The following is a 71,862-nucleotide window of genomic DNA, read 5'->3' as shown; positions in this document are numbered from 1 at the left end:
AGTAAGATGTGCCACAACAGTTTCATTCATAACCATAGAAAGGATCAGATTCAACCAAAGTAATTATATCAGAATCAATAGAGAATTCATAATCCTTATCAGTAACAAAGATAGGTGAAGTAGCATAAGCACGATCATATTTCATTCTAGCATTCAAAGTTTTTTGTTTAAGCTTAGCTAATAATTTCTTAAGATCACTTCTATCATTGCAAGCAAGAAAGTCTCTACCAGTTTCTTCATCCATAACATAGCCCTCAGGCACAACATGCACTTCATATTTATTGGGAGAGTCTTCATCATCACTTTCATCAATATTATGAGTTTCAATAATTTCATTCTCTCTAGCCCTAGCAAGTTGTTCATCAAGAAATTCACCAAGTGGCACAGTAGTATCAAGCATAGAAGTAGTTTCATCATAAGTATCATGCATAGCAGAAGTGGCATCATCAATAACATGCGACATATCAGAATTAATAGCAAAAGCAGGTTTAGGTGTCGCAAGCTTACTCAAAACAAAAGGTGAATCAAGTGCAGAGCTAGATGGCAGTTCCTTACCTCCCCTCGTAGTTGAGGGATAAATTTTTGTTTTCGCGTCTTTCAAGTTCTTCATAGTGACCAGCAGATATAAATCCCAAGTAACTCAAAGAATAGAGCTATGCTCCCCGGCAACGGCGCCAGAAAATAGTCTTGATAACCCACAAGTATAGGGGATCGCAACAGTTTTCGAGGGTAGAGTATTCAACCCAAATGTATTGATTCGACACAAGGGTAGCCAAAGAATATTCTCAAGTATTAGCAGTTGAGTTGTCAATTCAACCACACCTGGATAACTTAGTATCTACAGCAAAGTATTTAGTAGCAAAGTAGTATGATAGTAACGGTAAGGGTAGCAAAAGTAATATTTTTGGGTTTTGTAGTGATTGTAACAGTAGCAACGGAAAAGTAAATAAGCGAAGAACAATATGTGAGAAGCTCGTAGGCATTGGATCGGTGATGGAGAATTATGCCGGATGTGGTTCATCATGTAACAGTCATAACATAGGGTGACACAGAACTAGCTCCAATTCATCAATGTAATGTAATCATGTATTCCGAATATAGTCATACGTGCTTATGGAAAAGAACTTGCATGACATCTTTTGTCCTACCCTCCCGTGGCAGCGGGGTCCTAATGGAAACTAAGGGATATTAAGGCCTCCTTTTAGTAGAGTACCAGACCAAAGCATTAACACATAGTGAATACATGAACTCCTCAAACTACGGTCATCACCGGGAGTGGTCCCGATTATTGTCACTTCGGGGTTGCCGGATCATGACACATAGTAGGTGACTATAGACTTGCAAGATAGGATCAAGAACTCACATATATTCATGAAAACATAATAGGTTCAGATCTGAAATCATGGCACTCGGGCCCTAGTGATAAGCATTAAGCTTAGCAAAGTCATAGCAACATCAATCTCAGAACATAGTGGATACTAGGGATCAAACCCTAACAAAACTAACTCGATTACATGATAAATATCATCCAACCCATCACCGTCCAGCAAGCCTACGATGGAATTACTCACGCACGGTGGTGAGCATCATGAAATTGGTGATGGAGGATGGTTGATGATGATGACGGCGACGGTTCCCCTCTCCGGAGCCCCGAACGGACTCCAGGTCAGCCCTCCCGAGAGAGTTTAGGGCTTGGCGGCGGCTCCGTATCGTAGAACGCAATGAATCCTTCTCTCTGATTTTTTTCTCCCCGAACACGAATATATGGAGTTGGAGTTGAGGTCGGTGGAGCTCCAGGGGGCCCATGAGGCAGGGGGCGCGCCCCCACCCTCGTGGCAAGGGTGTGGGCCCCCTGGCCTTGATTCTTTTGCTAGTATTTTTTATTATTTCCAAAAATAATCTCCGTGGAGTTACAGGTCATTCCGAGAACTTTTGTTTCTGCACATAAATAACACCATGGCAATTCTGCTGAAAACAGCGTCAGTTCGGGTTAGTTCCATTCAAATCATGCAAGTTAGAGTCCAAAACAAGGGCAAAAGTGTTTGGAAAAGTAGATACGACGGAGACATATCATTATTGGAGAAAGGTTACATTCGACAAAGTTCATCACCATGGGGAGCCCCAGTGCTCTTGGTTGAGAAGAAGGATGGATCTTTGAGAATGGTTGTTGATTATCGTGCATTGAATGAAGTGACGATCAAGAACAAGTACCCACTACCGATGATCAACGATTTGTTTGACCAGCTGCAAGGAGCTAAAGTAGTTTCCAAGATCGATCTGCGATCAGGATACCACCAGCTGAAGATCCGAGAACAGGATATACCTAAGACAGCTTTCACCACAAGGTACGGGCTATATGAGTACACAGTCATGTCTTTTGGTTTGACTAATGCCCCCGCCTATTTCATGAGTATGATGAATAAGGTGTTCATGGAGTTCTTGGATAAGTTTGTTGTGGTGTTCAATGATGATATTTTGGTATACTCGAAGAATAAAGAGGAGCACAAGGAGCATTTGCGTTTAGTTCCCGAGAAGCTCGGGGAACATCAGTTGTATGCCAAATTCAGCAAATGTGAGTTTTGGTTGAAGGAAGTTGTATTCCTTGGACATGTTATATCAGGAGAGGGTATAGCAGTAGACCCTACCAAGGTTCAGTCAGTCACTGATTGGTTGTCACCCACCTCAGTAGGAGAGATCCGCAGTTTTCTTGGACTTGCGGGATATTATCGGAGATTCAATGAGAATTTTTCCAAGATTGCGAAGCCCATGACGGAGTTGTTGAAGAAGGACATCAAGTTCAAATGGATGGATGAATGTGAGGCTAGTTTTTAGGAGTTGAAGAAACGTTTGGTTACAGCCCCAGTGCTAATTCTTCCGGATATACGCAAGGATTTCCAAGTGTATTGCGATGCTTCTCGCTTAGGACTTGGAGGTGTACTTATGCAGGACGGAAGAGTTGTTTCATATGCCTCACGTCAGCTTCGACCGCATGAATTGAATTATGCCACGCATGATTTGGAGTTAGCAGCCATAGTGCATGCGCTTAAGACCTGGAGACATTTTCTTATTGGAAACCGTTGTGATGTGTACACGGATCACAAGAGTTTGAAGTACATTTTTACGTAGAAGGAGCTGAATCTCAGGCAGAGGAGATGGTTGGAGCTTATAAAGGATTATGATATGAAGCTGCATTATCACCCAGGAAAGGCCAATGTCATAGCAGACGCTTTGAGCCAGAAGAGTTATGTCAATACCCTCGTAAGCGGAGGATTATCGCAGGAGTTAGTTGACGATCTCAAGGAACTTTGTTTGGAGATAGTTCCAAGAGGTTTTGTTGCAGCAATGGAGGTTCAGTCAACATTATTGGGAAAGATTCGAGAAGCTCAGAAGGATGACAAGGAAATTGTTGAGATAAAGGAGAAGATGAGTAAAGGAAAAGCCAAGGGTTTTCGCGAGGATGAGCACGAAACCTTGTGGTTTGAGGACCGTATATATGTACCCAATAATGCAGAGATCAGGAAGTTAATACTTCATGAAGCTTATGACTCGCCATACTCGATACACCCCGGAAACACCAAGATGTATTTGGATTTGAAGGAGCGTTTCTAGTGGACTGGTATGAAGAAGGATATTGCAGAGTATGTAGTAGTATGTGATGTATGTCAGAGAGTGGAGGCAGAACATCAGAAGCCAGTAGGATTACTGCCGCCTATGTCGATACCCGAATGAAAGTGGGACAAGCTTGGCATGGATTTTATCACCGGATTACCCAGGACCCGATCGGGATATGATTCTATCTGGGTAGTAGTGGATCGTTTGACCAAAGTGGCTCACTTTATCCCAGTGAAAACCACCTATACGAGTGCGAAGTTGGCCAAGATATATATGACCAGGATCGTATGTCTGCATGGAGTTCCGAGGACCATCGTATCAGATAGAGGGACACAATTTACCTCGAAGTTTTGGAATCAGCTGCACCAGACTTTGGGTACCAGGCTAGAGTTCAGTACAGCCTTTCATCCGCAGACAGATGGACAGACCGAGAGAGTCAATCAGGTTCTGGAGGACATGTTGAGAGCCTGTGCATTAGATTATGGATCCAGTTGGGATGATAATTTGCCTTACGCAGAGTTCTCATACAACAACAGTTATCAAGCTAGTTTGAAGATGACACCTTTCGAAGCTTTGTATGGGAGAAAGTGTAGGACACCGTTAATGTGGGATGAAGTTGGAGACCACCAGTTGTTTCGACCAGATTTGATCAAAGAGTCTGAAGAGAAGGTTAAGTTGATTCACGACAGACTAAAGGTAGCTCAGTCCAGGCAGAAGAGTTATGCCGATACAAAGCGCAAGGAGGTAGTCTATGAAATCGGAGACAGAGCATATCTTCGTGTGTCACCTTTGTGAGGAGTTAAGAGATTTGGAGTTAAGGGAAAGTTAGCCCTGAGATTTGTAAGACCATACCGAGTTTTGGAGCGAATGGGAGAAGTGGCCTACAAGTTGGAGTTACCCAAAGGACTGTCAGGAGTTCATGATGTGTTTCACGTTTCCCAGTTGAAGAAATGCCATGCTGAGATGGCCGATATTCCTTTGAGAGATACAGTGCCCCTGGAAGCAATTCAGTTGGACAGTGATCTGACCTACGAGGAGAAACCCGTCAAGATTCTCGAGTTTGCCAGCCGAGTTACACGCAGCAAGGTTATCAAATTTTGCAAAGTTCAGTGGAGCCACCATACCAAGGATGAAGCCACCTAGGAACGAGAGGAAGACCTACGGAAAGACCACCCACACCTATTTTCTAGCCAACCCGAACCTCGAGGGTGAGATTCATCTTAAGGGGGGGTAGGTTTGTAACATCCCAATTTTCAATTTGGATGTTATACATAGGTCATCATATGCATATCATATTTTATTTGTATTTTGTTTGTGATCCTAGAAATCCTAAGCAACTCAAGGACCCACGGAGAGAGTTGGGGATTTCATTTATTTTCATATTTGAATTTTTCTCAAATTTTAAAAGAGGATCATTTTGGTTTTAATAATTTTTCTCTCCGAAATATTTCCGATATTAAAATAAAAGAGAGAAGATAATATGACTTCTTCAAAAAGAGAGGAATATTGGAGGAAAGCTTTCAAAATCAAATAAATATTTTTATTTGGGTTTTATTCGAGATTTTATTTGAATTAGAAAAATATGCATTTTTCAAAATTGCATTTTTAGACCAGAAAAATGTTCACTTTGTTCTAAATATTTTATTTAGACGGTGAATTTCTTTTGGCATTTTTAGAATTTTTTATTTTATTAGGATTTATTTTCGGCGGAATTTATTTTAAAAAAAGTTTCGCCCGACTGGGTCAAAGGCCCAGCTGAGTCGGGCCGAAGCCCGCCAGCGCCGCCGCCTCCCTCTAGCCGTGCGAGCGCCGGACTCCCGCCGGAGTCCGGGTCGGCCTCGACGTCCGCGCCCCCTCGCGCAAGCCACCGCCCCTCCCCTCGGCCATTATAAGCCGCCCCGCCACGCCACCACTTCCCCACCCCGCCACCGCAGCCTCCGCCGCCTCCCAAGCCGCGCCGCGCCGCCGCCGTTGCTGCTCCCCGCTGCCGCGCCGCCGCCCGCGTAGCCCCGCCGCCTCGCTGTTGGCCACGCCGCCCCGCCGCTGTTCGGATCCGCCACCGCCGACCGGTTTTTGTCCAGTTTTCTTCGGTTTATTTCGGTAAACCCTAGATCTAATTAGGTTTTTTTAACGGTTTCCTCGGGTTTTCTTCGGTTTAGATCTATTCTGCGAATGTTTGTTCGTTTAGTTCTTATAACAAACGAATTCGTTCGTTTGTCTCTGTTAGCGAACGTTCGCACCGTAGTTTTTTCTTTTATTTCTATTTTTGGCCAGGGACCTATCCATGATTATTTTTATCGCAGATTAGCCCCTAATCTTCAAACCCTCACAGCTTTTCAACGGTTCATCCAAATCCAGTGAAACCAACGCCAAAATCTTTGTCTCGAACCCCTCTTTCCAGCTAATCAACTTGAACATGATTTTGACCATTTAAAGTTTGGTTGCAAGAAGATTTGAATTCGAACTTCTTTTGATCGTAGTTTGAGTTTTGTAGCTCCGATTTGAGTGATTCTTTTTGCAAATCGAAGCACTTCAGTTGAACTTTTAGTTTGGATCTTTTTATCTGAGTTAACCTTGCATCTATGCTTGATTGCTTATGTATGCTATTGTTTATTTGCGATAGAATTTCTGGAGTGCGAAGCGTGCTACTACGAGTCACTAGGGTTTTTGGATTGTCAGCAAGGCAAGTAACACTTTGATCATACCCCTTTATTACCCAGTTTTTATGCATTAGTTTCAACCCTCAAACATTGCATGAGTAGGATTGATAACATGTGGGTATTGGGAAGTAGATGATGAGGTAGAATCTATTGCCCTTTATATCAAACCATGGGAATTACTTCTACGTTATGCTTACACTACTATGCTATGGTCGTAGACGTGGATTGGTTGAGTGTATTCATGACAGATGTGAGAGTTGTTAATTAATGGTTAACTTAAGGTGGCTACTTTAATACATATCTGGGTGGATTGGTTGCGGGCACCTGGAGAATCCAGTGTTGTCCTAAGATATCCCGGAGTACCCGTGTGATCATCCTACGGTTTGCCACCCAGGCTCAAAGGGATCATAAGATCATTCATGCTAGAAACTTCCGTGTGCAGCCACAAGCCATTATGGGCTCTGGCATAGTTGAGTATGTTGTGTGACCTCTTTTAGTGGTAGACTAGCAGATGTAAGGGATGTAGGTGGTACTGTCTACCCAGAGTAAAGAGTTAATGCTTCTGAAAGACTGTGTCTCGATCATCCGTTTCCCGAACACCATGTAGTGTGAGAAATTCAACGGAGGAGATCGAGTCTTGTGGGGAAAAGTGGGCAAACCTCTGCAGAGAATACAAACTAATCATGGTTAGTCGTGTCCCTGGTTATGGACATCCTGAGTATCTGGTTCTTGAATTATTGATTTGATCTCATCACTCTTAATTAATTTGTTGGGTTATTAATACTGTTTAATTGGGATTGACTTGGAGGAACCTTCTCAATGTTTATCAACCACCATGATAGTTACACAAAACGTATTCCTTTGTTGTAGGGAAAATTGGTTTTTTGCAAAAACATGATAACCGTAGAGCCTCCACCAACCATATATGCATATAGTTATAGCTATTACCTGTTCATTGCTCTACAGTGTTATTTTGCCAGCATATTCCATGTGCTGACCCGTTTCGGGCTGCAACGTATTATGTTGCAGACTTTTCAGAAGAAGAGTAAGGTGCGCTAGGTCGTTGTCGTGCACTCAGCTATGCCGTTGGAGTTGATGGACTCATTTACCTTCGATGCTTCCGCCGTTATCTTATTTAGATGGCCTTAAGCCATATTATTGTAATAAGCTCTCTTTTGAGACATTCAATGCAATAAATGTGTGATTGCACTGTGTTATAAATCCTTCAAGTACTGCGTGTGTCAGCATTACCGATCCAGGGATGACACTTATGCACAGAGATTTGACCGTTTGAGGTCGGATCGCTACAACTATGGACCCGAAGGTCTGTGGTAAACTACTCACACATCATTGGAGAGGCTATGGTGTTGATGTAGAAGCCCTCCGTGATCGATTCCCCCTCCGGCAGATTAGTGGAAAAGGCCCCAAGATGGGATCTCACGGGTATAGAAGGTTGCGACGGTGGAAAAGTGGTTTCGTGGCTCCCCCTGATGTTTTTAGGGTATACGAGTATATATAGGCGAAAGAAGTACGTCGATGGAGCTCCGTGGAGCCCACGAGGGTGGGCGCGCGCCTACCCCCTGGGCGCGCCCTCCTGCCTCGTGGCCGCCTCGCGGAGTTCCAGACTTCAACTCCAAGTCTTCTGGATTGCTTTCGTTCAAGAAAGAACATCGCGAAGGTTTGATTCCGTTTGGTATTCCTTTTCTGCAAAACACTGAAATAGGCAAAAAAAACAGAAACTGGCACTGGGCCTTCGGTTAATAGGTTAGTCCCAAAAATAATATAAAAGAGCATATTAAAGCCCATTAAACATCCAAAATAGATAATATAATAGCATGGAACAATAAAAATTTATAGATACATTGGAGACGTATCAAGCATCCCCAAGCTTAATTCATGTTCGTCCTCAAGTTGGTAAATGATAAAAACATATTTTTTGATGTGGAATGCTACTTAACATATTTTTCAATTTAATATTATTTATTGTGGCATGAATGTTCAGATCCGAAAGATTCAAGACAAAAGTTTAGTATTGACATAAAAATAATAATATTGCAACCATACTAACCAAGCAATTATGTCTTCTCAAAATAACATAGCCAAAGAAAGCTCATCCCTACAAAATCATATAGTCTGGCCATGCTTCATTTTCATCACACAAAATGCTCCAATCATGCACAACCCCGATGACAAGCCAAGCAATTGTTTCATACTTTAGTATTCTCAAACTTTTTCAACTTTCACGCAATATATGAGCGCGAGCCATGGACATAGCACTATAGGTGGAATAGAATGGTGGTTGTGGGGAAGACAAAAAGAGGAAGATAGTCTCACATCAACTAGGCGTATCAATGGGCTATGGAGATGCCCATCAATAGATATCAATGTGAGTGAGTAGGGATTGCCATGCAATGGATGCACCAGATCTATAAGTGTATGAAAGCTCAACAAAAGAAACTAAGTGGGTGTGCATCCAACTTGCTTGCTCACAAAGACCTAGGGCAATTTGAGGAAGACCATCATTGGAATATACAAGCCAAGTTCTATAATGAAAAATTCCCACTAGTATATGAAAGTGACAACATAAGAGACTCTCTATCATGAAGATCATGGTGCTACTTTGAAGCACAAGTGTGGAAAAAGGATAGTAACATTGTCCCTTCTCTCTTTTCCTCTCATCATTTTTTTCTTTTGTTTGGGCCTTCTCCTTTCTCCTTTTTTATGGCCTCTTTTTTTCTCTTTTTTTTATTTTTCGTCAGGAGTCTCATCCCGACTTGTGGGGGAATCATAGTCTCCATCATCCTTTCCTCACATGGGACAATGCTCTAATAATGAAGATCATTACACTTTTATTTACTTACAACTCAAGAATTAGAACTCGATTTCACAATTACTCAACTAGCATGACTCTAATATCACCATCTTCATATCTCAAAACAATCGTCAAGTATCAAACTTCTCATAGTATTCAATGCACTCTATATGAAAGTTTTTATTATACCCATCTTGAATGCCCGTCATAATAGGACTAATTTTATAACCAAAGCAAATTACCATGCTGTTCTAAAAGACTCTCAAAATAATATAAGTGAAGCATGAGAGATCAATAATTTCTATAAAATAAAACCACCAACGTGCTCTAAAAAGATATAAGTGAAGCACTAGAGCAAAATTATCTAGCTCAAAAGATATAAGTGAAGCACATAGAGTATTCTAATAAATTCCGATTCATGTGTGTCTCTCCCAAAAGATGTGTACAGCAAGGATGATTGTGGTAAACTAAAAAGCAAAGACTCAAATCATACAAGACGCTCCAAGCAAAACACATATCATGTAGTGAATAAAAATATAGCCTCAAGTAAAGTTACCGATAGATGAAGACGAAAGAGGGGATGCCTTCCGGGGCATCCCCAAGCTTAGGCTTTTGGTTTTCCTTGAATTTTACCTTGGGGTGTCTTGGGCATCCCCAAGGTTAGGCTCTTGCCACTCCTTATTCCAAAATCCATCAAACCTTTACCCAAAAACTTGAAAACTTCACAACACAAAACTTAACAGAAAATCTCATGAGCTCCGTTAGTATAAGAAAACAAACCACCACTTTAAGGTACTGTAATTAACTCATTCTTTATTTATATTGGTGTTAAACCTACTGTATTCCAACTTCTCTATGGTTCATACCCCCCGATACTACCCATAGACTAGTAGAATGCCCGTGCGTTGCTACGAGCCTTTTAATATTAATCCAATCCTACATAAATTTATGGTGCGGAGGAGACGTATCAGACAACGCCCATCACATTCAAAAACAAAGCACCGAGGTAAATTTACATTGCACATTTACGTCAATTGGTCAACATGCTTGCCTTGACTCCAGGAATGCCTCCGGCTGATGGAGGCCGCCAGGTAGGGTTATGCTAATAGAAATATTTTGATTAGGAATCATTAGAAACTTTATGAAAAATAACGCCTAGCTTGGATCCTTGGACTTGCAAAGCCAGAGATGTGGTCCACGTCCATGGGCGACGAAGGGAATCGTAGGAAAAATTGGATACACTTATATTAGTATTTCAGGTCTGCCCAATACATAGTGTTCCTGATATTTTGGATATTTTACGCCAAGTCTCTTACTAAACACAACATGCCTCTCGCAATCTAGGAGGCTTCTTTGGTTTTGGTCGCGCAACTCTTGAAGATATGCTCAGGGCTTGTGTCATTTACTTTGGCATGAAATGGGAAGATTGTCTTCCATATGCTGAATTCTCCTACAACAACAGCTTCCAAGCAAGTTCGGGCAAGGCCCCATTCGAGATCCTCTATGGCAGAAAGTGCCGTACTCCTCTCAATTGGTCAGAGACAGGTGAACGCCAACTTCTTGGCAATGACTTAATCACAGAAGCTGAAGAAATGTGTAAAGTCATTCGTGAAAATCTCAAAGCCGCGCAATCGCACCAGAAGAGTTACTATGATAGTAAGCACCGTGATGTGGCTTTCAATATCGGAGACCATGTCTACCTCCGCGTCTCTCCAATGAAAGGCACTCGTCGCTTCGGTATCAAAGGGAAGCTTGCCCCTAGATACGTGGGTCCTTTGAAGATCATTGGCAAAAGAGGCGACCTCGCCTATCAGCTTGAGCTTCCTTCCAACTTCGCGAACGTGCACGATGTGTTCCACGTGTCACAGCTCCGCAAGTGCTTCAAGGCTCCTGAGCGCACCATCAACTTCGAAGAGATTGACCTCCAAGAAGATCTGTCTTATCATGAGCACCCCGTTGCTATTCTTGAAGAAACTGAGCGCAAGACTCGCAACAAGTCAATCAAATTCCTGAAAGTGAAGTGGTCGCACCATTCCGACCAAGAAGCCACCTGGGAACGCGAGGACCATCTCCGTTCCGAATATCCGGAGTTCTTTCAGTCCTAGATCTCGGGACGAGATCCTCTCGTAGTGGTGGAGTGTTGTAACACCACGGATGTAACTTGCCATATTTGTAACTCCAACTCTTGCCATTTTCGGCTATGTGTTATGATATTCCCTCCATGGTCGGGTTTTGTCTTTCGTTTTGCATTTTGTTCATGTCATGCATTTCATATCATGTCATCATGTGCATTGCATTTGCATACGTGTTCGTCTCATGCATCCGAGCATTTTCCCCGTTGTCCGTTTTGCAATCCGGCGCTCCCACCTCCTCCGGCGCACCCCCTCTTGTTTTGTTTTCGTGAGCGGGTGTTGAACATTCTCGGAATGGACTGAGGCTTGTCAACTGGCCTTGGTATACCACCGGTAGATCACCGGTCAATTTTCGCTCCATTTGGAGGTCGTTTGGTACTCCAACGGTTAACCGGGCATCTGCAAAGTCCATTTGTGTGTTGCAGCAAAACCCCTCTCTAAACAGCCCAAAACCCCTCTAGGTCACTTCCATGCTCTAGGTCGTTCGATCACGATCGTGTGGGCGAAAACCGCACCTCATGTGGACTCTCCTAGCTCCCTCTACCTATAAATACACCTCTCCCTACGAAATCTCGGGCAAAAACCACCCTAACCCTAGCCCCGCTCCCTCCCCGCCGCCGGACGTGTCCGCCCGGCGCCGGACGCACCAGCCGCAGCCAACCGGCGCTTGACACGTGTCGCCCGTACACCGGCGCCCGCCGCCGGCGCTACCGAAGCCCGCGAGCCCGGAGCCGGCCCGCAACGCCCATCGCCCGAGCCCGCGCGCCCCGCCGCCGTCTCCCTCCCGCGCCTCCGCCGCCATCTCCCTCCCGCGCCTCCGCCGCCGTCGCCGTCGCCGCACCGCCGCCGCACCTCGCCCGCCTCGCCGCTGCACTCCGCCGCCGCTCGCCGCCGTCCCCGCCGCCTCGCCCGTCGCCGGCGCCTCCCTCCTGCGCCGCCCGCAGACCCGAGCGCCGCCTCCCTCCGGCCTCTCCCTCCTCTCCTCCTGCGTCGCCATCCACCGCCGGCGAGCTCGAGCTCGCGCCCCGGCCAGATCTGGATCGACAGCACCGAAGGTTGACTTTTCATCTCTCCCCGAAAATCTCCAAGTCCTGAGAATTCTACAGTACATGCTCATGTTCTCTGCATCATAACTCTCTGCATATAGCTCCGTTCCGCGTGTGTAATATATCGAAATGTTCGTCTCGTGATGCTCTTCATTTTGTTCCATTGCACCATGTTCATTCGAGTCCATCTTGATGCCCAAATCGCTGGTGCAAGAGTGCTAGTTGCTGTTATCTGTTGTTGCTTAGCAGAACTTGGTGATTTGTTATTTTTGTTGCATTTATTCTGTGCATCTTATGGGCATGAGCTCTACATGTGTTTTAGTGGAGAGGATCCTATTGGGTGGTTAATAGCTTGTGAAAAATTCTTTGACATGTCTGGAACACCCTATGAGCAGTGGGTGAATCTAGCTACAGGGCATTTGCAGCGTAGAGCATCAAACTGGCTAAAGAACATATGTGTCCCCTGGCAAATGGTCACATGGCAACAGTTTTGTCAAATGATAGCTGACAGATTTTCAGAGGCTAGTGTTCATGAAGCTGTAGAATTGTTGAAAAATATACAACAAACAAACACTGTGGCTCAGTACATTGACAACTTTGAACAGTGTGTGGCTTTAGTCAAAAGAGATCATCCTTGTCTCTAGGAGAATTTCTTATTAAGCTGTTTCATTGGAGGTTTGAGAAGTGATATCAAACATGAAGTATGTGGACAAAAGCCTACTGGAATAATTGAAGCATATTGGTATGCAAAAGTCTATGAAAAAGCAGCAGCTGCCAGAAAAATTCAAAATCCCCCAATGTACAGAAACAGGAACTATTCAGCTCCTTACAAGCAACCAGCAAATTCCTTACAAGTGCAAGTTCCAAATCAGGAAAAGTACACTGTTCCTTTTCCCAAAGATGCTAGAGCCTGTTGGTACTATAGGGAACCATGGCTGTAACACCCCGGATGTAACTTGCCATATTTGTAACTCCAACTCTTGCCATTTTCGGCTATGTGTTATGATATTCCCTCCGTGGTCGGGTTTTGTCTTTCGTTTTGCATTTTGTTCATGTCATGCATTTCATATCATGTCATCATGTGCATTGCATTTGCATACGTGTTCGTCTCATGCATCCGAGCATTTTCCCCGTTGTCCGTTTTGCAATCCGGCGATCCCACCTCCTCCGGCGCGCCCCCTCTTGTTTTCTTTTCGTGAGCGGGTGTTGAACATTCTCGGAATGGACTGAGGCTTGTCAAGTGGCCTTGGTATACCACCGGTAGATCACCGGTCAAGTTTCGGTCCATTTGGAGGTCGTTTGGTACTCCAACGGTTAACCGGGCATCCACAAAGTCCATTTGTGTGTTGCAGCAAAACCCCTCTCTAAACAGCCCAAAACCCCTCTAAGTCACTTCCATGTTCTAGGTCGTTCGATCACGATCGTGTGGGCGAAAACCGCACCTCATGTGGACTCTCCTAGCTCCCTCTACCTATAAATACACCTCTCCCTACGAAATCTCGGGCAAAAACCACCCTACCCCTAGCCCCGCTCCCTCCGCGCCGCCGGACGTGTCCGCCCGGCGCCGGACGCACCAGCCGCAGCCAACCGGCGCTTGACACGTGTCGCCCGTACACCGGCGCCCGCCGCCGGCGCTACCGAAGCCCGCGAGCCCGGAGCCGGCCCGCAACGCCCGTCGCCCGAGCCCGCGCGCCCCGCCGCCGTCTCCCTCCCGCGCCTCCGCCGCCGTCGCCGTCGCCGCACCGCCGCCGCACCTCGCCCGCCTCGCCGCTGCACTCCGCCGCCGCTCGCCGCCGTCCCCGCCGCCTCGCCCGTCGCCGGCGCCTCCCTCCTGCGCCGCCCGCGGACCCGAGCGCCGCCTCCCTCCGGCCTCTCCCTCCTCTCCTCCTGCGTCGCCATCCACCGCCGGCGAGCTCGAGCTCGCGCCCCGGCCAGATCTGGATCGACAGCACCGAAGGTTGACTTTTCATCTCTCCCCGAAAATCTCCAAGTCCTGAGAATTCTACAGTACATGCTCATGTTCTCTGCATCATAACTCTCTGCATATAGCTCCGTTCCGCGTGTGTAATATATCGAAATGTTCGTCTCGTGATGCTCTTCATTTTGTTCCATTGCACCATGTTCATTCGAGTCCATCTTGATGCCCAAATCGCTGGTGCAAGAGTGCTAGTTGCTGTTATCTGTTGTTGCTTAGCAGAACTTGGTGATTTGTTATTTTTGTTGCATTTATTCTGTGCATCTTATGGGCATGAGCTCTACATGTGTTTTGTTGTATGCCATGCCATCTTTCCAGTGGTGTATGCCATGTATTTTTGTGATCTCTGTGGTGACTAGCACAAGAATGGAAACTAGGCTCCGTAATGTTTCTGATTTCAGGGACGGTAATTTCTCTAAGTCTGTGTGCTGTTATTTGTTGCCATGTAAACTTGATGCTACAGAGAGATCCATGCATATTTTGGAGATGTTCAGTAAGGATGTTTTGTAGATATTGTTGTAATTGATCCATTTCTTCCTTTGCTTGAAATTATGGAGTGCCATAGCATGACTCAATCTTGCTCTACTTTTGCTATAAAATATTTCTGGCAGATTGTTTACGTGTTATTCAATTTTGCGAAGCTTGTTGTAGTTGTTCCATACATTCTATGTACTTTATCTTGCCATGGATAGCTTAATAAACATGCCATCTTGCTGTAGGTATGCTTGTTTTGTCATGCATTGCTTTGTGATGAGTGCATGAAGCTCACCAAGATGCCTTCATATTATTGTTTCTACCATGCTCTGTTTTCTGCTAAGTCTGAGATCTGTTAACGAAACTTGCTATGTTTACATGGTTGCCATCATATCTTCTGGCCCTTTTTGGCTTATGGTCAGTAAGGGACTTTTGCCATATGTATTTAGTAGAACACTGCCATGCCTTGTTTTGCCATGTTAAGTTTCTGTAGCATGTTGATTTCGTGCTCTGAACATTGCTACCTGATGCTGTTTCTGCCATGCCCAGTGATTTCTCCAAGTCTGTGAACCTGTTATCTTTTGCACTTTTGCCATGCTTGTTTGAGTTTGTTATGTTGTGATCTAGCCGTAGCTCAGTGTTCATCTTTTGTCAACCATCTCCTGTAGATTACTTCCATATGCATTGTTGCTATGTTGGAGTGCTGTAGCATCGTTACTTGTTGCATTTTAAGTGCTATCAGGCTGTTAATCGCAGATTCGTGTCATTTTTGTTTTGCTTGCCATTTGCAAACCGTGCATCCGGTTTTGGTGATCTTTATATCGATTTCAACCAAAATCATCTCTTCTTTCCAGTGGCATGATTGGTTTTCCAAGTTACTGCATTGTTCATCATTTTCCTTTCGGAGCCCACATATGCATCGCATATCATATCTCGCATATCATACATGTTTTGCATCATGTTGCTTGTGCATTTCTCGTGATTGATTGTGGTTCCATTGCTTGTGTTCTTGTCTTGGGTAGAGCCGGGAGACGAGTTCGTGAACGAGGAACCTGTTGAGTACGCTTACGAGGATCAAGCTCTCGACAACTCTGAGAACCTTGCAGGCAAGATGACCATACCCTCGAAATCACTTCTATTTTTGCTTTGCTAGTTGTTCGCTCTATTGCCATGCTGCGCTACCTATAACTTGCCATATCATGCCTCCCATATTGCCATGTCAGCCTCTAACCATCCTTTCCTAGCAAACCGTTGTTTGGCTAAGTTACCGCTTTTGCTCAGCCCTTCTTATAGTGTTGCTAGTTGCAGGTGAAGTTGAAGTTTGTTCCATGTTGGAACATGAATATGTTGGGATATCACAATATCTCTTATTATATTAATGCATCTATATATTTGGTAAAGGGTGGAAGGCTCGGCCTTATGCCTGGTGTTTTGTTCCACTCTTGCCGCCCCTAGTTTCTGTCATACCGGTATGATGTTCCTTGAGTTTGCGTTCCTTACGCGGTTGGGTGATTTATGGGACCCCCTTGACAGTTCGCCTCGAATAAAACTCCTCCAGCAAGGCCCAACTTTGGTTTTACCATTTGCCACCTAAACCTTTTCCCCCGGGTTTTCGCGAGCCCGAGGGTCATCTTTATTTAAACCCCCGGGCCAGTGCTCCTCTGAGTATTGGTCCAACCTGTCAGTCGCCGGTGGCCACCAGGGGCAACTCTGGGCTCGCCTATCGAAAGCTTGGACAATCCGGTGTGCCCTGAGAACGAGATATGTGCAGCTCCTATCGGGATTTGTCGGCACATTCGGGTGGCTTTGCTGGTCTTGTTTTACCATTGTCGAAATGTCTTGTAAACCGGGATTCCGAGACTGATCGGGTCTTCCTGGGAGAAGGTTTATCCTTCGTTGACCGTGAGAGCTTATGATGGGCTAAGTTGGGACACCCCTGCAGGGTAATATCTTTCAAAAGCCATGCCCGCGGTTATGAGGCAGATGGGAATTTGTTAATGTCCGGTTGTAGAGAACTTGTCACTTGACCCAATTAAAATACATCAACTGTGTGTGTAGCCGTGATGGTCTCTTCTCGGCGGAGTCCGGGAAGTGAACACGGTTTGAGTTATGAATGACGTAAGTAGGAGTTCAGGATCACTTCTTGGTCATTACTAGTTGACGACCGTTCCGGTTCTTCTCTTCCCGCTCTCTTTTGCGTATGTTAGCCACCATATATGCTTAGTGCATGCTGCAGTTCCATCTCATTACACCATCCTTTCCTGTAAGCTTAAATAGTCTTGATCTCGCGGGTGTGAGATTGCTGAGTCCTCGTGACTCACATATTCTACCAAAACAGTTGCAGGTGCCGACGATGCCAGTGCAGATGATGGGATCGACCTCAAGTGGGAGTTCGATGAGGAACGTGGTCGTTACTATGTGTTTTTTCCTGATGGTCAGTAGTGGAGCCCAGTTGGGACGATCGGGGATCTAGCATTTGGGGTTATCTTATTTTCATTTGGATTTTGCCCGTAGTCGGTCTATGTGTGTATTTTGGATGATGTATGAATTATATTATGTATTGTGTGAAGTGGCGATTGTAAGCCAACTCTCGTTCCATTCTTGTTCATTACATGGGATTGTGTGAAGATGACCCTTCTTGCGACAAAACCACAATGCGGTTATGCCTCTAAGTCGTGCCTCGACACGTGGGAGATATAGCCGCATCGTGGGCGTTACAAGTTGGTACCAGAGCCATCCCCGACTTAGGAGCCCCCTGCTTGATCGAATCGCTGGCGTTGTTGAGTCTAGAGCAAAAATGTTTTGAGTCTTAGGATTATATATATTGGAGAGTAGGATTCTTTTTACTCCTCAGTCCCTTCGCCGCTCTGGTGAGGTCTCCTGACGTAGAAGTTTTGACTCTTCTCTCCTCAAATTTCACTAAAAAAATTTAGGATCACGCGGGTATCTTAGAATCGTTCCGATGGTTTTGTGACGAGAACATTGTTCTTGGTGCCTCCTGACATTTAGGGGTTGTGGAAGTGTCCCAGGGAGTTGAGCTCCGAGGTGTTGTCGTCACAATTTTATCGTTGCAGTTCTGGAATACCTGAGTTTCGCCGACATCGAAATCTCTTTTATGCAGTTGTTGGTGAGATCACCTCGACGCCACCCAGTACTGGGGCGGGAGTTCGGGAGTATTGCCATAACTCGTATAACGGATGTTTTTCGAAGGTTGAGGTAAACGATTTCCGAAGGTTTCTTGGTTATGTGTTGACGGATGGATACAGCTGGATCTAGGGATTGCTAGTTTGGGTGATATATTTTGTGTCCCCTGTATCCCCAACACCAGATTGCATAACCAGAAAGTTTCGGGAGTTTATAAGTGCGAATTCTACTAGCTCTTAGGATATCTTTCCGACAGACGCATGATATGAGATTGGGGTTCGATGTCTAGTGGTCCGCCTTTCCACGGTTGGTTTTACAGTGGTCTCGTAGTGTCTTAAAGAGTCTTTGGCTATGCCGACTCGGGGACGCTTCGTATGTCATGTGCACAACCTTGTACATGATGGTGCTGTACGATCGAGCCCGTGTGGGCCCCACCACGAAAACTTCGGACGAAATCTCTATCATATGTTTGTTCCGGCTTATTCTGCAAGCCAATACTTTGTTTTGTTTTGAATTATGGTATTCGAGTTGCTTCGAAGTCAAATGTTGATTCCATACCTTTTTTCTAAGTGGCTTCTCAACTAAATGGAAGTGTGATGATTTACTATGGAATTCATTCGTTCATCCTCGTTCGAATGTTTATTGTGAAGACTATATGTTGCAATTTCTATCCGTTGATTCTACTTGTCTATTTGTCTATCAAGATGCTAACGGATGTCACCCTCTTCAGGATGGCTCCGCTAACGCGTCAGAATCCGGATCGCAATGAAGGGAGTCAGGCAAACCCTCCGCCACCACCTCCGCCTCCGGAGGCATGGCAAGCTATCATGGCAGCCACCAACGCCAATGCTCAGATGATTCTGCAACTCTTGCAAGAATGCACCCAAGGGCAAGGCAATCAAGGAAATCAAGGTCAAGGCAACAATCAGTCTCACTTCGCTACCCTCAAACAGTTTCTCGCAAATCAGCCCAAGTCTTTCAGCTACTGTGCCGAGGCCACGGATGCCGATGATTGGCTCGTGGACATCAACAAGCATTTTGAATGTAGCAATGTCAGGCCTGAGGACTATGTCAAGTTTGCTTCTTTTTAGCTTAAGGACCAAGCTGCTGATTGGTATCAACAATACAAAGATTCCAGAGGAGGTCGTGTGATTACTTGGACTGACTTCTGTCGGGACTTCAAAGCGCACCACATTCCACACAGTGTTGTTGAGAGCAAGCGTGAGGAGTTCCGAAATCTCAAGCAAGGCAGCATGTCTGTGTATCAATTCAACATCCAGTTTCAGAAAGTTGCTCGCTTTGCTAAACAAGACGTTCCTGATGAAAAGAGCATGATCTATCACTTCATAGGTGGCCTTAGAGAGGATCTGCAGTTAGCTCTCGTTCTTGTTGAGCCTACTCAGTTTGATCAATTCTATAACATGGCACTGAAGCAAGAGGCTGCTCAGATCAAGTGTGAGGCTTCTAAGAAGAGAGTCAGGGACGCAGTTCAGTCTTCTTCTTCCTCACTTGTGGCAGCTAAGCAACAGAAGTTCTGGTTGCCTCCTCCTCCTCCGTTTCGTCAGCCTTACCAGCAGAAGAACAAAGGTGGCCATGGTTCTTCCCACTCTTCCAACTCTGGCTATCAAAACAAGTCTCAGAATCAAGCTCCAAAGTCCAATGCTCCTTATCACCGTCCACTCTCAGAGGTGACTTGCAACAGGTGTCAGCAGAAAGGTCACTATGCTAACAAGTGCTTCAACCAAAGGCGTCTTCCGCCTCCTCCTCCTGTCAGATCTTCCAGCAATGCAGTGGTCAAGCATAATTCCAAGTTTGCAAAGGTGAACATGATGAATGCACCTCAAGCGGAGGAATCTACTGATGTGATAATGGGTAATCTTCCAGTTAATGATATTCCTGCAAAAGTTCTTTTTGATACTGGTGCATCGTTTTCTTTCATATCAAGACCATTTGCATCCAAGCATGAGTTGGTTTTTCAAGGTTTGCCTAGACCGTTAGCAGTTGTCTCTCCGGGCAAATGCATGAACGCAAGCTACATGGTTCCGGATGTTTCCATCAAGATGGGGAACTATAAATTTCTGTCTTCTCCAGTTGTTCTTGGTGACTCGGATATTGATCTTATTCTCGGGATGGACTGGCTTTCTAAGCACAAGGCTCAACTTGATTGTGCTGCCAGGGAAATTCAATTGACACACTCTTCTGAGGATGTTATCATTTATGCCGCTCGTGATGAAACCATTCGGTTATTTTCTCTCAATGAGAAGGGCGAATTGAATGCCATCTCTCAAATTCCAGTCGTTTGTGAGTATCAAGATGTCTTTCCAGAAGAGCTTCCGGGTATGCCTCCTCACCGGCCAGTTGAGTTCGTTATCGATCTTGAGCCGGGCACTGAACCCGTTTGCAAGCGTCCATACAAGCTTGGACCCAAGGAGCTGAAGGAATTGAAGAAACAGCTCGATGAACAAGAGCGTCTGGGTTTGATCAGACCGAGTTCTTCTCCATGGGGTTGTGGTGTTCTTTTTGTCCAGAAGAAGGATGGCACGGACCGACTTTGTGTCGACTACCGTCCATTGAACAAGAAGACAATAAAGAACAAGTATCCACTTCCCAACATCAATGAGCTATTCGAGCAACTCAAAGGTGCTAAAGTATTCTCCAAGCTTGACCTTCGTATGGGTTATCATCAGATTCGCATTCGTGAAGAAGATATTCCCAAGACAGCATTCAGAACAAGCTTTGGTTCTTACGAATATACTGTCATGTCTTTCGGTCTTGTCAATGCTCCTCCAACATTCTCTCGGATGATGAATTTCATCTTCAACCCCTATACCAATGAATTCGTCCTGGTGTATCTCGATGATATATTGGTCTTCTCCAAGAATAAGAAGGATCATGCCAAACATTTGCGATTGGTGCTCGACAAGCTCAGAGAGTATCAATTCTATGCGAAGTTCTCCAAATGTGAGTTTTGGCTTGATGAAGTTCTTTACCTTGGTCACATCATCTCTGCCAAGGGCATCGCTGTTAACCCCGAGAAGGTGTCCGCAATTGTGAATTGGGAACCTCCTCAGAATGTCAAGCAGCTCCGCAGTTTTCTTGGTCTTGCAAGCTATTGCCGAAGATTCGTTGAGAATTTCTCTAAGATTGCAAAGCCTCTTTCTAACCTCCTCCAGAAGCATGTGAAGTATGTCTGGTCTCCTGAGTGTGACGTTGCTTTCAACACTCTCAAAGAGAAACTCGTCACAGCTCCTGTCTTAACTCCTCCTGACGAATCCAAGCCATTTGAAGTTTTCTGTGATGCTTCTCTCCAAGGTCTCGGTGCTGTGTTAATGCAAGAGAAGAAAGTGGTGGCCTATACCTCTCGTCAGTTGAAGCCCAATGAAAAGAACTACCCCACTCACGATCTTGAGTTGGCGGCAGTTGTCCATGCATTAATAACGTGGAGACATCTCTTGTTGGGAAGACAAGTGGACATTTTCACCGATCACAAGAGTCTCAAGTACATCTTCACTCAGCCCAACCTCAACCTCAGGCAGACTCGATGGGTCGAAATGATTCAAGAGTACAATCCGAGTATTGAATATACTCCAGGCAAGGCCAATGTCATTGCGGATGCTTTAAGCAGGAAGGCTTATTGCAACAGCTTAATTCTCAAGCCATTCCAACCGGATCTTTGTGAAGCTTTCCGCAAGTTGAATCTCCAAGTTGTTCCTCAAGGCTTTCTTGCCAACCTCATAGTCTCTCCTACTTTGGACGATCAAATTCGTGAGGCACAACTTCTTGATGCCATGGTGAAGAAGGTGAAACGTGGTATCGACAAGGGTCTTTCCAAATACAAGTGCTATCGCATTGATGACAGAGACACTTTATTCTTCGAGGACCGGATTGTGGTTCCTAAAGGTGATCTAAGGAAAGTCATTATGAACGAGGCGCACAATTCTCTTCTTTCCATTCATCCTGGAAGTACGAAGATGTACCATGACCTCAAGCTGTCGTATTGGTGGACTCGAATGAAGCGAGAAATCACCCAATTCGTGAATGAATGTGATGTCTGTCGAAGAGTGAAAGCAGAACACCAACGACCAGCTGGTCTCCTCCAACCTCTCGCTATCCCAGAATGGAAGTTTGATCATATCGAAATGGACTTCGTGACTGGTTTTCCAAAGTCCAAGCGCGGAAATGATGCTATCTTCGTTGTCATCGACAAGCTTTCTAAAGTGGCTCATTTCCTTCCAATCAAAGAATCCATCACAGCAGCTCAGTTGGCAGAGCTATACACCTCTAGAATTGTCTCCTTGCACGGCATTCCACAATTGATTTCTTCAGATCGTGGAAGCATCTTCACCTCTAAGTTCTGGGACTCCTTCCAGAAGACCATGGGCACAAACATTCGCTTTAGCACAGCTTTCCATCCTCAAACTAGTGGCCAAGTCGAGCGAGTCAATCAAATTCTTGAAGATATGCTCAGGGCTTGTGTCATTTACTTTGGCATGAAATGGGAAGATTGTCTTCCATATGCTGAATTCTCCTACAACAACAGCTTCCAAGCAAGTTCGGGCAAGGCCCCATTCGAGATCCTCTATGGCAGAAAGTGCCGTACTCCTCTCAATTGGTCAGAGACAGGTGAACGCCAACTTCTTGGCAATGACTTAATCACAGAAGCTGAAGAAATGTGTAAAGTCATTCGTGAAAATCTCAAAGCCGCGCAATCGCACCAGAAGAGTTACTATGATAGTAAGCACCGTGATGTGGCTTTCAATATCGGAGACCATGTCTACCTCCGCGTCTCTCCAATGAAAGGCACTCGTCGCTTCGGTATCAAAGGGAAGCTTGCCCCTAGATACGTGGGTCCTTTGAAGATCATTGGCAAAAGAGGCGACCTCGCCTATCAGCTTGAGCTTCCTTCCAACTTCGCGAACGTGCACGATGTGTTCCACGTGTCACAGCTCCGCAAGTGCTTCAAGGCTCCTGAGCGCACCATCAACTTCGAAGAGATTGACCTCCAAGAAGATCTGTCTTATCATGAGCACCCCGTTGCTATTCTTGAAGAAACTGAGCGCAAGACTCGCAACAAGTCAATCAAATTCCTGAAAGTGAAGTGGTCGCACCATTCCGACCAAGAAGCCACCTGGGAACGCGAGGACCATCTCCGTTCCGAATATCCGGAGTTCTTTCAGTCCTAGATCTCGGGACGAGATCCTCTCGTAGTGGTGGAGTGTTGTAACACCACGGATGTAACTTGCCATATTTGTAACTCCAACTCTTGCCATTTTCGGCTATGTGTTATGATATTCCCTCCATGGTCGGGTTTTGTCTTTCGTTTTGCATTTTGTTCATGTCATGCATTTCATATCATGTCATCATGTGCATTGCATTTGCATACGTGTTCGTCTCATGCATCCGAGCATTTTCCCCGTTGTCCGTTTTGCAATCCGGCGCTCCCACCTCCTCCGGCGCACCCCCTCTTGTTTTGTTTTCGTGAGCGGGTGTTGAACATTCTCGGAATGGACTGAGGCTTGTCAACTGGCCTTGGTATACCACCGGTAGATCACCGGTCAATTTTCGCTCCATTTGGAGGTCGTTTGGTACTCCAACGGTTAACCGGGCATCTGCAAAGTCCATTTGTGTGTTGCAGCAAAACCCCTCTCTAAACAGCCCAAAACCCCTCTAGGTCACTTCCATGCTCTAGGTCGTTCGATCACGATCGTGTGGGCGAAAACCGCACCTCATGTGGACTCTCCTAGCTCCCTCTACCTATAAATACACCTCTCCCTACGAAATCTCGGGCAAAAACCACCCTAACCCTAGCCCCGCTCCCTCCCCGCCGCCGGACGTGTCCGCCCGGCGCCGGACGCACCAGCCGCAGCCAACCGGCGCTTGACACGTGTCGCCCGTACACCGGCGCCCGCCGCCGGCGCTACCGAAGCCCGCGAGCCCGGAGCCGGCCCGCAACGCCCATCGCCCGAGCCCGCGCGCCCCGCCGCCGTCTCCCTCCCGCGCCTCCGCCGCCATCTCCCTCCCGCGCCTCCGCCGCCGTCGCCGTCGCCGCACCGCCGCCGCACCTCGCCCGCCTCGCCGCTGCACTCCGCCGCCGCTCGCCGCCGTCCCCGCCGCCTCGCCCGTCGCCGGCGCCTCCCTCCTGCGCCGCCCGCAGACCCGAGCGCCGCCTCCCTCCGGCCTCTCCCTCCTCTCCTCCTGCGTCGCCATCCACCGCCGGCGAGCTCGAGCTCGCGCCCCGGCCAGATCTGGATCGACAGCACCGAAGGTTGACTTTTCATCTCTCCCCGAAAATCTCCAAGTCCTGAGAATTCTACAGTACATGCTCATGTTCTCTGCATCATAACTCTCTGCATATAGCTCCGTTCCGCGTGTGTAATATATCGAAATGTTCGTCTCGTGATGCTCTTCATTTTGTTCCATTGCACCATGTTCATTCGAGTCCATCTTGATGCCCAAATCGCTGGTGCAAGAGTGCTAGTTGCTGTTATCTGTTGTTGCTTAGCAGAACTTGGTGATTTGTTATTTTTGTTGCATTTATTCTGTGCATCTTATGGGCATGAGCTCTACATGTGTTTTAGTGGAGAGGATCCTATTGGGTGGTTAATAGCTTGTGAAAAATTCTTTGACATGTCTGGAACACCCTATGAGCAGTGGGTGAATCTAGCTACAGGGCATTTGCAGCGTAGAGCATCAAACTGGCTAAAGAACATATGTGTCCCCTGGCAAATGGTCACATGGCAACAGTTTTGTCAAATGATAGCTGACAGATTTTCAGAGGCTAGTGTTCATGAAGCTGTAGAATTGTTGAAAAATATACAACAAACAAACACTGTGGCTCAGTACATTGACAACTTTGAACAGTGTGTGGCTTTAGTCAAAAGAGATCATCCTTGTCTCTAGGAGAATTTCTTATTAAGCTGTTTCATTGGAGGTTTGAGAAGTGATATCAAACATGAAGTATGTGGACAAAAGCCTACTGGAATAATTGAAGCATATTGGTATGCAAAAGTCTATGAAAAAGCAGCAGCTGCCAGAAAAATTCAAAATCCCCCAATGTACAGAAACAGGAACTATTCAGCTCCTTACAAGCAACCAGCAAATTCCTTACAAGTGCAAGTTCCAAATCAGGAAAAGTACACTGTTCCTTTTCCCAAAGATGCTAGAGCCTGTTGGTACTATAGGGAACCATGGCTGTAACACCCCGGATGTAACTTGCCATATTTGTAACTCCAACTCTTGCCATTTTCGGCTATGTGTTATGATATTCCCTCCGTGGTCGGGTTTTGTCTTTCGTTTTGCATTTTGTTCATGTCATGCATTTCATATCATGTCATCATGTGCATTGCATTTGCATACGTGTTCGTCTCATGCATCCGAGCATTTTCCCCGTTGTCCGTTTTGCAATCCGGCGATCCCACCTCCTCCGGCGCGCCCCCTCTTGTTTTCTTTTCGTGAGCGGGTGTTGAACATTCTCGGAATGGACTGAGGCTTGTCAAGTGGCCTTGGTATACCACCGGTAGATCACCGGTCAAGTTTCGGTCCATTTGGAGGTCGTTTGGTACTCCAACGGTTAACCGGGCATCCACAAAGTCCATTTGTGTGTTGCAGCAAAACCCCTCTCTAAACAGCCCAAAACCCCTCTAAGTCACTTCCATGTTCTAGGTCGTTCGATCACGATCGTGTGGGCGAAAACCGCACCTCATGTGGACTCTCCTAGCTCCCTCTACCTATAAATACACCTCTCCCTACGAAATCTCGGGCAAAAACCACCCTACCCCTAGCCCCGCTCCCTCCGCGCCGCCGGACGTGTCCGCCCGGCGCCGGACGCACCAGCCGCAGCCAACCGGCGCTTGACACGTGTCGCCCGTACACCGGCGCCCGCCGCCGGCGCTACCGAAGCCCGCGAGCCCGGAGCCGGCCCGCAACGCCCGTCGCCCGAGCCCGCGCGCCCCGCCGCCGTCTCCCTCCCGCGCCTCCGCCGCCGTCGCCGTCGCCGCACCGCCGCCGCACCTCGCCCGCCTCGCCGCTGCACTCCGCCGCCGCTCGCCGCCGTCCCCGCCGCCTCGCCCGTCGCCGGCGCCTCCCTCCTGCGCCGCCCGCGGACCCGAGCGCCGCCTCCCTCCGGCCTCTCCCTCCTCTCCTCCTGCGTCGCCATCCACCGCCGGCGAGCTCGAGCTCGCGCCCCGGCCAGATCTGGATCGACAGCACCGAAGGTTGACTTTTCATCTCTCCCCGAAAATCTCCAAGTCCTGAGAATTCTACAGTACATGCTCATGTTCTCTGCATCATAACTCTCTGCATATAGCTCCGTTCCGCGTGTGTAATATATCGAAATGTTCGTCTCGTGATGCTCTTCATTTTGTTCCATTGCACCATGTTCATTCGAGTCCATCTTGATGCCCAAATCGCTGGTGCAAGAGTGCTAGTTGCTGTTATCTGTTGTTGCTTAGCAGAACTTGGTGATTTGTTATTTTTGTTGCATTTATTCTGTGCATCTTATGGGCATGAGCTCTACATGTGTTTTGTTGTATGTCATGCCATCTTTCCAGTGGTGTATGCCATGTATTTTTGTGATCTCTGTGGTGACTAGCACAAGAATGGAAACTAGGCTCCGTAATGTTTCTGATTTCAGGGACGGTAATTTCTCTAAGTCTGTGTGCTGTTATTTGTTGCCATGTAAACTTGATGCTACAGAGAGATCCATGCATATTTTGGAGATGTTCAGTAAGGATGTTTTGTAGATATTGTTGTAATTGATCCATTTCTTCCTTTTCTTGAAATTATGGAGTGCCATAGCATGACTCAATCTTGCTCTACTTTTGCTATAAAATATTTCTGGCAGATTGTTTACGTGTTATTCAATTTTGCGAAGCTTGTTGTAGTTGTTCCATACATTCTATGTACTTTATCTTGCCATGGATAGCTTAATAAACATGCCATCTTGCTGTAGGTATGCTTGTTTTGTCATGCATTGCTTTGTGATGAGTGCATGAAGCTCACCAAGATGCCTTCATATTATTGTTTCTACCATGCTCTGTTTTCTGCTAAGTCTGAGATCTGTTAACGAAACTTGCTATGTTTACATGGTTGCCATCATATCTTCTGGCCTTTTTTGGCTTATGGTCAGTAAGGGACTTTTGCCATATGTATTTAGTAGAACACTGCCATGCCTTGTTTTGCCATGTTAAGTTTCTGTAGCATGTTGATTTCGTGCTCTGAACATTGCTACCTGATGCTGTTTCTGCCATGCCCAGTGATTTCTCCAAGTCTGTGAACCTGTTATCTTTTGCACTTTTGCCATGCTTGTTTGAGTTTGTTATGTTGTGATCTAGCCGTAGCTCAGTGTTCATCTTTTGTCAACCATCTCCTGTAGATTACTGCCATATGCATTGTTGCTATGTTGGAGTGCTGTAGCATTGTTACTTGTTGCATTTTAAGTGCTATCAGGCTGTTAATCGCAGATTCGTGTCATTTTTGTTTTGCTTGCCATTTGCAAACCGTGCATCCGTTTTTGGTGATCTTTATATCGATTTCAACCGAAATCATCTCTTCTTTCCAGTGGCATGATTGGTTTTCCAAGTTACTGCATTGTTCATCATTTTCCTTTCGGAGCCCACATATGCATCGCATATCATATCTCGCATATCATACATGTTTTGCATCATGTTGCTTGTGCATTTCTCGTGATTGATTGTGGTTCCATTGCTTGTGTTCTTGTCTTGGGTAGAGCCGGGAGACGAGTTCGTGAACGAGGAACCTGTTGAGTACGCTTACGAGGATCAAGCTCTCGACAACTCTGAGAACCTTGCAGGCAAGATGACCATACCCTCGAAATCACTTCTATTTTTGTTTTGCTAGTTGTTCGCTCTATTGCCATGCTGCGCTACCTATAACTTGCCATATCATGCCTCCCATATTGCCATGTCAGCCTCTAACCATCCTTTCCTAGCAAACCGTTGTTTGGCTAAGTTACCGCTTTTGCTCAGCCCTTCTTATAGCGTTGCTAGTTGCAGGTGAAGTTGAAGTTTGTTCCATGTTGGAACATGAATATGTTGGGATATCACAATATCTCTTATTATATTAATGCATCTATATATTTGGTAAAGGGTGGAAGGCTCGGCCTTATGCCTGGTGTTTTGTTCCACTCTTGCCGCCCCTAGTTTCTGTCATACCGGTATGATGTTCCTTGAGTTTGCGTTCCTTACGCGGTTGGGTGATTTATGGGACCCCCTTGACAGTTCGCCTCGAATAAAACTCCTCCAGCAAGGCCCAACTTTGGTTTTACCATTTGCCACCTAAACCTTTTCCCCCGGGTTTTCGCGAGCCCGAGGGTCATCTTTATTTAAACCCCCGGGCCAGTGCTCCTCTGAGTATTGGTCCAACCTGTCAGTCGCCGGTGGCCACCAGGGGCAACTCTGGGCTCGCCTATCGAAAGCTTGGACAATCCGGTGTGCCCTGAGAACGAGATATGTGCAGCTCCTATCGGGATTTGTCGGCACATTCGGGTGGCTTTGCTGATCTTGTTTTACCATTGTCGAAATGTCTTGTAAACCGGGATTCTGAGACTGATCGGGTCTTCCTGGGAGAAGGTTTATCCTTCGTTGACCGTGAGAGCTTATGATGGGCTAAGTTGGGACACCCCTGCAGGGTAATATCTTTCAAAAGCCATGCCCGCGGTTATGAGGCAGATGGGAATTTGTTAATGTCCGGTTGTAGAGAACTTGTCACTTGACCCAATTAAAATACATCAACTGTGTGTGTAGCCGTGATGGTCTCTTCTCGGCGGAGTCCGGGAAGTGAACACGGTTTGAGTTATGAATGACGTAAGTAGGAGTTCAGGATCACTTCTTGGTCATTACTAGTTGACGACCGTTCCGTTGCTTCTCTTCCCGCTCTCTTTTGCGTATGTTAGCCACCATATATGCTTAGTGCATGCTGCAGTTCCATCTCATTACACCATCCTTTCCTGTAAGCTTAAATAGTCTTGATCTCGCGGGTGTGAGATTGCTGAGGCCTCGTGACTCACAGATTCTACCAAAACAGTTGCAGGTGCCGACGATGCCAGTGCAGATGATGGGATCGATCTCAAGTGGGAGTTCGATGAGGAACGTGGTCGTTATTATGTGTCTTTTCCTGATGATCAGTAGTGGAGCCCAGTTGTGACGATCGGGGATCTATCATTTGGGGTTATCTTATTTTCATTTGGATTTTGACCGTAGTCGGTCTATGTGTGTATTTTGGATGATATATGAATTATATTGTGTATTGTGTGAAGTGGCGATTGTAAGCCAACTCTCGTTATCCCATTCTTGTTCATTACATGGGATTGTGTGAAGATGACCCTTCTTGCGACAAAACCACAATGTGGTTATGCCTCTAAGTCGTGCCTCGACACGTGGGAGATATAGCCGCATCGTGGGCGTTACAATGGCCAAGACAACACAAATGCAAAATTGGCAAAACATTGCACATTTTGCAAGAGATAGATGATGATGAGGACAGTGACAATGCAGAAGACAGTGCTGGTATGGATCAAGTGTATCATACAGCTCCCAACACTCCAGATAAGGAAAAAAGCAGTGATCCTACTGTAGAGAAACCTGCACAAGCAATGCACATATCTGCTAATGCAGTAGAAGGAACCCCAGGCCCTAATACTTTCTCCTTGATCATAGAAATTGCAGGAAGAAAGGCCACAGCCTTGTTTGACAGTGGATCTTCAGATACATTTATTAGCACTGAATTTGCTATTAAAAGTAACTGCCACCAAGTGCCTATACAGCCCAGGAAAGTAACAATAGCTGGAGGAGGCAAACTCATATCCCTATCTAAAGTTCCTCAGATGGACTTTCAAATCCAAGGCCAAACCTTCTGTAGCAGTTTCAAAGTGCTGGATCTCCAATCTTATGATATCATATTGGGTGCTGACTGGATATATCAATACAGTCCCATTTGTTTGGACCTGGTAGAGAGAATTCTGATTGTGACCAAACAAGGACAACCTATCACATTATTTGATCACACCATTCCTAAGAAGAAATGCATCATATCAGCAGCTAGAATGGAAAAACTACTCACAAAAGGGGTAATGGGATATATTTTGCAAATTCAGGAAGTGGCAACTGACAACAACAAGCAACAGATACCACCACCACCAGCCCTCCAACCTTTGCTACAGAAATTTGCTGACATTTTTGCAGAGTCAGACAAACTACCTCCACAAAGAGCTTGTGATCACAGGATTGTCTTACAAGAAGGAGCAAAACCACCAAATTTAAGACCTTACAGAGTGCCTCATTATCAGAAAGCAGCCATGGAAGAGATTATTAAACAGTTGATTAAAAAGGGAGAAATTCAGGAAAGTTTTAGCCCTTTTTCTTCACCTGCAATCATGGTCAGAAAGAAAGATGGGGGATGGAGACTGTGTGTGGATTACAGGGAGCTTAATGCAATCACCATCAAAAATAAATTCCCTATGCCAATTATTGAAGATCTCTTGGATGAATTACATGGAGCAAAAGTGTTTTCTAAGTTGGATCTTAGGTCTGGATATCACCAGATCAGAATGGCTGTTGAGGATATTCCGAAAACTGCATTCAGAACTCATATGGGTCACTATGAGTCTAAAGTAGTTCCTTTTGGACTATCTTGTGGACCAGGAACATTTCAGGGCCTCATGAACACTGTCTGTGAGGAAGTCAATAAACCTGAAAAGGAGAAATTCATTCTAGTGTTTTTTGATGACATGCTGGTGTTCAGCAAATCACTAGAACAACACTATTTGCACTTGGAGAGAACTTTTGAACTTATAAGAAAGCATGAACTTTATGTCAAGCTGTCCAAGTGTACATTTGCAACAAATCAAGTGTCTTACTTGGGTCACATAATTTCAGACAAGGGAGTAGCCATTGACCCAGGGAAGATCCAGTCATTAGTGGAATGGCCAGAACCTAAGAATATTAAACAGCTCAGAGGATTTCTTGGTCTGACTAGGTACTACAGAAGATTTGTGAAAAATTATGGACAAATGTGTAGGCCACTACATGATATGTTGAGAAAAGATGCATTTCAGTGGGGACCTGGGCAAAGCAAAGCATTTCAAGCATTGAAAACCACTATGACCAGTTGCCCTGTTTTGGCCCTACCAGATTTCACTCTGCCTTTCACAATAGAGGCTGATGCTTGTGCAACAGGTATTGGAGCAGTTTTAATGCAACAAGGCAAACCACTTGCTTTCTTGAGTAAAAGCTTAGGACCAAGGTCTGGTGCCCCGTCAATCTATGAGAAGGAGGCAATGTCCATTTTGGAAGCACTGAAAAAGTGGAGACACTATGTGTGGGGACATCCTTTGATCATAAAAACAGACCAGCAGTCTTTAAAGTACATGACTACTCAGAGATTAACTAAAGGAGTCCAACACAAACTGCTACTTAAACTTCTGGAGTATGACTATACCATTGAGTATAAAAAAGGGAAAGAAAATAAAGTGGCAGATGCACTTTCCAGAAGGGACAGTGTACAAAACATGCAGTGCAACAATATCACTGTAGTGATTCCTGCTTGGACTGAAGATGTGAAGAAAAGTTACCAAGCAGATCAGGACACTGACAAACTTTTAAAGAAAGTGGCTGCAGATGTGGAGGAAAATCCAAAGTTTACTACTCACAATGGACTGTTAAAATACAAAAACAGAATCTATGTGGGAGCAACCACTAACTTCAGACAGGAGCTGTTGCACACTTTTCACTCATCAGCAATAGGGGGCCACTCAGGAATTAAAGCCACTTATTATAGAATCAAGAAAGTCTTTTACTGGCCAAACATGAAGAAAGATATTGAAGTGTTTGTCAGTCAATGTCCTGTGTGTCAACTCAACAAGGTGGAACACATTTACCCTCCTGGACTACTGCAACCACTACATGTTCCTGACATGGCTTGGTCACACATCACAATGGACTTCATTACAGCTCTACCAAATTCTCAGGGCAAGGAAGTTATTCTAGTGGTGGTGGACAGATTAACCAAATATTCACATTTCATTCCATTGGCTCATCCCTACACAGTGATGACAGTATTTGAAGCCCTCATGGATAATGTGATTAAGTTGCATGGCCTGCCTATCTGTATTGTGTCTGACAGAGACTCAATCTTCACCAGTGCTTTATATCAGGAGTTGTTTCAAGCTTTTGGAGTTCAGATCAGATTTAGCACTACTTCTCACCCACAAACAGATGGACAGACCGAAAGGGTAAATCAATGCTTAGAAGCTTATCTAAGAGGAATGGTTTTTCATGAGCCCAAGAAGTGGATGAAGTGGCTACCATTGGCAGAGCTATGGTATAACACCAGTTACCATTCTTCACTGAAATGCACACCATTCCTGGCACTTTATGGATACAAACCACCTCAGATTGGAGAATTTGCTGTCACACAGCCACTGTCTCCAGAGGCAGCTCTAACAGTATCTGAAAGAGAGCACATGATGCAAAGATTGAAAGCAAACCTGGAGCATGCACAAAGCAGAATCAAGCACTTTGCTGACCAAAAGAGAACAGAGAGACAGTTGGAAGTAGGTGATTTGGTATTTCTCAAAATACAACCCTACAGACAAAATGCTTTTGGTTTGAGAGGATCTCTGAAGCTAAGTTCAAAATTTTATGGCCCTTACAAAATCCTGGAACGAATTGGGGAAGTTTCTTACAAGCTACAGTTACCAGAGGGAACAAATATACATCATGTGTTTCACATTAGCCAACTGAAAAAACACATTGGTCACCGGGTTGTACCACTGCCCCATGTGCCACTAGTCACACCAGAAGGGTATGTTAAGACAATTCCTGTTGCAGTGTTAGACCGCAGAGTGATACAAAGGAACAAGACACCAGTCGGCCAATGCTTGGTCCAATGGGAGAGTTTGGCTCCAGATGATGCAACGTGGGAAGACGCAGCGTTCCTCAACAAGACATTCCCTGGCCACAAGCTTTTTCGCCTCGAGGACAAGGTGATTGTCATGGCAGCGGCATTGTCAGGACCTGCACTGCGCAACTACTGAAGAAGAGAAGAAGGAACAACAGAAGATTCAAATAACGAACGGTCAAGATGCGAGGATACCGGTTCAGAGCAGATCAACGACTCAGATGTGGTCTTCGCCGTTTCATCTGTTTAATGCAATTACTGTAAACTAACCGTTACTACAGTTTGTCACCGCGGTTGAACTGATCAGGTTATAAGTCCGGCTCCGAGGCTTGGTCGGGCATGTATGGAATATTCGCTATCTCATAGAAGTAGGTAGAACCCTAGCTATCGTACGGAAGACGGGGTATCTTCTCTCGCAATCCTCCCTTGTATCCACTTTTCCCCATATAATTGCATCAATCTGGAGAGAATTCAGCGAGTCCTTGATTTCTGAGTAATCCGGGCCTTACAGGTTTTGGGTGGTCTTCAACACGCTGTTTCCCAGTCGAAGCTCTCTTCTTCCGACTATCCTAGATAGGGGCAAGAATATGTTGAGAGATAAGAATAAATGCTAGTAGTAAATAGGACAAAATCGTAGTTAATCCAACAAGTTTCTTGGCAGAATTTCTGATCACAAAAAGGTAAAATTCATGTTGTGTGATTACAGCGGCAATACACATAGGAGTGACTCCATTCTGAAGCATCTGCCCAATACGGGGGCAAGATGTGAAGTTACATCAATATACTTGCAAACATAAGACAGAGCACAGACTTTATATCTTTGCTATCGGCTAGAGCTTCAGCTCCGATCCCTAAGTTAATATTCACATCTTCTCAGTAATAATGCAGTTATGCCCAACTTCTGGTCACACAAGGATCATGGACTGATTACAGGTCACGATTACAACATGAGCACAAGAGCAAGCACACACATGCCAAAAGACAGAATATGCGTTGACTGAATAACCTGCACGGAAGGCATTAGCACTACATTAATGTCCCTAAAATCTACACACCAAAAATGTAGCAAAAATCCTGACAATTACTCCCTCTGTCCCATAATATAAGAGCGTTTTTTACACTAGTGTAGTGTAAAAAACACTCTTATATTATGGGACGGAGGGAGTAGAATATATTGCAAAACAGAATGCCAAAGACAGTTCAGTATATATTACCAATGCAACTCAGTTATCAACAAAATGAGCTAACTAATTTAACTGGGCAAAAATGGATTCGATTGTGGTAACCAGTTACTCCCTCCGTTCCAAATTACTCGTCGTGGTTTTGGAACGGAGGGAGTAAAACACAAGGTAACAGTGTCTCACGTGCTTGAGGCTGGTGCGGGGTAGGTTGGACCTAGCGAAGGACTGGATCCATCGGTGCGATTTATGCGGCCATATCTATCTGCAAGGGAGAACGGCGAGATGGTCATCGAAGAAGCATTAGAGCAACAAAAGTCCTCGTGAACCTTTGGTTCTGTGGAGGGCAGGTAAAAGTAAAATTTTGTTCCAAAATTATTTGATAACAAGTTAAGTTCGAATGTGAAATTTGAGATTACAACAGTACAAAAAATAACTATGAAATGTTGAGGATCATCTCCCTTCAGAAATGTCATCAATTAATCACAAATTACCTGAAGGCCTTATCTCTGCTGTAAAGAGATGATTGTAGGGGCACTTATACAAAGACAATGTCTTCTCCTCAAAGTGCACGGCCAACGCGGAATCCGCTGCCTTCAGTCTGTCCTAATTTTGCCATGCACCCCATGTCTGATTATCCACAAGAGCTTTGACAAACAACGAATCAGCTGGACCATGAAACAGAAGGACAATAAATTTACGAGGAAGGTAATTTTTTGTTATTGGCAAAACATTTGATAATTGATTAAACCAACACCAACCACTACTATGTACTACCTATGTATTGTGGAAAAAAATGTGCACATCATTTTACCTTTAAGGCTGCTGTAATCTGCTCTAATCTGCTATACACTCTGATAGTTTCGAATATAGTTCAGTAGGCATAAGCCCGCTGTAGTTCCCTGTCAAGAAAACAAGTGTGTTGGCAATGGAATCTTATCAAAACTGTAAAGTAAAACACACACCACTGAAGAAATCTATATTTAAGAAAGAAAAAATAGTACCTTAGTCAATACAGCTATCACTGAAAAGTAGTTCCCAAGTATAAGTGATGGCCAGGACTCATTTATTTACAACGGGCCATCATATTGACAAGTAGCGGAAAATATAAATCAATCTTTTTCCTCCTCACTCTGGCAATTATTCAGATTTCTTTCAGAATTAATGATCACAGCAGATTTCTTTCAGAATTAATGATCACAGGAGATCACAGAAGAAGAAAAACATGTGTGCATCCTTTCGGTAATATACATGAAAGGCAAAAGTTCAGAATGATACAATTTTATATTTTATTTACCTAGTAAGAAAATGGAGTTCCCATATTTTGCTGGATGAAATCTGAAGTAGTCCCTCCATATCAGCTCAAATAATACCCTGAAACCATTGCCATGTCAGGAATAGCAGTCCAGTATGAATTAGAGCGTTCTGTATACAAGGCTTGAAACATGGAATTGAGCTTAGTCTTTCCGTTTTAGTATAAGATGATTGTCTTCCTAAAAAACACAATTTAGCACACTTCACAATAACACCTCCTATGTCCTCTCAGGTTTCTCTAGCTCCACATCAACCCAGTTAACATACTTGCCTACATAGAAGCATGGCGATATTTCATATTAAAGCTAATTAAAAGAAGAGAGCAAAATTCACGACAATATCACACTACCACCTGCCATTTTTCGGTAAGACGCCATCAGTCAAAGCATCCAGATCGGAGTCCTTCTCTCCATCATAACTAATTCTAAAAATTAGCATAAGTCTAAAAGCTTTCGAGGTGGTATGTTAAAAAAGAGGGAGAGAGAGAACAAGGTAATAGACAAAGAACAGTTGCACCCATTGACTGGTTTTACCTGTAGTCAAATTTAGGGAAAATATAATGAAGAGCATTCACTACTAAATCCACGGTGGCGATATCTATTACAGAAGTATCCACCAAGTGATCGTGTTGAACCAGTAAGCCAAAACAGGGGTCAAAAAAGTGAAAGACAGACAACATGCTGGTGAACTCTTCTGTCATAATTGAAGAGTTCAAACTTAACATAAGTGAACGAATGAACTGCAGTCTTTTCTTATATAATAACAACAATCTTGACAGCAACTTTTTCCCCATCATGTGTTGTGGACACATGGACTTGCACAAGAAAAGCACTTGCAAGCGGGACAAGGAAGAATTATGCAAAAACCTACACCACCGGGAATAGGGGAAAGCCAAATTTTATGTCAGAGTTTCTTCTAAGCTAAAAACAAGCTGAGCATAAATCCAGGTTCTGATTCAAGGTGAATACTCTGTTGGCCAACAACTGAACTAAGCACACTCAGTCTGATTGTTTGGTTTTGCTAATCAATACAACAACCGAGTTACTTCAGCAGGGTGTAAGACAATGCCGTGATGCAATGAAGGAACTAACAGTTTGTGGCAATTCTCCATTATCTTTCTTGATGACTCCGCGGACGACCTCTTGAGCATCGGCGCCCTCATCGTCTGCACATACACCTGTGGTAGTACAAGCAAACAAGCAGCTGTTCCTCAGCCACAAAATTATGCAATCTTACCACAGATGAATCCAAAGTGAATTCAGGCGTATCCTCACAGAGTTAGGAATTCCTTTCCGTACCAGTTGTGCGATGTGCTGGCCGAGCTTGATGTAGATGTTGCCGTTGCGAAAGCAGAGCTCCTGGAGTCGGTTGGCGGAGTGGCCGCCCTGCGTGCACCCACTTTGTAGGAAGGGAGGAGACATGCAATCGGAGAGGCGAGGGATGCGGGCGCCGCCGGGCCGCTGGATCGTGCGCGGCCGCGTTCGCCGGATCCCACCCCGCGTGCGCCCACTTCGTGGTTAGGGAGGCGACGTGCGACCAGAGAGGCGAGGGATGTGGGCGCCGGCGGGCCTCTGGATCGCGCGCAACCGCGTTCGCCGGAGCCCGCACCGCGTGCGCCCACTTTGTGGTTAGGGAGGAGACCGGTGTGGCCGGAGAGGAGGGGGAGCGGGCATCCTTCGCCGGTGGCCGCCCACGCTCGAGGTAGGGGTAGCGGCGGTGGGGAACCCTAGGCAGAAGATCGAGAGGCGGCGGCGAAGGGATGGAGCGGCGGTGGCGGCGAATGAGGGCGGCGGCGAAGGGATGGAGCGGCGGCGGCGGCGAACAAGGGCGGCGGCGAAGGGATGGAGCGGCGGCGGCGGCGAACGAGGGCGGCGGCGAAGGGATGGAGCGGCGGTGGCGGCGGATGAGGGCACAGAGTCGTGCGTGAGAGTGGTTCTCGCTCGAGGGGGGAGGCCTCGCTAGTACGTGCGTGCGATTGGTTTGGGGTTTTTTTCGCTGGTTAATTTTCGTAGGTTTTTTTTTAGATTTTTTTCGTTCGCTTTTTTTGGGTGCGACGGGAGGATAGCAACTGGACTGCGTGGGGGATCGGTACAAGGTTTTTTCGGTTCGTGACGACTCAGTGTGAGGTGCAAGGAGGTACCAAAAAAACCATGAGAAGTGGGAGGTGGGAGGGAGGACAAAAATAAACCAGGAGAGGTGGGACGAAAATTAACCGGCGAGACTACCAACTGCTCCATTAGGAGTAGACTAGTAAGCATGCACGTGCAACGCACGTCTCAAACAAAATATGTTTACATGATATAATACTAAAATGATTTTTACAGAAAATTCAGATCGCTACTAAATGTTATCATGTCACTCAAATTGTTTTTTCAAAAAGTGCGACATATTTGTGATCCAACACACATATCATAAACATGTCTTCACATAAAATTCACTGTCACATAATAATTATATTATAATTGCTACAAGAACATATTCTAAAAACCGCAACTAAGCATGTTTTGAAGGTCCATCTTTTGAAGCAATGAAGGTCCATCTATAGATGCGATCAATGATGCTTCGTTCAATGTATGGGATATTGTTTTGAGCTTCATTCTCTTCCTACTTTAAAATATGCACCAAAAATTGCTTCCTCAGTTGAAAACCATCCTACATTGGCATTATACAACATTGTTATAACAAGTTGTATGTGCAATGTGTATACAAATAAGCATGGTGTAAATAGTCACCTGGGGTATGGGAAAATATAGCTTTCCATCGCACAATGAGTGCATGTAATTAAAAACCAAATAACCAGACAAGGCACTGCATATATGAAATAAACACATAATGTGCGTTGAATGAATCAACTAATATTGTAATGAGTTTAAAAGAATCATACCAGTGTGAGTTTGTTGGAGCATCATGAACTATGCATTCCCATTTAGAGATATCATCCTTGAATGTAGGGTTTGCAACTTCAAGCGCAAGGTTTAGATTGTCGGCCACGGTTTTAAGTACATTCTTTCCGAAAGTAGGTATTGGTATCGGATCGAAAATTGAGACAACTTTTCTATTTTGATCCAAGACAAATAATAGAAATAACCCAAACATATACTAAGGCAATAAAATCTGCAATGATGAAATAGTTTAGAAATACATAGAATATTAATTAAGACCAAGTAAAGCACTGTTACAAATGAAAAAAAATCTTACCATATCACATTGAGAGATATGATAGTCATTACTGTCAGGCCAGCTATGGAACAACCGTTTCAATGTAGCAATTTCCATATGTTCACGATGACTTGAGTCTCGTGCATAATGGAACATGGACTAAAGTACGAATGAGAAAATATTAGTGCAATGAGAAAAAAATGTAGTACGTGATTATAGTAACTTACACAAAAGTTCAGATCCATATAGTGAGATGGAATGTCTCTGAGAAGCTGGACTTCGTGGCGCGCTAGTATTCGCACAGCCATATTAAAGCAATGAATATCCATGTATTCATCATTGCTTAATATGTTTTTAATTTGTCTCAAATTTAAGCTAATAGGGTACGGATCAGAGCTTTTCACCCATTCTCTCCTGTAAAATCAAAATTCTGTAAATTATAATGACATCAGAGTAATTTGTTGGAATAGAAAATGAAATAAAAAATATGGCTTACTCTAGTAGAGCGACATCATCAACCATACTGATGAACAAGCAAAGTTCATCTATTAAATCATCGTTTGTTGGGTTGACAGACGGTGAAAGAATAAATGACCGCGAGATGAGCTCAACTTCTGTTGATGTATTTGATATTTTGAAATTCTCAGGGGGTCTATCCAGAATCATACATTCTGTGGGATCTGTGTTGTTATCGTCCTCTTCCATGTCTCGATTTCTTATATTATCATCATTCAATTCTGAGTCCACTAAAATGACAGCTAGTTTTGTTCTAAAATCTGTCATATGTTCCTATTAAAACAGTAATAAGAGTTAAATAGTGATACAACATAGAATAAATATAATGATACACAGTAAAAAATACCTGTGTAGGAATGTCAGACAACATATCTCCAGTGAAGTACTCCATCAAATTTACCATCCACAGACCACAAGATGACCTGCATGATTACAAATAAAACTTAAATAAACTCAATCATTTTTAATCAAATTTATAGATATTTGTATAAAACAACTTTTAGAATCATCAAATGATCATGACTGAAACAAGCCGTGATGAAAACAAAATTTTCACAAACTTAGTGAACCGGACATGCCCTATGAAATATAATGTGTATTTAGATGATCTAACACAGTACGGTGTATTTTTGTTTCGGACAACGCCACACTCACTCGAAGCTCAGTCAAACTCCCACCGCCCCCTCATTTCTCCTTTCCTCCCCATTCTTCCCTCATTCGTGGCCACGACATCCCCATCCAAAGGCGGCGGCCCGGCGATCTGCTCTGCGCCGCCCCTCACTCCTCCTGGCGACGCCGGGGCCATCCACCGCGTGCGCTCTCCTCTTCCTCCCCATGGCCGCCTTGCTCCCCATCACCTACGCCCACTCTGGCAGCCCCCAACCCTAGTTCTCTCACACCCCGTAGGGAGAGGAGGAGTGAGGCTTCTGGGCGAGGAGGTGCTGCTGGGCGAGGAGGCACTTGATTTGCGTTCGCCGGCGCTTGATCTGCTCCGTCGTGGCTCCGGCGACCTTACCCTGTGGCTCCGGGACAGGAAGGCTACCCCGACGACATACAGGTCCGCCCCCTTCTCCTCTCCTCTTGGATTTCTTCTTCTTCCCTTCCCTGAGATGGTGTTCGTGCTGGGCTGCAGGAGACCTCAACACGCCAATGGATGCAGCCAGCCTCCAACTCACCACGCACCTGCACCAACTTGATGCAGGGAGAGGAGGAGTGAGGCTTCTCTCACGGGATGACGCCCAGCCATGGGGCAGCAGCAACCCAAGGTAAAGCCTCCCTCTACCTCTCTCTCGTTTTGATTTCATAGGTCTGGTTCCCTGATTTTTCTGCTGCTCTAGATTCACTTGCATGCTTGACTGAATCTAGTTGCTCTCAGGCCCTACTGTTCAATGAGATAGGCATTGCACTGTTTACCAATTAATTTGCTTGCCTACAGCCACATGGTCCAGAGATTGAATTGAGATATTCAGACTAAGTTTAATGATTTGCTGGTCATAATTACTGAATTTCGCTTGGTGCTATCACTGTCGGCCTCTAGTGCTGAATCAGTTGGTCACTGTACTGTTTACCAATTTAATTTGCTTGCTTGCCGCCACATGGTCCAGAGATAGAAATTCAGATATTGAGACTAAAGTTTAATTCAGATATAGAAGGTATACCAGTCTCTTTGCAGTTTGCTCTTAATACACTCTTCCCTTGGCCATGATGAGATGTTTAAGTCTTTCCACTTATCAGTTTTTAGTTCCACTTGAAGCGATGCATATTCGAATACATTTTCTAGTCCTTTGAGCTGTTGAATGAATAAATGACAAAGTATTAGCATCACAACCGAACAATAACAGAAATCGTCTTATCAAAAGATGGTGCGGTGGGACTAATGACTAACCATAGCGGTGAGGTCTTTGCGGCTCATTCTTGGGCCTAGCGAGTCGAGCACCTGGATGCATCGCTGCCCGGCATTTATAACTGCTAGGTACCAATGGAAGTGTTCAATGTTAACTGGAATGAATATCTGAAAATAGGGTTTTTGTTAGTTTAGGTCCCATCTATACAAACATTTATATGGAACTGAGACTCACCATATCATGTTCCAAATAAGTTGTAGCTCTGTTTAATACCCATCTTGGTGTGTCATCCCGTATAGAGCTAAATTCCTTTATCATCTTAGAGATGCATGCACTCTCTAAGAACACACTTCCACCTGACCTCATCTGTAGATGCTCTTTAGCACTTATGCAATGTATGTATGCGTCTATGATCTGCAATATGAAGTGCACACCTTAGTCAGAGGAGTGAATAGAAACTCATGTTAAAACAGCAGTCTTGTCTGAAAGACACATATACTTACTTCGTCGCCAAGGAATTCTTCGGGGAGTAATAGACGTTCTAACTGTTTTCTTTGGAGATGTGAGTCGTCGATGCTCACTAAATTTCTTTTATCGTTTGGTTCAGACATGATATTTTCAATCACAAACCAATCATCGCCAGTGCAGGCGTAATCTATCATGATGTAAGTAACAACATTTATTAATGACAAAGAAAATAAATGTAGCAAAAGCAGGGCATAGAAGGATTTGTCCGTGCCTTCTGGAGCCACCACGTAGTCTTGTGCCTTCTTAGGTTTGTTATGCAGTCGGATAGGCTTCCCTGTATGTGCCCCTTCCATGCGAGACGTTAGTTCTAATTCTCTGTCCTCAGTTGCATCCATTTGTTCACTTGTTTCATTGAAGGTTAATTCCTGGAGGCAACATTGCAAAGAATAATGGGTATGCAGGATATAATATACTTACAATTAGACCTATTTGGGACATAGTTGGAAAAGAGAAGATACCTCTGTCACTTCAGAGTCTTCGGAATCACTCGACTGCGTGCTCTGCTTTTTCTCCACTTCTTTGTCGGCTGTTCCATTTGATTCTCTCATTGTGTCCCCTATAGTGTCTGCCCCTTCGGTGCCAAATGTTTGTGCTAATTCCTCATCCCGAGCTGACTGCATTTGTTCACTTGTTTCGTTCAAGGTTAATTCCTGAGAGCAAGATTACAAAGAACAATCAGTATGCATGGTTTAATATAATTAGAATTAGAACTATTTGGGACATATACTTGGAAAAGAAAATATGCCTCTGTCACCTCGGAATCTGTGGACCGCGTGCTCTTCTTTTTCTCCACTTCATCTTTGTTGGCTATTCCATTTAATTCTGCAAGTTTGTCCCCTACAGTTTCTGCCCCTTCGGTGTCGAATGTTTGTGCTAATTCATTGTCTTGAGCTGGCTGCATTTCTTCACTTGTTTCCTTGACGGTTAATCCCTGAGAGCAACATTACAAAGAATAATCCCTATGTAGTATTATAATATAATGAGAATTAGAATTATTTGGGATAGTTGAAACGGAAGCATGCCTTTGCCACTTTGCAATCCGTGGCATGTGTGCTTTTTTTTCTGTACTTCATCGTCGTCGTCTATTCCATTTGATTCTTCCTCGCTTCGTACCTGAAACACACATAATATAATATTACCCGGTACTTACTGGTTCTTCATCGCTTAGTAACTGAAACACATAATAATATAATATTCTTCAGTACGTATAGAAGAGCAAATATTATGAAGATGAATAAAGAATCGTAGGTATGATATTATGATACTATAGATTACATATTGTTTTGTCCCCCCTGAATAAGAAGAATAATAATGGCATGTGAAATTAAAAACCGCCTTTGTCGGCTTCGGTTTTGTATGCTTGTGTTAGGATATCACCTCATCAATCTGCATATTTTCTGTATCTTCCATGATGCCTTGTTCTTCTATTGCATTTGTTGACTCGGTGTTCATATCTTCATCTTTGGTTATCATGCATTCAATCTGCATATTTTGTGTATGCTCGTCCTTCGCTCCTTTGTCGATGTTTTCCTGAAAATCAAAGCATATATTATTATCACGTCATACACATTCAGCCCCTATGTTTTGTTAGCTTGAAAATCGATCTTATATGTTGGGTCGCAGGGAGTACATCAAAATTGTATGCACATATCTGCTCATGTTTACTTAACATAGTGGTATCAGGACATCCTTTCCAACTAAATTTCAGTATCTATTTCTTTTTTTAATTGTTCAGTAAACTTTTCGAGACTAACTTGCGTGACTATTCTCTCTAGTAATCAGGTGGATCTTGCCCAAAGAATTTCCTAAGTCACATAATGAAATCTCTGTAACTTTGCGGGATAACACAAGGCATGTTGATTCACTTCGTTGGATCACCTCTAGCGACTATGTTGCCTTGTAGATGTGAAATCGTGAATAGGATGTAATTATCGAGAGATATCATTATTACCACGATGATATCAGATTGATCCGTAGAGGCCACCGGGGATTGTGACGCAGACATGGGGGGGACGATGGTAGTTCACCACGGACACATGTGTACGGCAAGCTGGACAGACTTGCGGTGGAGGAGGCCGGCGCGGCGGAGGGGTGTGAGGCTGCGGCAATCCTTCGCGAGAGAGGATGAAGGAAACCCTACGGTGCAAAACCCGTTGCTTCTGTGGGCTCCTGATTGAAAGATCGTTCGCTGTAGGCAATATGTAAGGCGGAAATCAGGGGAAGGACTTTCATAGCGTGAGGAGGCAAGGGAATCGTGATTGTTATCTCAGGCCCCACGCTTTCCTTTGATCTATCTTTTTTTGGCAACTCCTTTGATTTATCTCAGGACGCATGTTTTTTTTTTGCTTTTTTTATACCCTACGCACATAGAATTAATTGAGTTATTTTCGTAATACATGTTTATGCAGAAATATTGCTCGGCTCATCAGAACGTTTATCTATTTTTTGTGTGCTTTCTCTTATACCTTTTTATTATGTACATAAAGTTCATCATTCTCTACAGAAATATAATTCTTGTATCCTTTGTCTTGGCAGTTAGTTAATTATGTGCCCTCAATGGCCGTGTTTGACAGGAGGGGCCAAGGAAGTGCTTTCGATTGTTTCAAGACTGAGCTTGATAAAACGGCATAATCCACTATTCCTGAGATCAAACCATGCAACCTTGCAAATATTGTACTACAGCCCAAAGCTATTGGGACTGGTGACATCATAGGTTTCCATGTTATGAAGAAACCATCAAGGTGAGTTCCGTACTTATGTTTTATTATTATTGCTGCTCACGTGTGTTCAGAAAAATTGATTGCTTTCTTGGCCCTTTATCTCTTTTTGTTCATTGTTGCTTATGCTGTCTTCAGTGTTGTGTTTACACATTATTATCGACGGTTGTTAGTGTTAGGGACTGAGAATACTTAGTACTCCATGATGACCACGTCCAGTCAAGACTGAAGTTGACACTTCTTTCTTCCATTTATATGTTAGATGGATCGTTTCAATTTAGTTAGTTCACGTGCGCTTGGCAATTCAACCAGTTATATTTGAGACTGAGGTCGAACAATCACATATGCACTTCAGAGAAAAACAGCCATCATAAGATTGCAATATTTCATTATTTCTGTCAATGATCCCAGCAGCTTACATTTTGCTGGTATAGCAATCTTATGTTCTGGAATTTACAGAATAAATTGAAATTTCTACGTTCCCAAATGAATGCTATAAGTAATCAGAACATGAACGGAATAACAAGTGTGACACATTTAAAGTCTATACTTTTTCATTTCGGGACAGTTAATATGTCAACGATTTTTACAAATAAATCACACTAATAAACGACTCTAACATAAAGAGTCGGAGGTCACATCGACATCATTTGTGTTTCATGCCTATTATGTAGTGCGCTGTTATGGAACCTGCAAATAAAACAAGAGAAAAGTGTTATATTCAGAGTTAGTTATATAGGTACAAAATCGAAGGTGCAAAGAAAACACGAACTATTGCACGTACCTCACCCCTCTAAAACATCTCTGTAGACAATGTTTTTGGTGCTTCTCCCAGATTTATCAACCTCCTTGTTAGGCTTGGCTAAAATCCGTGTCGTCTTTCTTGAGACACCCCTTGACAATGCAACATATAGTTGGCCATGTGAGAAAACAGGTTCTGGAAGGTAAATACCGACATTTGGGATGGTTTGACCCTGTGCCTTGTTAATGATCATCGCAAAACTCAGGCGGATGGGGAACTGTTTTCTCTTAAGCTTGAAGGGAAGTGAGGTGTCCTCCAAGGGCGACATAGGGATCCTAGGTATGAACACCCTCTTTCCAGCATGCTGGCCACCAACAATCTCTGCATCGATTGCATTATCCTGGAAGGCCCTGATCATAAGCCGTGTTCCATTACATAGCCCATTATGAGGGTCGAGGTTCCGTAGCAAAATGACCGGGCAGTTGATTTTTACTCTCAAGACATGCGGGGGCAACCCATTTGGTGTGATCGAGTTTAGGAAGTCAATTGTGTAATTATTGTGGAAGTCATCCTCGATATAGTCAAAGCTATGGTACACCTTTTCTTCGCCCGGAAACCTGGAGAGCATCTTGTCATTCAGGTCATCTACATGCTCATTTTTGGTCGAGAGAATTGCACGTGTGCTCATGTACTCTCTCGACCTAGCATTGGTGTGCAGGGATGGGAAGACATCTTCGATAAGCTTGTTAATAGGTTCATCATCGTCGGTATAAGCAATCACAATGTCTTCAGGGAGATGCACATAGTCGTCGCCAATTGTTTCTTCCGTCCCATTGCCGATCCGTAGGAGGTATTCCGAGAACCAAGGGTCTGTCTGTGCCCGCATATTGCGTGTGAGGCGTATCTTGCGGATCTTCTGCCACAGATAGGATCTCAACAGTGTAGCATCAGTGATCTGTGCTCTTGTCCCTCGGGTCACAACGGGGAGGACCTGCCTGAAATCGCCACCAAAGACGACAACCTTTCCACCAAATGGTAAAGAACATTCCATTATATCCTGCAGCGATCTATCAAGTGTCTCAACTGCTTGACGCTTTGTCATAGCAACTTCATCCCAAATTATCAAGGACGCATGTTTAAGCAACTTTGCCGTACCACTCTGCTTTGTGAAGCTACACATGTTGTTGTCAATGAGCTTGATTGGAATTTTGAACCTGGAGTGTGCAGTCCGGCCTCCAGGCATTATCGACGCTGCGATACCTGATGTAGCAGTTGCGATCGCTATTAGACCCGAACGGACCTTTGCAAGCAACGCCTTGTACAGGTACGTCTTCCCAGTGCCTCCTAGACCGTCAACAAAGAATATCTGGCTTTTTTGGTTTGTCACATGATCCATTATGTCATTGAAACCAGCTAGTTGCTCATTGTTCAAACAGCTGAATAGATCTAGATGTTCTTGGTCCACTTTGACCTGTCTCTCCTCTGTTACCTCTGTATTGTCAAAGTTAGAAGAACCATCTGCGTCAACCAGATCCGGAAGTCCATAGAGTTTAATATCCTTTCCCATGGATTGCAGCAGATCCCTGATATCCCTAAGGACCATTTGCTCAAGTGCTGCCTCATTCGATTGAGTACGGCGATAATCTTCAGACATGGATGCTAGATGTTTGTCCCATAACTGACGGATTTGTGTTGCCTCACAGAATGCCAATATAGTCGCAAACAACCGTCTAAGAGCAGTAGGCATTTGAAATGTCCCAGCCTCCATCATGCAATCATCAAGTGTCCTGTCGTGCTCAATGAGGCCTAATTGCTCACACGCCTCTCTGAAGGACCCGCATGCCTTGCCATTTACTGTTTTTAAATCATCAAATGAAGTGGCACCTCGGACATGGTTTAGGAGCACCCGCAAGTAGTACCTCTCTCCTTCAGCAGGGGTGTGCATGCACCAATCTTCCAATCTGTGATCTCTTATTTTTTTCTCGGTTGCCACTTCTTATTACTGGCTATCCACCTATAATGTTCTGGGAACTCTCTGTACAACAATTTTCGTGCCTCTGGATACTTTTGGTTCATCCCAAAGTACTCGGTAAGCATGGATTTGGAAGAAGATGGTCGAGCGACAACATCTTCCAGATTTTCATAAGCCTGAAATGCGATTGTATGCATGTTTGGCAAATGAAGCTGGAGCTGCAACACAGCTGGGCTGACACCAAACATTTTAAAGCCAAAAATCCTGTAGATAGCTTCGGGAGGAGATATATAGCGTGCATCCCTATATTGTCGAATTTCATCAATGATTCCCCCGTCATTGATAATATCCTGCTCGAACGCAAATGATGCCTTATCATGCCCTTTGTAGATGTATTTGAATAAGTACTTCACTGCCTTGATGCTCGAGCATGCTTCGACATTAATGTGACAGTTGTATGTCATCAGCAGAAATGGGTTGTAAGGGACCACCCATCTATTGTCCAAATCTGCTCCTCTGATCCTAACTCTCACCCCATCATCCCTCCTTCTATAGATGGGATATGAGTCTTTCCCTTGTAATGTAGCATCACAGAAATCTCGCGGGTAATGAAACCGACATTGTCCATCTATCATGCAAGAGCAACTTTTCTTGAGCGCGCCACATGGACCATGCAACATGTGTTTGACCACCAGATCATGGAGAACAGGATATTTATTTTTGTCGGGTATTTCTGCCGATATCACCCGATCATAGTCATCCGGGGTCCTTAACTTACTTTTAGCTTTCATGATCAGAAGTATATGCTCATGAGGGAGGCCTCGTTTCTGAAACTCAGTGACATGTACATAAGCCGCAACTTCTCCAAAATGCTTACCCTTAATCAGTAAGTCCATCATGGATCGTTGTTTAGCTCTGTATACTCTTGCCACAAGGTCTGGACGGTCTTGTGGTAGCTGTCCAGGCAACAATTCAATAGTTATCTCCTCCCAGTAGGGATTGCATGTCATCGTGACAAAATAATCCGGTTTACCCCATCGTTGAACTATTGCCATTGCATCCAGGAACCTGCGTTGCATGTCACGGTCACCACCAGGAAAGGTACGTGGAAGCACGATTCTCTTGCCAATACGATCACCGCGTGACTCGCCAGCGATGACGGTGTCAACAAGGCCCTATAATAAATCAATATTTGACGCCAATTAGTATACCATGTTGAAGCAAAGAGTGGCATCTGTAATACAATTTAATAGTATAAACACAAGCACGTTACCTGGTAGAGGTCAGCGCATATGACCTTTGATTTGCTGGCTTTGAGTACCAATCAAGCCTCATTGTCTCAATCTTGATGTACATGTCAACCGCCCACTGTTGGAAAAGGCGCCCCCCAAACAAGATGATGTTAAAAAGCTTTTTCCGGACCTGCAGCTTGAAGGCATAGTACTCCCTCGCGCTAACATATTTCCTTGATTTTGTGGCATTCATCTCATTGTCACCAAAATCCTCATCCGGGTTATCCTCGTAGTCATCTAAAAATTGTTTAACAACATTAAAGTTGGTATAATAGAATCATAAGAATATAAAAACAGGAATCGTGTCCAATACCTGCAGCTAAATCAGTGGCTTGGTCTTCATGCCCTGCGCCATGACCAAGTTCTTCTCTAATCATGTTATCGTCTGAAAGATGGATACCAAATAAGGTTAACTTTGACTGGCCTGGTCGTCCTGTCGGCGGCCATGATCAATTTGGTCTATAATCATGTTATTGTCTGAAAGATGAAATACTAAATAAGGCTAACTTTGATTAATATGTATAAATCAACAATGAACATAAATCTGGTATAATAGAACCATAATAATACAAAAACAGCAATCACGTCCAATACCTGCAGCTAAATCAGTGGCCTGGTCTTCATGTCTTGCGTCATGACCAAGTTTTCACTAATCATGTTATCGTCTGCAAGTGGTTCTCGCTCGAGGGGGGAGGCCTCGCTAGTACGTGCGTGCGATTGGTTTGGGGTTTTTTTTCGCTGGTTAATTTTCGTAGGTTTTTTTTTAGATTTTTTTCGTTCGCTTTTTTTGGGTGCGACGGGAGGATAGCAACTGGACTGCGTGGGGGATCGGTACAAGGTTTTTTTGGTTCGTGACGACTCAGTGTGAGGTGTAAGGAGGTACCAAAAAAACCATGAGAAGTGGGAGGTGGGAGGGAGGACAAAAATAAACCAGGAGAGGTGGGACGAAAATTAACCGGCGAGACTACCAACTGCTCCATTAAGAGTAGAAGATTCATCTCTACTCCTAATGTCTCAGTTGGTAGTCCGCGTTCCGGGTTTTATTTTCGTCCCACCTAATACGGTCTTTTTTGGTACTTCTTTGGTACTTGCTCCCACCTCCCGCTCAACCGCAAAAAACCAATGAAAACCCCGCGATCGAGTCCCGCAGACGCCCAACCTCCACTGGTTTATTTTCGTCCTCCCTCGACCCGCGAAAAGAAACCAACGAAAAAAGATCGAGGCCCCCTCGCACGAACCGGGAGCGAGGCCTCCTCGCGAAAAAAAATATCTGACGATCCAGGCTGCCCTCGATCGTCTTGCTACGAGGACGAGAACCATGCCCCAGCCGCCATAGTGGAGCCCTACGCCGCCGCCGAGATCGGAGAGGAGCCGCCGCCGCCGAGGTTCGAGAGGAGCTGGCCACCACGACCTCCCTCCCCAGGCGGCCGCCACCACCCCCTCCCCAAGCAGCCATGTACAGCAGGGCGGCGCCCACGCGCCTGGCCTATGTAGGTCTCGGCCTCCCTCCTCCCTTCGTCCAAGGCCAGGAGCTCCCCCTCCCCGACCCGATCTGGTGGAGAGAGGGCCAGGCCTTGCCACTCCGGTGGTCGCTGTGGCCAGATCTGTCCGGGGTAGTCGCCGTAGAGCCTCTATGGCGGCGGAGTAGCAGCAGCCCGACAGAAGGTGGGTGCCAGATCGTCGTCCAGCAGCTCGCCGTCGGAGCTTCTCACTACAGGCGATGGAGGCCGGTGCTACTCGGTCTATCTATGATGTTTGTTTCCTGTGTTTACATGGCAGAGTGATTGCTGCACTGGCTTTTGGCTATGGATGCAAGTTGGGAACTCATTCCGTGATTTGAGGGTGCAGGTAGGGATGATGCTGCGGATGGGATGGGAAGATGTGTGTGTGTGCTAGCTGCTTCACATACGACTCAGAGAAAGAATTGCTTTGCAGGTACGCACTTGCTGCAAACTGATGTATTGAACTTTCAGGGATTTTGATTGGTCGCCCAAATAACCCATTCTCCTTTTGTTGATATTTATGAAGGAGATCATTATTTCTCTTTTAGTTTCAGGTTGCCAACATCACGAATTTCATACTTATGGAGTGGAGCCACCAAACAATTTATGAGGTAAAATCACTATATACATATTGTTTTCCCACCGCTGCTTCAAGCGACACGCATTCGTTGCAAAGAAATCGGCATCACCTGCGTGCTTGCTTGTGTTTGTTTCTAGCCGGCAAGAATCCATCGAGTCTTCCTCTATGTGTGCAACCTTGCCAGTGTGTGAATCAATCAAGGCAAGGGCAAGCAACCAACATTAAGCATGTGCGAGTCTTGCCGGGATCTGATCTATCAACTCGTTCAGCCAGCTTTGCACCATGTGCACGTCGTCCATGCTAGAAAAGCACTTGGCAAGTGGACGGCTCCATTGGCCATGCGTCAACAATTCAAATCATTATCTATACTCGATAGACACATACTTTTTTATGCAATTCTGAATTTATGGAAGCAGAAGAACTGATTATGTGAATTAAATATCTAATCTCATGTGTAGGTGCTACTAACTGTTGTGATTATTTATGCGCATATAACTTGCAGGTAGATAACTCTATAGTATGAAGACTTAAAAATACGAGTGCATGTCATTGGTGTTTTGAATCCATCTTCCATCACTTCTAATACTTTTGTATTACATAATACTATTTTTTCAGCATTTGATTGACATATCGATGGTATTTGTAATAAATTTCTTTCTTTAAATTCTTTACCAGGAAATATGTTGAAGCACCGAATGTATTCCATTTGCAGTTAGTATTGTCCCCAGTTCTGCTTGATTTGATTTTTATTTCCCATCAGTTTTGTGTTTTTGTCAGAGAATGGTTTCTCTTTACCTGTGGTAGTCCCTGTACTCAGGTAAATCCTTTTGCATCATTTCACTATTGGTTTTGTTGTAATTGTATTAGATTTCCGCCATGGACGCCGCCTCGCTCATGGGCTCCTCCTCCGCCGACGCGCGCACCGACGGGGAGCACCGGATGGGCATCACCATCATGGGCGTCTGCTACGACGGCGGCGTCCTCGCCGCTGACACTCAGGACCAGCACCGGTACCCCCCCCCTCGCGGATCCAACAACAGCGGCTAGGTCGGGGTCGGAGATGGCGCATCGGCCATCCGATTCCGCCGGTCGTAGATCAAACAGAGGGCATGATAAAGTCCAGCAGAAGTGGTGGCCGGGATTTTTACTGTTAATTCGATCTGCAAAACAGTGATCAATATAGTATATGTGCAGTAAAATAGACATGTTGCTGATAGTGTTGTAGTAGTGTGTGATTTGGTTGCATAGTTTTCTAATGTAAACAAGTGAAAAACTCTTTGATTTTCTGATTTCTTTATGCTTGCAGAGAGGTTCCACGACTTCAGTTTGGCTATCATCAAAATTGGAGGAGAGCCCGATGCATTGGAGAGCATCATCCGCGAGTTCCATAGGATCGAATTGAGGAGGCATTATAACCTGGCATCATTTGGATGACTTTGTCAGTAGGTAGAAATTAGAATTTGAGCAATCTGAGACCCTGAGTTCTGCATAAAGAATTCCGAAAGTGAAACACCTTGTTTGTCCTACAGGAAGAATGGCTAACATGCCTGTTAAAGCTAGATAAACGCGTATTGAAGGAACTGGGGTATGTCCGCCATGTTGAACACCCTCACAATGACGGGTAATTTCTTGTTACATTCACCATGGAATGGTTTTGTGATTCTGTTCCTTGTACATAATTCAATTAAATTCTATCAAGTATCCAGTTACTTGCCATTCTTTGGTGAGATTTGTTGATGATTTTTCTGAAGTATTTTTGTGCTATTCTCATGTTTGTCAAACATCAATTTAGACATCTTGACAATACTTCCAACACTTTTTTAGCAATTGATACTGCCCACACTTTTCCTGGTCTTTTCGTCCCACAGTAGAATAATCCTATGTTGCCATGAAAAACAATTTCATGTGCTGAAGGCAGCGGATCAAATCAGCACTACTCCATACTGCATTGTTCTTGTCCCATTTCGAGTATCTTCATTAAATCATTTTCATCGGTACTAAGTAGCACTGACCTTTATGTGTTAATTTTTTTTACCAACTTGCGAAGAATGCATTTTTTCCTTTTCTTTATGTACACAAATGAGGCAATGCAGTTGGCATTGACATCTGCTACTCGCCGGCCTCTCTTGGAGCGCAGGTCGCCATCGCCATCCGCCGCTTCGGCGCTCGGCTCCTGCCCCATGGACGCATTCGCCACACCACTACTAGGGAAAAGCCTAACAGTAACGCGGGTAATAGGGCTATCAGTACAGCTAACGTGTACCAGTAGCGTGTACCCACAAGCGCTACTGGCATACATACTTAGCAGTAGCGCTGGTTGGGGAAGGTGCTACTGGTGGGACTAATGGTATGGTGCTAGCTTTATGAAATAAACGCTCAGCGTTCGCAATTCTTCATACTTAACTTGTTCATTGCATTTCAAACTTCTAGATTAGATGCCTGATATTTTTTTCTTAAAGAATGTAAAATGGGAGTGCGTGTAAAAGGACTTCCCATTTTATTGCATTCAAGAAATGACCAAGTTACTGAATTTGATTTGTAGGTACCATACAATGTTAGCGAGGACAGTGATTGGGGGATTGATATTTTCGAAGTAAAGAGGTGCTTGGAGGAGGCACGCGTCGCAGGTTTGACTGTTTGGGCTATGGTGATCATAAACCCCGGATAACCGACGGAACAGGTATGCAAACAGATATTTGCAATAACATCAAAAAATCTAAAAGGTTCGCTAAAATTGTGCTGAAACTCAATATCCGCAAGCTTTGCTGTAGGTACTTTCTGTGACCAACCAGGAGGAGATAGTAGAATTTTGTCGAAAAGAAGGTTTGGTTATGCTTGCCGATGAAGTTTGCACTTGGTGAACTGCGGTAGTTTTGTGACGCGGACGCGTGTGTAGACATCCTACATTTGTATAAATGCGTTTACAGGTATACCAAGACAAGCTCTATATGGAGGACATGAAGTTCAATTCTTTCAGGAAAGTTGCCAGATCACTTGGGTATGATGAGAATGGTATATCCATAGTGTCATTTCATTGGGGGGTAAATCTTTCTTCATTAGAAACACAGTTCATAGCCTCTGGAAAATAAGCCTTAGATTAGAGATCCATGGTAATTTTTTCATCATCTGAACTTGGCAGGGTACTCTGGAGTATGTGGCAGAAGGGGAAGCTACATGTTGATATGTAAAATTCCCTTCACGACTCGTTTAGGAATAACAGAGTTTTGGAGATGATGTGATGGGTGAGATTCGCAAGGTGGCTTCTGTGACTCTTTGCCCCAACATAAATGGTGACTTGCGATGGATCCACCGAAGGTTCGTTCATCATGCCTTTCTTGTGTCTACTACTATAATTTATTGTAATTAGTACATATTATCCTGATAATCATTGTGCAAGAAAACTGAGAGCTCAGTTTACAACACTGATGGAGTCAGTCCATCGAATATTTGAGGATTCAAATTCAGAGAGAATATTCCATCGAATGTTCAAAGAATTCAGAAAGTACAGTAAGCAGAGCTCAGATAGTAGTGATACAGATTAACTTATATCAACGGGTGCTTACACTAAATCTGGCCAAATACTGTAGTAAGTAGCCTCCTTGTGTTGTCGGTTATTACATGCTATAAAAGACTTCAGCTCCTGCACTGAACCAAATTAATGGGGTGATAATACAGATTAACACTACAAAAGCCTCCCCCCCTCTCAGTCAGGCCTCTATACCCTACCACCTACTCATCTCCCTGAAACCTCTTGGGGTAGAGAGGCAAAAAAAGAAAAAACAAGAAAAGAAGACAATTAAACATTCCTGGATACAGGCAACACTGTATTCGCAAGCCCGTTGGCTACTTTCTGGGGTCGTGGAGGCTTCTTGTAATTTGCTATACTAAAATGGGGGCAAATATACTCCAACCCATGTGTATTCGCGTAATCCTGCAACGAAAAGACCGATCGGTAGATTTGTTATCATGGAGAGGGGGTTAGGGTCGTAGAATACAAGACTTTGGTGGTTACTGACAGTTCTAACATGAATTTGATTGACCTGGGAGTTGTGGCATGCAAATGTTTTATGGTTGATGGTTCTGTACCATCAGTAATATTATATAAACATAGTCTCTGCTTTCATCTTCTTTGATGATATATTTTCTGGTCAAAATTTAAATGCATTATGCACCTGTTCTTTTTATTGTAGTTCCATTTTTTGTCAAATTTATAAATTCTCTATGAATAGGAATATAGAGGCATGTTCTTAATCTATTTTGGTTTTTTTGTTCACCCCGAAATGCAGTATAGATCTGCGATTGACATTTTTATTGGACCACTGGGTGAGCATTTGCAACAAAGAGCCAGGGAGTAAGCTGGGAGCGGACAAACATAATGCCCTGAACATGAGTTTGTCCTTGCATAATTATCCATGTCTGATGGTACTACACCGCTTTAGTTTGTCCTTGTATTATCTCTTATTGATAAAAAATGTCCAGAACAAAGAAATGATGAATTGTAGTATAGCCATTTTTGTAGTTGAAAATTATGTCTAAAATTGATCATCACATAGTATGCTGGCAACTTGCAGGGTCGATGAGACATTGATTGCCATATTGCTTTTCCATCTTATTCACATCTTATGAATATATCTTTAACAATATAATTTAATATTTGTGTTTTCACAGGTAGGAAGAGACAGGATTAGATCGCTCACCAGTGATGAAGACGTGGTAGTACCGTAGTAGGGTGTGGTAGATGAACATGTCTTTATTTTCGGAATCGCTTAATATTATATGATATTGTACTGACAAGTAGGAGGTGATTGCTGATGGGTGATTCTAGATTCTTGAGTGAATACTAGCTACCATGTTATCCTAAGTGCTGTCAACTATTCAATTACAAATAAAAACTCAAAAACTTGCTTAGTCTACCACAAATTGGGATTTTTTTGCCTCAAATTTAGTCTGATACATTTTCCTTAACGTGACACTCTTTTTAGAGTTAACCCAACATTTTTCTGTTCCATCGTAATCAACTAACTTTGATATGCATGGGTTCAATGCTAAACAAAGGAGGCACACTTCTCTAGCCTCGAGGTGGTATCACTAATATGTGCCATGAACTATACGCAATTCAGGTTATGTGACCAGACACTATATTTTATCCCCATCATTATCAGTAAGCAATGCATAATTTTTCTTTGCTCATCGTCCTACTAACAATAACTTGTTCTGCCTAAGTGGTTATCCCTTATAGCATCACCTGCACCTACCAGCCTGAATGAACTTTGGCGACAATGCAAACTTGCTGTTATTGCAGATGAAAAAAATATTGTAATGTATGCAAATGCAAGTGTGATTTTTCCTTTTAGAAACCCTTTTTCTGTTTTCATTTTATTCCTGTCTGAAATATAATATATAAATAAAGAGGTTTATTATTCTTCCGTCATCTTCAGCTCATGTATATTTTATGTGTTTCTTACTTTCTTTTAACATTTCTCAATATAGTTCTTCTCAACAAATTTTCATATAGCAGAGCTTGGTCCAGCACTCGGACTCTCGGACTCACTGGATGCAAATGGAGTGGAGCCTCCTCTGCCATCTCAGCATCAGCCGCAGGACGGCACTACAACCAACTAGCACCATGGATGGGTCAAGGTTGCTTGTGATGAGATCATCAATCTCGAAGAAGGACAGGTTGATGATATGGACCTCTTGGACGACTATGTCGTCGTTGTTGTAAAACATGGTGATGGTGTTTCAGTTGAAATAGGCAAGGGCAGTCAGCCCGAGGCGGCCCTTATTCAGGCTTCAAGATCGAGCTGCACCTTTATCGATGGAAGTCATATCCATTATTCCTCCTTATTCTATCTTATATCTTTAACTGTATTGACATAAAAACAGTGTCAGGATTATAGACATGTATCGTTGTTATTACCAATCAGATCAGTGGTACAAGTCTTTTTTCCTTGATGTTTGAGTGTTTAGCCACAAGAGGCGTTAGAAGAGCCCGAACAGAACCTACCGAGCCTGGTCGTGGTTAATGAGGATTTGCCGGATAAATAGCCTGGTCGTGGGAGGCGAAGGGGCACTTCTCGGTCAGATCTGCATACGCGGCTGGCTTTTGCGGAAGGGAGGTCATACCTACGGCGGATCTAAAATGGAAGTCGCGTGCCCCTTTGCAGTGCAAATTCTTTACATGGCTGGCAATGAAGGAGCGATGCTAGACTTCGGATCGCCTTGCGCAAAGGGGTCTACCTCATTAGGATGCATGCCGTTCTGTGATCAAGAGGACGAAACGATCAATCATATACTGCTATCGTGTGTCTTTGCTCGGACTGCTTGGGCGGCCATCTATGGCTCGCTGGATAAACCAGAATGGACCCCCTCCCCTCATGATGTGCTGGCCGAGTGGGCCATTGACAAGAAGGGAGTGAACAACTTGAGCACGAAGGATCTACGCACCATATTCGCGCTTGTTTGGTGAGAGTTGTGGAAGCACAGGAATGCTATTGTATTTGATGGAGCACGGCCGTCTATAGATCAGCTGTTACAAAGAGTGAGAGATGAGGGTGTGGTCTGGTCGTCTGCGGGACTTCTAAAAAGGAATGTAACTTCCTTCTTTACTAGGGTAGAGAGGTGGGTGAGTGGTGAGGATTAGCATGTAATATAAACCCTGTAACCAATGGTGGAGGCACTCTTTGCCTTTCTTCTTTAATATATGATATGCACACTCGTGCATATTCGAGAAAAAAAAGAACCTACCGAGCCTTCTGTCCGTGTAGTCTGCAACTTGACAAGGTTAAACATGAGATTCTTTTTATACTGAATAATATCTATGCCAACATCTTACATTTAATCCAATTAGCCTTACCTTTTAATTTCCAATATTCTAGGGAAAGCAAACGGAAGCTCATGGAACTGACGCAACCATGATCACACGCTTCGACGGTACTGTTCCTTATAAGCATGCCTTTTGCTGATATGATAGTTTTGCGTTGACTTCGTAAACTTTTATTGTATGCCAGCAGTTCTCTGACTATGCTTTAAATGAGAGTAGTTTACATCGCTAGAATATGGGCATCAGAGATTAAGAAGAAAATGGGCATGAAAGAATTTTTTATAGTTGGTTCATTTGTTATATACATCTTTCATGTTCACTCTGTAGAGCTCCCTTGGGTAGTTACTTCGTTTGTGCTGCACAAAATACACGCTCTCCATCCATCAAGGAAGCAGGTCGTAAATCAGCATGGTCAAGTTGTAGTGACATGATAAAGGCAATAAACTTTCACACATTTTCTGTTCCATTCACAATTATTTGAAGGGGCTGCTTATCAGTTATTAATCTTGAAGCTTGCACAGTCACTAATATGACCATGCTATTTTAGAGTGATAACCTTGCTTCCGAAGAAACTTCAAGGTTGCAAGATAGTGAAAGCTTTTTTTTTGTGCAGTGGCAAGGTGAAATTTTATGGAAGAGACCAAGAGGAGTTGCTTCATGTGCTTAATCACCGATGTGTACAAATGCATAAACAGTGATGAATACTTTCTTATGAATTTTAATTTTCCCCTCCAGTCACAACATCATTGATTCCTTGTATTAATATACACCTAAACTGATGGTTTTATCTAATTCTAAGAAAGGTACATTGCAAGGTATATTTAGACATTAGAATATATATATGTATGCCCTTGTTGCAATGCACGGACAATGTAATAATCTTTATTCCTTTGCATTGTTTGTCTGGTTTGTATTCGTGTTCCGATCACGATCCATTGATTACACGTTTTATGTTTTTATTTGTAGTATTGCCATAAGATAAACATAATGCTTTGCTAGATGTCTTATGCGGGCTAGAGAGATTCAATTAACACGGAGAAATTCAAAGTGTGGTTCGGGAGGGGATGGAATGAGATTGTGATCCAGATGCACCTGTGGTACATGTGGTGAGCTTCAATTTGTACTAGAGTTAGTTTCAAGTTTTATCCTTGTTGCAGTAAAAAATTAAGGCTGGATTAACCACCATGTACATCTTTAATTACTTTTAAATAAGAAATATAATCAAAATATTCTTTTGAATTGATAAAATTTATATAATTTGTAGAAGTACATGAAGGTGGAACAGGAGGAAGGGTGGGAGAAGATTAGATATCGTTTCATTTTCTTGCAAGGAGAGGATGGTTACGAAGAAATGACAAGAAATGGAGAGAGAATCAGTTTTATTACTGTATGGATGGAAACCACATGCCAGCTTGTCCAACATATTTCTACGTTGAGTCAATTATTCGATCGCTATGTTTTTTTATTCCATGGCAATGCATGGTCATTCAACTATTCAAATTTACAGGTTGTTCATCCACTTTTTTCAAGCTATTTACATATTTGTCACTTGTCAGCAAGTTTGCATATGATGCTAGGAAGTGAACATAAGGACACATAAACGTTGCATTTTGAATATGAAATAAACTCAACATCCAAATAACAAATTCGTTGCTGTGTCCATCAGTGAGCAGGAAATGTAAGCATCCTTCTAAATAAGATACTACCTATCTTGAAGCTGGAAATGCAAGAATTCTTCTAAATAAGATATTAGTTATCTTCATGATGGAAATGCAAGCATCCAAAATTTACAACAATATTTCTAAAAACTGGAAACAAGCTTGCAATCTTGATATAAGAATGAAACATAAGCAACATCACAGAGTTTGCTATTTCTTTTGAAACATAATTACCAACAAGTGATATACAGGTGAACTTACAGTTTATTCAAATTGGAATGCGGCTCACTCTACTAAAAAGGACGATGTCACTCACTCCGACTAAAAACGATCTTCTACTCGCATTTAGCATCTGGCCAATGAATATATATTGTATATGAGTTTTCTATTTTTTATTTTAATATTATTTATATGTCTACTTTTGTAGATCAAAGATCAAAACTGATGGCTTTTTATTGACAAAGCTTTATGGTGAACCAGACTGAAAAATCATCGGGTTTTAAACAATCAGAAGAGATGCATACAAATAATTGTTCTTTATATATTTGTTGTGCATGATAATACAAAAGGTATGTTTCTATACATATTTATTTTTACAGAGTATGAAAGAGATGGAGATGGATTATGTCAACGTTCAAAAAGAATCCATCGACAAGGGTGTTGAGGCGATGTCATTGGAAGGGCCCAAAAAATTCATTAAGATTTATACAACAAAAGGCCCGTGGCAACGCACGGGCATTGTACTAGTTAAAATAAGCAAACAATACACGAAAAACAAAATCTGTCAAAACAGAACAGTCTGTAGCAATCTGATTCGTACGCATACTTCTGTAACTTCAAAAATTCTAAAATAAATTGGTGGCCATGATGAATTTGTCTATTGATCATCTGCAAAAAGAATCAACCTAAAAGCACTCTCCAGTAAAAATGGCAGCTAATCTCGTGAGCACAAAAGTTTCTGTTCTTTACAGCAAGATCGCAAAGACTTCACCCAAGTCTTCCCAAAGGTTCTACTTGGCACAAACACTAATTAAAACATAAAACCACATCTAAACAGAGGCTGGATGAATCATTTATTACTAAACAGGAACAAAAATAAAATTGGGTTGCCTCCCAACAAGCGCTATCGTTTAACGCACCTAGCTAGGCATTGATAATTTTAATGATGCTCACATGAAAGATAGTAATTGAAATACAAAGAGAGCATCATAAAACATGTGAAAATCACATCTAAGTCTAACATACTTCCTATGCATAGGCATTTTGTAGGAAAACAAAATAGCAAGACAAGCAAGATCTAGCATATGCAAGGAAGAAGAAAGAAACAATAGCAATCTCAACATAACGAGAGGAAATTTAGTAACATGAAAATTTCTACAACCATATTTTCCTCTCTCATAATAATTACATGTAGGATCATAATCAAATTCAACAATATAGCTATCACATAAAATTTTCTCTTCATGACCCACATGCATGCAAAGTTGATACTCTTCAAAAATAGTGGGATTATCATAAAATAAAGTCATGACCTCTCCGAATCCACTTTTGTCAAAAACTTTATAAGATTGAACATTATCCAAATATGTGGGATCTAAAGTTGACACTCTTCCAAAACCACTTTCAGTATTATTGCAAACATTATTATCGATCTCATATTCATCATGGGGCTTAAATAAATTTTCAAGATTGTAAGAAGAATCACCCCAATCATGATCATTGCCACAAGTAGTGGACATAGCAAAACTAGCATCCCCAAGCTTAGGGTTTTGCATATTATTAGCACAATTGACATTAACAGAATTTATAATAATATCATTGCAATCATGCTTTTCATTCAAGGAGCTATCGTGAATCACTTCATAAATTTCTTCTTTCAACACTTCATCACAATTTTCAGATTCATGAATTTCAAGCAAAATCTCATAAAGATAATCTAGTGCACTCAACTCACTAGCAATTGGTTCTTCATAATTGGATCTTTTAAAAAGATTAGCAAGGGGATGAGATCCATAACAATAGATTTTTAGCAAGCGAAGATGCAAGCAAATAGCAGGCACATGGCAACACAAGCAAACATAAGATCAGACGGAAGAAGGGCGAAGAAAAGGGAAAATCTTTGTGAAGTGAGGGAGAGGAAAATGAGAGGCGAATGGCAAATAATGTAATGCGAGGGAGAAGAGTTTATGATGGGTACTTGGTATGTCTTGACTTGGCGTAGATCTCCCCGGCAACGGCGCCAGAAATCCTTCTTGCTACCTCTTGAGCATGCGTTGGTTTTCCCTCGAAGAGGAAAGGGTGATGCAACAAAGTAGCATAAGTATTTCTCTCAGTTTTTGAGAACCAAGGTATCAATCCAGTAGGAGATAACACGCAAGTCACCTAGTACCTGCACAAACAATCAAGAACCTTGCAACCAACGCGATAAAGGGGTTGTCAATCCCTTCACGGTCACTCGCAAAAGTGAGATCTAATAAAGATAATAAGATAAATATTTTTGGTATTTTTGTTGTATAGATTGGAAAGTAAAGATTGCAAAATAAAATAAATAGGAAACTAGAATTGTAGATCGGAAACTTATATGATGTAAAATAGAAGATTATATGATGGAAAATAGACCCGGGGGCTATAGGTTTCACTAGTGGCCTCTTTCAAGATAGCATATATTACGGTGGGTGAACAAATTACTGTCGAGCAAATGATAGAAGAGCGCATAGTTATGAGAATATCTAGGCAATGATCATGAATATAGGCATCACGTCCGTGTCAAGTAGACCAAAATGATTCTGCATCTGTAACATCCCAAATTTTTAATTTGGTATGTTATACGTAGATCATCATTGCATATCATGTTTTATTGCATTTTGACAAATCCTCGATAAATCCTAAGCAACTCAAGGACCCTCGGAGAGAGTTGGGGATTTTCTCGAATTTTCATATTTGATTTTCATCAAATTATAAAACGAGGATTTTGGTTTTAACTATTTTCTCTCCGGAAAAATATTTCATTTTAAAAATAAACGAGAGGAGAAAATATGACTTCTCCAAAACAATTGAAATATTGGAGGAAAATGTTAAAATCATTTATTGGAATTTATTTGGATTTTATTTGCAATTTTTATTGCATTAAAAATATTGCATGTTTTCAAAGTATCTGTTTTGATTTTAAAAAATGTTCACCCTATTCTAGATTTTCTAACAAGATGGGGAAAATTTATTTTATATTTTTCTGACTTTTATTTATTTTCTATGAATTATTTTCCGCGGAACGTTTAAAAAAAACGCGCGCGCCCGCCGGGCCAAGCCCAGCCGCCGGCCCATCCCGCGCCCCTGTCCTCTCCCCGCACGGCCGCCGCCGCGCCTTGTCCGCCATGGACACGGGAAGCCCCGCCGCCGCACTTGCCCCTTCCCCAAGCCACCTCCGCCCCCCCCTTTATATACCCCCCTCTCTCTCGCCTCTCATCTCGCTCGCCGCCGCCGCCGCACTTGCCCTCGCCGCCGCCGCCGCCGCCGCCGTTCGTCGCCGGAGCCGCCCCCTCGCCGCCCCTCGCGCCCCCCCGAGCCCACACCTCGCCGCCCCTCGCCCGGAGCCCCGCCGGAGCCCCGCCGGAGCACTGCCCCGACGAGGTACTGCCCCGCTGCCCCGTTCGTCGTTGCCGGTTTTTGTTAAAAAAAACCCTTCGTTTAAAAAAAACCCTAGATCGGTTTTTTTTCGGTTTTATTATTTTGCGAGCGTTCCCCGAACCGTTCGTTTCAACGAACGCGTTCGTCGGTTTTTCTCTGTTAACGAACGACCGTTCTTTAACCGTTCGTCCGTTTTTCTTTTTCGTCGGATTTTTCTGTGATTATCTCAGATTCGATTTCTGATCGAATCTTCGTTTCTGTTTAACTTCTCGCTCGTTTATCGGAATCAGGCGATTCAAGTGCCTAGAGTTTCGTCTCGAAATTGTCTTTCCGTTTAACCTACTCAAACAAGTTTTTGCTACAGTAAAATTTGACCTAGATCCAGATTAGTAAACGAAGCTTCTTTTTCGCAGTTTGACTTTCGTTGTTTCTTTCGAGTTGATTTTTTTTTGCAAACCGGAGTTCTTAAGTTGAACTTTCTGGTTGGATCTTTCATTCGAGTTTTACCTGTGCATTAGGTGAGTACTGATTGTATGCTTGTTTGTTTGCGATAGAGTACCCGGAGTGTGCCGCTTGTTACTTCGAATCGCTAGGTTTTGCGGATCATGAACAAGGCAAGTAACACTTTGATCATACCTTCCATACCCAGTTTTTATTGCATTAGATCTGTTTTCCTCAAACACTTGCATGATTAGGATCTAATTAAATTGTGGGTATTGGGAAGTAGTTGAGGTAGAACCTATTACCTGTTTTATTTATCAAACCCTTGGGAGTTACTTCTACGTTGCTATTATATTGCCATGCTATGCTCGTAGACGTGGATTGGGTTTGAGTGAAATTCATGACAGATGTGAGATTGTTAATAATGGTTTACTTAAGGTGGCAACTTAAACTCACATCTGGGTGGATTGAGGTACCTGGGTATTCCAGGATTGCCTGTTTTTCTTTTGGACCGCCACCCAGGTTCAAAGGGATCATGAGATTATTCATGCTAGAAACTTCCGTGTGCAGCCGCAAGCTATTATGGGCTCTAGCATAGTTGACTAAGTTGTGTGAACTCTTACAGTGGTAGACTAGCAGATGTAGGGGAAAGTAGGTGTAACTGTCTACCCATACGTAAGGTGCAAACACTTCTGAAAGACTGTGTCTCGGTCATCCGTTTCTCAAACATCATGTAGTGCGAGAATCAAGCGGAGGCGATCGAGTCTTGTGGGGAAAAGTGCACAAACCTTTGCAGAGTGTACAAACTAATCATGGTTAGCCGTGTCCCCGGTTATGGACAATTTGAGTATCTAGTACTTGGATTATCATGTGAATCTCATCACTATGTTACTTCTAATTAATTTTGTTGGGTTATTGATGACATTTAATTGGGATTGAGATGCTGTCAACCATCTCAATGTTTAACAACCACCATGATAGTTAAATAAAATTTATTCCTTTGAAGTAGGATAAAATTGGCTTTTCGCGAAATTGTAACCATAGAGCTTCCCACCAGCCATATATGCATGTAGTATAGCATTATTATTGTTCATTATTCTCTATGTGTTACATTGCCAGCATATTCTATGTGCTGACCCGTTTTTGGGCTGCAACGTTTCATGTTGCAGACTTTTCAGACGACGAGTAAGGTGCCTTAGGTCGTGGTCTTATACTCAGTGATGCCGCTGGAGTTGATGGACTCACTTATCTTCCAAGTCTTCCGCTGTTATCGTTTTTAGATGGCCTTAAGCCATGTTTATCATACTTAATCTCCTTGGAGATATTCGATGTAATAAGTGTGTGATTGCTACTCTGTTATAAATCCTCCATTTGTACTATGCGTGTCAGCATTACTGATCCAGGGATGACACTGGTGCACAGCAGCACAGACCATTTGAGGTCTGGTCGTTACAAAGTTGGTATCAGAGCACACGCTGACTGTAGGACACGACCACTAAGCTTAAGCCCTAGAAAGCTTCTCTCTTCTCATTTCTGACCCCTCTCCTTTTTCTACTCTTTTAGGAATGGCGGATGCAAGGAGCAAGTTCATGCAACCAGATGAAGACACGCCTTTTGGTCGACACTTGAAGGAAGTCACCAAGTACTTGAACATAGGAATACCAAGCATCACCGGAACCTACAACGCCACATTACCCGAAGAGGAGAGCTGGAAGATTCAAGTTCACATCCCAGGAAGGACGTTTGTGCCAGTTACTGAACCCATAAGATTGGTTTTCGAAGCACCAACCTGGAGTTTAGGGAAGAGCATGGCCGCACACATCGCCATGGGAAGCATTGGAGAAGTCTACCACCAGGAGCTTAAGGATACTATTTACCAAATTTGTGGACGCCGAGACGCGCAATGGGAGATGATCAAAACCAAGAAGGATGGATCAATTGCAGCTTTCATCCAGGAGCAGAACCAACATATTCGTCGCCAGGAGAACCAGATGTGCACGGACAAGGAAGAACTGAAGAAGGCATTAACCAAGATCAAGGAGCTCCAAGAAGAACTCAAGGCTACACGCAAGGATTATTTGGAGGAAATCAACGCACTAGTAGGGAAGAATGACGACCTGGAGAAGAAGACTGGAGTATTCATGGGAAATCCAGTGCCAAAAGTAGAAGCCGACGAATGCACTTGTCCGGATAACTACATCATCATCGACGACACCGACTCGGAACCAAGTGAAGATGACTGGGTTGACGAAGCTAGAGCAGACATCATGGAGTCTTCAACGGATCAGAATTTCTAGTAGACCACCATATCAGTAGTAGTTTTCCCCCATTTAATAGTATAGTTCAAGCACTTTGTAACGCTAGTTAGATCGATTGTTTTGCCTTGTTTGAATTGATTGAGTGATATTGATTGTATTTGTCTCATGAGCATATGGGTAGTGTTTCTCTCTAGACCTCATTCTATTCTTAACTCTCATCTTTTCTAAACCTATCAGATGCCTCCGAGACGCGACACCGGATTTGTTTTTCCGCCAGAGATCACCCAGTTGATTCAGCAACAGAATGCCCTGATGCAAGTGTTAGTGCAGAACCAAGGCAACAACAACAACAACAACAACCCACCGCCGCCACCACCTGTTGATCACTTAGCCCGTTTCTTAAGGCTAAACCCGCCGGTGTTTTCCAGTAGCACCGAGCCGATTGTAGCAGATGATTGGCTCCGCAAAGTTGGAAGGGAGTTGACCACTGCAGGATGCACAGATGCGGAAAGAGTGCGTTTTGCCGCACATCAGCTTGATGGACCCGCAACATCATGGTGGGAGAATTATACAGCCACGCACCCTATTGACACTGTCACATGGGACCAGTTTCAGCAAGCCTTCCGTACAGCACATGTTTCAGCAGGAGCTATGGCTATGAAGAAGCGTGAGTTTCGCAACCTACGCCAAGGAGGACGCACCGTAGGCCAGTATGTGGAGGATTTCAGTAAGTTAGCACGTTATGCACCAGATGACGTTGCTACAATGCTGCCAAGCAGGAGAAATTTTGGAAGGGCTGAATGATGAACTGAGTATGCAGTTGATGGTAGCAACCTTCAACAACTACCAGGAGCTGGTAGATAGAGCTCTCATGATTGAAGGGAAGCAACAGCAGATTGAAAACCGTAAGAGGAAGTATGGACAAGGAAAGTACAATTCTGGAGCCCAGCAGAAGCCCCGTTTTGCCCCGAAGCCGGGAGGACAGTTTCAGCATACCCATGGAGGAGGTAGTTCGCACAACCATAATGGCATCAAGAATGGTAATGGGAATGGAGGAAGCAACGGACAGAACCGCACCAACCCATCTACCCCAGCCAAGAGGGACCTGAGCCAAGTCACTTGTTTTAAGTGCCAGAAGAATGGACATTTTGCCAATGAATGTCCTGAAGCCCAAAATGGAAATGGTAATGGAAGCTCTGGGAAGAAGCCAAACCCGTTCAACAAAGGACACGTGAACCACGTGAGCGTGGAGGAGGTTGAAGCTCAGCCTGATGCAGTAATAGGTAAGTTTTTGGTTAAGTCATTTACTGCAACCGTTCTTTTCGATACTGGTGCATCGCATTCATACATATCAAGGGGATTTGTGAATAAGTTTAAGATGTCCACCAAAGTTCTCAGAACCCCTATGTTAGTAACCTCGCCAGGAGCAGAGTATATGGCCACCCAAGGATGTTTTCAGATACCATTGGCCATTGGTAGGCATGTTTTCCCCTCAGACCTCATAGTTTTGGAATCGCAAGGTTTGGATGTGATTTTGGGAATGGATTGGCTATCGTTGTATGGAGGAAACATCGATTGTGCCAGCAAGACGATTTTGCTTACCACCCCGGAAGGGAAAAGGATCAAGTATGTATCCCGGCATATGCCGAAGAGGACTCAAGTAAATTCCTTATCGGGAGTTGTACAGGAGGAAGTACCAGTGGTGAAGGATTATCCGGATGTATTTCCAGAAGAGTTGCCAGGCATGCCACCAGATAGAGACATTGAGTTCTTGATTGAACTTTTGCCAGGCACAGGGGCAATATCTAAGAGACCGTACAGGATGCCCGCAAAAGATTTGGAAGAAATTAAGAAGCAGATCAAGGAGTTACTGGATAAAGGCTATATTCGCCCAAGTTCGTCACCTTGGGGATCACCAGTACTTCTAGTGGAGAAGAAAGATGGATCGCCGAGGATGGTTGTTGATTACCGTGGATTGAATGAAGTAACCATCAAAAACAAGTACCCACTGCCGATGATCAATGATTTGTTTGACCGCCTACAAGGAGCTAAAGTATTTTCCAAGATCGATCTACGATCGGGATACCATCAGTTAAAGATTCGAGAGCAGGATATACCCAAGACGGCATTTACCACCAGATATGGATTGTATGAGTATACCGTTATGTCATTTGGTCTGACTAACGCACCTGCCTATTTCATGAACCTGATGAACAAAGTGTTTATGGAATTTTTTGGATAAGTTCGTCGTGGTGTTCATTGATGATATTTTAATCTTTTCCAAGGACGAGGAAGAGCATGAGGAGCATTTGCGATTGGTACTTGAGAAGCTCAGAGAACATCAGTTATATGCCAAGTTCAGCAAGTGCGAATTTTGGCTGAAGGAAGTTGGATTCCTTGGACATGTTATTTCTAGAGAAGGAATAGCAGTAGACCCTGCCAAGGTGGACACAGTGACAAGTTGGGAATCACCCATGACAGTTGGAGAAATCCGGAGTTTTCTTGGACTTGCAGGATACTACCGGAGGTTCATCGAAAATTTCTCGAAGATTGCTAAGCCCATGACTGAGCTATTGAAGAAGGACACCAAATTCAATTGGACTGAGGAATGTGAAGCTAGTTTCCAAGAGTTGAAGGAACGATTGGTTACATCACCAGTGTTGATTCTGCCAGATCAACGCAAGGATTATGAAGTTTATTGCGACGCTTCTCGTCGAGGACTTGGAGCAGTGCTTATGCAGGAAGGAAGAGTTGTGTCATATGCTTCACGACAACTTAAACCCCATGAGAAGAATTATGCCACGCATGATTTGGAGTTAGCAGCCGTGGTGCATGCATTGAAGACATGGAGACATTTTCTCATCGGAAACCATTGTGAGGTGTACACGGATCACAAGAGTTTGAAGTATATTTTCACGCAGAAGGAGTTAAATCTCAGACAGAGGAGATGGTTGGAGCTCATTAAAGATTATGATATGAGATTGCATTATCACCCAGGAAAGGCTAACGTAGTAGCAGACGCGTTGAGCCGCAAGAGTCATGTCAACACCCTCATGACAGGAGAGTTACCTCAGGAGTTAGCCGAGGACCTTCGCGAGCTATGTTTGGAGATAGTCCCAAGAGGCTATTTAACGACATTGGAGATTCAGTCTACCTTGATGGAAAGGATCAGAGAAGCTCAGAAGACAGACAAGGAGATTGAAGAGATAAAGGAGAAGATGAGCAAAGGAAAAGCCAAGGGATTTCGTGAGGATGAGCACGATACCTTATGGTTTGAAGACCGCATATATGTGCCAAATGATCCGGAGATCAGGAAGTTGATTTTGCAAGAAGCCCATGATTCACCGTACTCGATTCACCCAGGGAATACCAAGATGTATTTGGATCTGAAGAATACTTTCTGGTGGACCGGAATGAAGAAGGATATTGCAGAATATGTAGCAGTTTGTGATGTGTGTCAGAGAGTGAAGGCAGAGCATCAGAAGCCAGCGGGATTGCTACAACCATTGCCGATACCCGAATGGAAGTGGGATAAAATAGGCATGGATTTTATCACAGGATTACCCAGGACTCGTTCAGCCTATGACTCAATATGGGTTGTAGTCGACCGTTTGACGAAAGTGGCTCATTTCATTCCAGTGAAGACCACTTACACCAGTGCTAAGTTGGCAAAGATATACATGACCAGGATCGTATGTTTGCATGGAGTTCCGAGGACCATTGTATCAGACAGAGGAACCCAATTTACCTCGAAGTTTTGGAAGCAGTTACATGAAACATTGGGAACCAGACTGGAATTTAGTACAGCCTTTCACCCACAGACAGATGGACAGACCGAGAGAGTCAACCAGATTTTGGAGGACATGTTGAGAGCTTGTGCACTAGATTATGGATCTAGTTGGGACGACAATTTGCCATATGCGGAGTTTTCTTATAACAACAGTTATCAGACCAGTTTGAAGATGGCCCCTTTCGAAGCCTTGTACGGAAGGAGGTGTAGAACACCGTTGTTATGGGACGAAGTTGGAGACCGTCAGTTGTTTGGACCCGATTTGATTAAGGAGTCTGAACAGAAAGTAAGGTTGATTCGCGACAGGCTCAAGGTAGCCCAGTCCAGGCAGAAGAGCTATGCTGATTCTAAACGAAAGGATACAGTTCACGAAGTCGGAGACCGAGTGTATCTTCGAGTATCACCACTTCGAGGAGTGAAGCGCTTTGGAGTTAAGGGAAAGTTAGCGCCCTGTTTTATCGGACCATACAGAGTTGTGGAACGTATGGGAGAGGTTGCTTACAAGCTGGAATTGCCCGAAGGATTGTCTGGAGTACATGATGTATTTCATGTTTCTCAGTTGAAGAAGTGCCACGCAGAGATGGCTGAGATACCACTGAGAGATACTGTGCCACTGGAAGCGATTCAGCTGGAAAGTGATTTGACCTATGAGGAGAAACCAGTTAAGATTCTTGAGTATGCCAGCCGAGTTACCCGCAGCAAGGTTATCAAGTTTTGCAAAGTCCAGTGGAGTCACCACACGGAAGATGAAGCCACCTGGGAGCGAGAGGAAGATCTACGGAAGGACCACTCCCACCTGTTTTCTAGCCAACCCGAATCTCGAGGGCGAGATTCATCTTAAGGGGGGTAGGTTTGTAACATCCCAAATTTTCAATTTGGTATGTTATACATAGATCATCATTGCATATCATGTTTTATTGCATTTTGACAAATCCTCGATAAATCCTAAGCAACTCAAGGACCCTCGGAGAGAGTTGGGGATTTTCTCGAATTTTCATATTTGATTTTCATCAAATTATAAAACGAGGATTTTGGTTTTAACTATTTTCTCTCCGGAAAAATATTTCATTTTAAAAATAAACGAGAGGAGAAAATATGACTTCTCCAAAACAATTGAAATACTGGAGGAAAAATGTTAAAATCATTTATTGGAATTTATTTGGATTTTATTTGCAATTTTTATTGCATTAAAAATATTGCATGTTTTCAAAATATCTGTTTTGATTTAAAAAAATGTTCACCCTATTCTAGATTTTCTAACAAGACGGGGAAAATTTATTTTATATTTTTTTGACTTTTATTTATTTTTCTATGAATTATTTTCCGCGGAACGTTTAAAAAAAAAACCGCGCGCGCCCGCCGGGCCAAGCCCAGCCGCCAGGCCGCTGGCCCATCCCGCGCCCCTCTCCTCTCCCCGCACGGCCGCCGCCGCGCCGTGTCCGCCATGGACACGGGAAGCCCCGCCGCCGCACTTGCCCCTTCCCCAAGCCACCTCCGCCCCCCTTTATATACCCCCTCTCTCTCGCCTCTCATCTCGCTCGCCGCCGCCGCCGCACTTGCCCTCGCCGCCGCCGCCGCCGGAAGCCCGAGCCGCCGCCGTTCGTCGCCTGAGCCGCCACCTCGCCGCCCCTCGCGCCCTCCCGAGCCCGCACCTCGCCGCCCCTCGCCCGGAGCCCCGCCGGAGCACTGCCCCGACGAGGTGCTGCTTCGCTGCCCCGTTCGTCGTTGCCGGTTTTTGTTAAAAAAAATCCTTCGTTTTAAAAAAAATAACCTAGATCGGTTTTTTTTCGGTTTTATTATTTTGCGAGCGTTCACCGAACCGTTCGTTTCAACGAACGCGTTCGTCGGTTTTTCTCTGTTAACGAACGACCGTTCTTTAACCGTTCGTCCGTTTTTCTTTTTGTCGGATTTTTTGCGATTATCTCAGATTCGATTTCTGATCGAATCTTCGTTTATGTTTAACTTCTCGCTCGTTTATCGGAATCAGGCGATTCAAGTGCCTAGAGTTTCGTCTCGAAATTCTCTTTCCGTTTAACCTACTCAAACAAGTTTTTGCTACAGTAAAATTTGACCTAGATTCAGATTAGTAAACGAAGCTTCTTTCTTTCGCAGTTTGACTTTCGTTGTTTCTTTTGAGTTGATTTTTTTTGCAAACCGGAGTTCTTAAGTTGAACTTTCTGGTTGGATCTTTCATTCGAGTTTTACCTGTGCATTAGATGAGTACTGATTGTATGCTTGTTTGTTTGCGATAGAGTACTCGGAGTGTGCCGCTTGTTACTTCGAATCGCTAGCTTTTGCGGATCATCAGCAAGGCAAGTAACACTTTGATCATACCTTCCATACCCAGTTTTTATTGCATTAGATCTGTTTTCCTCAAACACTTGCATGATTAGGATCTAATTAAATTGTGGGTATTGGGAAGTAGTTGAGGTAGAACCTATTACCTGTTTTATTTATCAAACCCTTGGGAGTTACTTCTACGTTGCTATTATATTGCCATGCTATGCTCGTAGACGTGGATTGGGTTTGAGTGAAATTCATGACAGATGTGAGATTGTTAATAATGGTTTACTTAAGGTGGCAACTTAAACTCACATCTGGGTGGATTGAGGTACCTGGGTATTCCAGGATTGCCTGTTTTTCTTTTGGACCGCCACCCAGGTTCAAAGGGATCATGAGATTATTCATGCTAGAAACTTCCGTGTGCAGCCGCAAGCTATTATGGGCTCTAGCATAGTTGACTAAGTTGTGTGAACTCTTACAGTGGTAGACTAGCAGATGTAGGGGAAAGTAGGTGTAACTGTCTACCCATACGTAAGGTGCAAACACTTCTGAAAGACTGTGTCTCGGTCATCCGTTTCTCAAACATCATGTAGTGCGAGAATCAAGCGGAGGCGATCGAGTCTTGTGGGGAAAAGTGCACAAACCTTTGCAGAGTGTACAAACTAATCATGGTTAGCCGTGTCCCCGGTTATGGACAATTTGAGTATCTAGTACTTGGATTATCATGTGAATCTCATCACTATGTTACTTCTAATTAATTTTGTTGGGTTATTGATGACATTTAATTGGGATTGAGATGCTGTCAACCATCTCAATGTTTAACAACCACCATGATAGTTAAATAAAATTTATTCCTTTGAAGTAGGATAA

At 43.8% G+C, this 71,862-nt stretch overlaps 2 protein-coding genes across 31 annotated transcripts; one reads left to right on the top strand and one right to left on the bottom strand.

Moving 5' to 3' along the window:
• Positions 1 to 33,408: 33,408 nt before the first annotated feature.
• LOC109734733 (putative ABC1 protein At2g40090) lies at positions 33,409 to 37,234 on the bottom strand. 6 transcript variants are annotated; one of them, XR_012205175.1, is made up of 8 exons: positions 35,616 to 35,904; positions 35,479 to 35,534; positions 35,247 to 35,323; positions 34,954 to 35,082; positions 34,764 to 34,851; positions 34,444 to 34,617; positions 34,136 to 34,214; positions 33,409 to 33,777 (listed from the first exon to the last, which is right to left on the bottom strand). XR_012205175.1 is itself a non-coding variant. In XM_073510686.1 (8 exons), the coding sequence occupies exons 1-4, from the start codon at positions 36,682 to 36,684 to the stop codon at positions 35,078 to 35,080; spliced, it is 291 nt and encodes a 96-aa protein (XP_073366787.1). In that variant the 5' UTR covers positions 36,685 to 37,234; the 3' UTR covers positions 33,409 to 33,777; positions 34,136 to 34,214; positions 34,444 to 34,617; positions 34,764 to 34,851; positions 34,954 to 35,077. The 6 variants fall into 6 exon arrangements, 5 of the variants coding, with proteins under 5 accessions (XP_073366787.1, XP_073366788.1, XP_040260122.1 ...); XM_073510686.1 differs by lacking the exons at positions 35,479 to 35,534; positions 35,616 to 35,904 and adding exons at positions 36,355 to 36,440; positions 36,562 to 37,234; XM_073510687.1 differs by lacking the exons at positions 35,479 to 35,534; positions 35,616 to 35,904 and adding exons at positions 36,355 to 36,440; positions 36,562 to 37,234 and having other exon boundaries at positions 34,444 to 34,596.
• A 12,029-nt stretch (positions 37,235 to 49,263) lies between these two features.
• Positions 49,264 to 55,015, top strand: LOC109734731 (uncharacterized). Of its 25 annotated transcripts, none has more exons than XM_073510673.1 (12): positions 49,329 to 49,759; positions 49,882 to 49,968; positions 50,090 to 50,146; positions 50,791 to 50,826; positions 50,983 to 51,125; positions 51,422 to 51,561; positions 51,645 to 51,736; positions 52,658 to 52,795; positions 52,887 to 52,938; positions 53,043 to 53,156; positions 53,255 to 53,430; positions 54,402 to 54,686. In XM_073510673.1, the coding sequence occupies exons 2-6, from the start codon at positions 49,913 to 49,915 to the stop codon at positions 51,547 to 51,549; spliced, it is 420 nt and encodes a 139-aa protein (XP_073366774.1). In that variant the 5' UTR covers positions 49,329 to 49,759; positions 49,882 to 49,912; the 3' UTR covers positions 51,550 to 51,561; positions 51,645 to 51,736; positions 52,658 to 52,795; positions 52,887 to 52,938; positions 53,043 to 53,156; positions 53,255 to 53,430; positions 54,402 to 54,686. The 25 variants fall into 25 exon arrangements, with proteins under 25 accessions (XP_073366778.1, XP_073366774.1, XP_073366762.1 ...); XM_073510661.1 differs by having other exon boundaries at positions 50,084 to 50,146; XM_073510676.1 differs by having other exon boundaries at positions 49,334 to 49,698.
• Positions 55,016 to 71,862: the final 16,847 nt, after the last annotated feature.

This window comes from Aegilops tauschii, chromosome 3, assembly GCF_002575655.3.
Source record: "Aegilops tauschii subsp. strangulata cultivar AL8/78 chromosome 3, Aet v6.0, whole genome shotgun sequence".
Lineage (NCBI taxonomy): Eukaryota > Viridiplantae > Streptophyta > Magnoliopsida > Poales > Poaceae > Aegilops > Aegilops tauschii.
The sequence above is the reverse complement of the archived record's forward strand: the minus strand, read 5'-3'. Positions and strand labels throughout refer to the sequence as shown.

Coding starts and splice junctions, on each gene's coding strand:
- LOC109734733 (XM_040404188.3), bottom strand. CDS start 36,684: ATGTCTCCTCCCTTCCTACAAAGTGGGTGCACGCAGGGCGGCCACTCC. Junction 35,324..36,354: donor ATGGAGAATTGCCACAAACT/GTTAGTTCCTTC, acceptor CAATGGTTTCAG/GGTATTATTTGAGCTGATAT. Junction 34,852..35,246: donor GAACTCCATTTTCTTACTAG/GTAAATAAAATA, acceptor TTTTCTTGACAG/GGAACTACAGCGGGCTTATG.
- LOC109734731 (XM_073510671.1), top strand. CDS start 49,913: ATGTGTGTGTGTGCTAGCTGCTTCACATACGACTCAGAGAAAGAATTG. Junction 49,969..50,083: donor GAGAAAGAATTGCTTTGCAG/GTACGCACTTGC, acceptor TTTCTCTTTTAG/TTTCAGGTTGCCAACATCAC. Junction 50,827..50,982: donor CCGAATGTATTCCATTTGCA/GTTAGTATTGTC, acceptor TAATTGTATTAG/ATTTCCGCCATGGACGCCGC.